At 45.7% G+C, this 72089-nt stretch overlaps 1 protein-coding gene across 2 annotated transcripts; it reads right to left on the reverse strand.

Annotated features, from left to right (window-relative positions):
- Window positions 1–5226: 5226 nt before the first annotated feature.
- LOC147659635 (uncharacterized) lies at window positions 5227–40830 on the reverse strand. 2 transcript variants are annotated; one of them, XM_086951590.1, is made up of 4 exons: window positions 40678–40830; window positions 7357–9399; window positions 6864–6937; window positions 5227–6791 (listed from the first exon to the last, which is right to left on the reverse strand). In XM_086951590.1, the coding sequence occupies exons 2-4, from the start codon at window positions 8688–8690 to the stop codon at window positions 6733–6735; spliced, it is 1467 nt and encodes a 488-aa protein (XP_086807716.1). In that variant the 5' UTR covers window positions 8691–9399; window positions 40678–40830; the 3' UTR covers window positions 5227–6732. The 2 variants fall into 2 exon arrangements, with proteins under 2 accessions (XP_086807716.1, XP_086807715.1); XM_086951589.1 differs by lacking the exons at window positions 5227–6791; window positions 6864–6937 and having other exon boundaries at window positions 7090–9399.
- Between the last annotated feature and the right edge of the window lie 31259 nt (window positions 40831–72089).

Consider the following 72089-nt stretch of genomic DNA (forward strand, 5'->3'; position numbering starts at 1 on the left):
ACACTCTGTTCATCACCACCCCCTTTTCTAAATTGTGTCCCAAGTCAGGCATGAAAAGTGCAGAGGTCTTGGCTCCTGGCGACAGCTGGGCGCAGACACATGAGATGTTTGTGAAAGATCTTTGGTTGTATTTTTCTCAAATTAGTAGTAGTAAAGTTAGGACTCCTAACTTTAGAACTCCTAAATGCCTTCTGTGAATACCGAAAGTCTTAAAATTAGGATTTTTCTCAACTTTACTACTAATAAACAGAGAAAAATCCTAATTTTAAGACTTTCGGTATTCACAGAAGGCATTTAGGAGTCCTAAAGTTAGGAGTCCTAACTTGACTACTACTAAATTGAGAAAAATCCTAACTTTAAGACTTTTGGTATTCACAGAAGGCATTTAGGAGTCCTAAAGTTAGGACTCCTAACTTCTGTGAATACCGAAATGAGTAAGTGCCTTCTGTGAATACCAAAATAGTAGTAAGTTTAGGATTGTGTCTTAAGTTAGTTCTGTGAATCGAGCCCAATGGTTTTACATACATCTTTATGCAGCCGAAGAAGGCTGCACACTACTTCTACACATAATCTGATTCAACAGCACAGCCTCAGAGGGTGGCACACTGCTTTTATACAACCTTTGATGCAACAGTACAGCCTTGGACAACGGCACACTCATTTTTCACAAAACCTGACACAATGTTGCAAACTTCCAACCAAGGTCTCTAAGGAAGAATGGATTATAAAAATAGATTGGAGAATTTTGGAAGTTGATGAGAAGAATCTATCACTATTCCCCTCTGTTTGAACAGAGGTCAGAACCACAGGAACCCTCATAACCATGGCAGACATACCTGGGGTGGTTGGTGTACGTACATCAGACCAACTGCCCTACTAATGGTAGGCATTCTGACCTACTTGCTTCTCTTCAGGAACATTATATAAAGACTGGCTGTCTCAAGCAGAAAAAAAATAGGAAACAAGCATTTGCAATGCAATCGTTCTCGCCCTAGGGACCTTATATGTATTTACCAATGCAGCATATTAGCCTGGGTGCTGAAACATCTACTGTTCTTTAACTTAGAAGCTAGCTTGCCTGCTGAGAGGGAAGGAGTGCACCACCCCTGCAGGATGTGTGAACGTCTAAGATGAGCCAGAAGCAGCTGACCCCGGAGCTGAGGGTCCATCTACCTAGAGAGAAATGTGCGTGCTCCTGGATTGGAGAGCAGTCTTTTCTTCGAGTGTCTGCACCACCGCACTCTTGTGAAGTAGGAGGGTGACACTTTCAAACATCCCTTTCTATTTGCGATTCAAAATAAGAAGCATTACCCCTTTGACAAGTTGGAAAAGCTTTCCTGACTAGTAAAAGTGATTTAGCAGATAAGAATGTACTTGCAAAATATATTCATACATGAGAACCAATCTTACTGAAATGGTGTTTTAAATTTCCCCAAAGCAGTTCCTATGAGTTTTATTAAGTAACAGGCATTCTTGACCAGTTTGTGCGACCTTGAGTTGCCTTAGGCTGAAATGGAAGAATGTTGTCTCCTGTACTATGAAGTAAGGGAAGGAACAGACAGCTGAAAAAGAAACAGTGCCTACTACTTAAAAACTGTATCTGACTGCACAGCACAGAGAGGCTGAAGCTCGGGAGACAACCATACTCCGATGCAGAAAAGTGCGAGAAAGAAGTATCAAAAATCAGGTAGTTGTAAAAGCAGAGTTCACCAAGACACCCTCCGAGCAGTATAATCATTCCACGAAAAGCTGATAATCATGCAGCAGAATGCTATTTGTGCACAGGGGCGCCCAAATATAACAACTATAAACAGCTTCAGGATGAGGACATTGATTAAAAATACAAATTGACAAGAGGACAAAAGTTCAGCTATCAAAACATTTTATCAGAGCCCTGATCTCCTGCTGTTGATGGGCGACAAGAAATACCTCAGAGTGACTCATCCTCATAAAATGGAAAACAGTTATTGTTGGGAATTAGTGACAATTGTCAACAATGGCAGCAGTTACAGTGATTTCAAGGCTTCATTTGCAGCCCCCTACGGGATGAGATCCAACTCCAGTCTGGGAAGGCGTGGCCACGTTCAAAGTGCATCATGACAGAGGCTGAACGCTCTGTAACTGATCTGAATATTTTTGCTATTAACGCCAATGTTTTGCAAAAGGTTTTGATTAAGAGCGTACCACAAAGGTTGCCACCTTCCAAAGAAAATGTAAGAAAATAAACATACACTGAGCAATACCAGGTGCAGCTCGAAGCACTTGGGGGTGAGGGCATTTTGCGCATATATATTGTCAAAATATCTTTTAGACTCCAGATTTCAACCCAAGCATGAGGCAAGATTATGCAGCAATTCACGAACTCCAGAAGAAACAGATTGGTGACGGGACTGAGGAGAGAGCAAACAGAGAGCCTGTTTATGCTTCAATGTATCAAGTAAGCAGCGTGAATCTACTATCGGGTGGAAGTAACTGCAAGTCAGGGCTTTAGGTGGGCCGGATCCTGCCGATGCCCAGAACAATCAGCTCTTAAAAGCAGGGACTGAAACAGGTCCCAATTTGGCTCTCCATTTTTACCCTAGGGGTGGGGGGAAGAAACTTGACTCGTCAATATAGCACCCGGCACTGCTTTTGATGCAACCTTGCAGTGATTTGTTTGTCAGTTTTCTATATGGCAGACATGAGCTCCAGTGACATCACGCAAGGACGTGGTCATTTGTTTAATCCCAGTATGTTGAGCGGATGTGAGGCTCAAACCTGCGCGCTCAGCTCGAAGGTTGGTAGCTCTAGACTTATGCCACATCCTCGTCTACAAGAACTGAAGCATGGTTAATATTATATATAACGAAATCACAGGTGGTGCTCATTTGTACATGTAATGTTACTTGTTCTGTTCTATATAAGGATGAATGGACAGAAACAGCAAAACACCGGTCGGGCAAACACTACAGATTTTTAGCATAAGTGTTTTAAGCCATGGCCTCAATTACATTGGCCATGCCCCTATGGGAAACATCCCTCCGTTTTTTCATTCTACTTAAAGCCCTACTGCAAGTGATTATTTACCGATACATATTGGGCGGCCCTGCTGGAATCGGATTTGTTGCCAGTTTGGACACCCGCACACATCTCTGTTGACTTGGCCGTGCTGCTGAGAGTTAGTAAGCTTTAACAGCACTTACCGGCATCATCCTCGGTCCGTACCCCATTGACTCTGGCTGCGGGACGGCAGCTCTGGTGCCGAGGCTGATCTTCAGAGCTGCGAAGTGAGCGGTAGGCTAACTCACTCGGTCCCGTTTGGTTTTGGGTCCTGAGAGAACGCACACATGAAGGGCATTGGGCTGCTGATTGGGTTAGCACACACTCTCCGTGATAGTTGTGAACTCACCGACTCATACATTGCACCAGGATACTCACTCGATGAGCATTCACTCACGAGAACCAAGGATAGCACTCATACAACCGCACGCTCGGGGCAGAGGGGAGGCAAAGTGTTCGGTGCAAGTGACTGATGCTGGGCGGGGTTCACCCTCTTGTGAACAAAGCAATTATGATGAGCGCATGCTAAAGGATGCTATTATCTGAACCAGACAGAACGCCATCTGCTTGGGTGGATGCTGGTGAACAGCCCTGGTGAACAAGTTGTGTGGTTGGTCTGTGTGATGTATGTGTGTGCGAACGCGTGCCAACAATATAGTAATGCAGGGACTGTGTGCAAAGACTTCTGTGCAACCCAGGGAAAGGCAGATGCATGTGTACGGACAAGAGGGTCTTTCTAGATGTGTGCTTGTGTGTGTGAGCACACACCACACACACACCTCTCTGATGGTGCCAGATGTCACCCGCTGGTTGTCTGTGGTGCAGCTGCACACGACAGTAGTGTTGTTTGCACAGATGCGGTCCACCTCCTATGCTGGTGTGCCGACCGGCTCTAAAGCGTTTCCTTTGCGCGAGTAACGCAACACTACACTGTGTATACCCTAAATACTTTACAACATCGTCTGTCAGAAGACATTCATGTGTGGCACCCATTCGGAATGATTTGCCAATAATTACAATGTTCTTGCCAATGTTTTATGATTAATAACCACCCCACCCCTCCCCACACACAATTACATTCACAGATGTGCGTATTTATTTAAAATAGAAAAAAAATGTTTTTACAAGCGAACCTGCAGCAGTTATTCGGAGCGGAACCCACTGTGTGGCAACATGGTCTTAACAAACATGTGTCTGTGCAGCGGGAATTACTTCCAGAAGGCGCCCCCTGTCATGCGCGGAAATAGTACTCTCGGGAATGTGCTTAGAGCAGAAATGGTTCCAGTAGGAGCGAGGCGCTACAGTGTGGAGTGATGTCATTATCAAACATCCTGTGAGGTGGTTGTTGAGGGGAAGGCTTGCACTGCTATTGGGGAAATAAGTTTGAAGTTTTCACAAGGACAAAGCTCTTAAAACAGTCCCCACTTTCCTAGTGAGGAAAGCTGCTAATGTGGAAATATGTATTTAACGCCGCGATGGCTAAATTACAAGAAAGGCTTCCATGTGGCATGGCAGGGGAGCGGTGCTCTTGCAGAAATTGGTTCCATACGGACAGACCCTAAGAGCTGGATTAGGGAACTCTCGCGGAGGCGGACTGCAGCATTGCACCTACATTTGGCCGCGAGGCCATAAAAGTAAAGCCGCGCGGCCCCGAAATGAAGAAAAAAAAAACACGAGTGGTGACGCATCACCGCAAGTGCTACCTTGCTGGCCACCAGCTTGCTATTACGCGCATGCGCGCGCGCTCTTGTGCGCGTGATAGTAAGCTGGTTGCCAGGAAAGTAGCACTTTTCTAAGCAGCTACTAAATGTCTCATCTAGACCAGCGCATGCGCTGGATCAGGCCGAGACCAAAAAAGCAACTCGCACTCTGAGAGAAGGCATTCTGGCGAGAATAGTCCCCTATGATTGCACCTGTGCCAGACTACCTTCTGAAAGCAGTCATGCTATTGAGATTTGACCCCTCTATTGCCAAATAAACTAGGCTTCTTGCTGACATCACAAATTATCTTTATAGTTTAGGGAATAAATCACATTTAAGATCTCCTATACAATCAGTAGTCAAATACAATGAATTCAAATAAATGTTTTTTTTATTACATATCTAAAAACATACATTTCGTATTAATATGTAAAATCTAGTCATCATTGTATAAATTTCATATCCTCATGATTGTTCTTGCTGTATCATGATTTTGTTCATGTTAATGTTACAATAAATTGAGTTTGATCCGGGTACATACGTCTGTAGTGTGGTTTTTAAAGGCTCTTGGATGTCCATACTTGGGTGGTGTTTGGATGTTTGGTTATGTATCATTAATACAGATTAATAAAGTATTGGGTTTCTAATTTCTTATGCCACTAATGGCCATGCAAACCACTTGTTCAGTTTAGAACTTGTTGCTGTTAACGTGAAAGTAAAGTGAGTTTGGCACTGGAGGAAACCCCTGTAGTGTGTAATGTATAAGGATGGGTGTGCTGAAGAGCAGTCTTGTTCCTGTTACTGACTGGCTGTGTGGTGGTGTAGTGATGATGATGATGGTCGGCAGCAGGAAGAACATCCTAGACTCAACAATCTGTTAAAATGAACTTGGTGGAAAGCATTCATTTCGACTATCTTTGGCTACTGGAGATGTATCCTCTCTTCTGATGTGCATATTATATCGGTGAACTCCTTCCTCTAGGCAAGTCTGGGCTATAAGAACACTGTTTATTTGACAGCTACAGCAACACAAGAGCACCTTACAGATGATTCAGAATGTTACGATCCATCTTATTTGTGGTCGGAGGACGTCCCAACTGCATCACAAAGTTTCACTGCTTGCTCACGAGGCAGCACTTTTTATGCCCATTCATTCACCGGCAGTTTATAAAACAAGAGTTTCTTTTTACTTGTAAAAACAAACCTGAATATCATTTGTATCAAAAGTCAGTATCTTTTGTGTTCCTTTACTTCTAAATCCAGATTGTTTTTCCAGTGACAAGGTTCAACAAATGTAAAGTAGGGAGTTGATAGTTCTGGACTGTAAGAGCTGGAATTCTTTATTGCTCAAGAGTCTTTACTTAACTGTCAACCTTTCAGAAACGTATTAAGAACTAAACTTTACGCCAGCTCTCTCTGCGATCAATACTTTCGCCATCATGCATGGATTCTGTCCTTTCACCAGTTAGGAGTTAGTTGGTTGATTCTCTGTAAATAAGAAAGATCTAAAATATATTCATATAAAATTAATCTAGCTGTGAATCATTTACAGTCAGTGGTGAGCAAGCAAATTTCCCATGGGTCCAGCTTGATATTAGACACCTCTGGGGAAGTGCCACTATGGTGGGTACCTTAACAGATCATGTGACGAGTTAAATGAGCATCATATCTCCCAAGTCAGTGCTTTGGAGGTAAATGTTTGTGCTGCAAGCATTAACTCTCAGAGTTACAGGTCCTACTTTGTCTTTTTGTGCCTTTGGATGTTGTTCTCTAGCAGCTGTCATTGAACCTGTTATTGCACAAAATGACCAAACACCAACATCAGCTAGAAATGTTCTCCAGGCTGTGCTTGTTAAACTAATCTCTGTAGTTAGCTTAAAATTCTTCCGACAAAACTTCCAAATCCATTACAATGGTATGGTTTCTCTCCTGATTGTGTTTGTGTAGTGCATTTGAAAGACATTTCCCCTAAGTGGGTTCTCTGGAGATTTCTTAATGTTGAAGGGGCACTAAAACTACTTCCTCATTCACTGCAGTGGTGGGGGTTTCACCTGTGTTTGGATGCTGATGGTGTAACTTCTAAAACTACTTCCACATTCACTGCTGTGGTAGGGGTTTATCACCTGTGTGTGTTTGTTGATGTCCTTGTATTTCTGATAATTGACTAAAGCACTTAACACACTCACTGCACTTGAACGTTTTTTCTGCTGTGTGTGTTCGCTGATTTTTCCTTAATTTTGAGGAACGACTAAAACTATTTCCACATTCATTGCAATCAGATGTTTTTTCCCCTGTGTGTGTTCGCTGATGTCTCTGCAGAATTGATAACAGACTAATGCTCTTCATACATTCACAGCACTGTAATGGCTTTTCCCCTGTCTGTGTTCGCTGTGACTTCTGAGATTTGAGGAATCACTAAAACTACTTGCACATTCATTGCAATGGCATGGCTTTTCCCCTGTATGTGTTCACTGATGATTCCTGAGATTTAAGGAATCACTAAAACTACTTCCACGTTCATGGCAATGGTATGGCTTTTCCCCAGTGTGCATTTGTTTATGTTTTTGTTTGTCCAATAACCGACTGCAGCTCTTCACACATTCACTGCAATGCTATGGTTTTTCCCCTTTGTGTGTTCGTTGATGTCTTCGAAGATTTGATAACACACTGAAGCTCTTCACACATTCAGTGCAATGGTACGGTTTTTCCCCAGTGTGTGTTCGCTGATGTGTTTGGAGTTGTGATAACCGACTGAAGCTCTTCACACATTCACAGCAATGTAATGGCTTTTCCCCTGTGTGTGTTCGCTGATGAACTTGAAGAATTGATAACTGATTGAATCTCTTCAGGCATTCATTGCAATGGTATGGTTTTTCTCCTGTGTGCGTTCGCTTATGATTCCTGAGAGTTGAAGAATCACTAAAATTACTTCCACATTCATTGCAATGGTATGGTTTTTCCCCAGTATGTGTTCGCTGATGACTTTGGAGTTGTGATAACCGACTGAAGCTCTTCACACATTCACTACAATGGTATGGTTTTTCCCCAGTATGTGTTCGCTGATGTCTTTGGAAATTTGATAACTGACTGAAGCTCTTCACACATTCAGTGCAATGATATGGTTTTTCCCCAGTGTGTGTTCGCTGATGAACTTGGAGTTGTGATAAATGACTGTAGCCTTTCACACATTCAGTGCAATGGTACGGTTTTTCCCCAGTATGTGTTCGTTGATGTCTTTTGAAATTTGATAAGTGACTGAAGCTCTTCAAACATTCAGTGCAATGGTATGGTTTTTCCCCAGTGTGTGTTCGCTGATGAACTTGGAGTTGTGATAATTGACTGTAGCCCTTCACACATTCAGTGCAATGGTACAGTTTTTCCCCAGTATGTGTTCGCTGATGTCTTTGGAAATGTGATAACTGACTGAAGCTCTTCACACATTCAGTGCAATGGTATGGTTTTTCCCCAGTGTGTGTTCGCTGATGAACTTGGAGTTGTGATAAATGACTGAAGCCCTTCACACATTCAGTGCAATGGTACGGTTTTTCTCCGGTGTGTGTTTGCTGATGTTTTTGAAGAATTGATAACTGCCTAAATGCCTTCACACATTCATTGGAATGGTATGTTTTTTCTCCTGTGTGTGTTTGCTGATGGCTTTTAAGATTTGATAACTGACTGAATGCCTTCACACATTCATTGCAATGGTATCGTTTTTCCCCCATGTGTGTCCGCTGATGATCTTTTAGGAGTGCTAATTGACTAAAGTTGTTCACACATTCATTGCAATTGCACGTTGCTTTTCCTGTGTGTGTTTGCTGATGGCTCTTTAGTAGTGATGACAAACTAAAGCTCTTGCTGCTTGTGTATGATTCTTCTTTCTTGGTTAGTGTCTCTGGGTCGGGTTTATATTTGTCTGTATCCCATGACTGCGTTTTCTGAGGAGCTAACATGGTTGATAAAGCACGTGTTATTCTCACATTCCCTGTATGTGTGTGGTATTTTGGATTGTTGATTTCAGATTTCAGAATGAACTACAAGACTCGCCAACTATAAATATTATAACTGTGGCAAGTAAAGCTTCTTTGTAGGTGGTTATGTCTTTAGATTGCAGAATGGTTTTGCATGTTTATGAGTGAAGATCAGTCTTCATTCTGGTCGAAGCAAATTGGGACAGTCTGTTGTAGATCAGAGACCCTCTCTTCCCTTTACCCTTCAGTTGTCTGGCTCCACTCCCTTGTGCTTTTCACTTGTTCCTGTGGCTTGGCCAGAAAGAGGTACAATACACCTAGCGTGCTGAATGGTGGTCTGCCATCATTACAGGAAGCAGAGCAATACTTTATCCACCTCATACCGAACACATGATCAAAGCTGGTGGTGCAGGCCTGTTTATACTGGAAGTTGTTTGTCAGTGTTGTTGCCTTAATTCTCTAGAGGTAATTTCTTAGTCCTATTGCGTGGAGGTGCAGAGTTGAGAATCTTATATCTACCCAATTGCTCTGAAGTGCCTCTTCCAGGATGTATCAGATTATGTTCAAGTTCTCCAGTCTCTATGCAGATCTTTTCCTAAATATTGGACCTCTTTTTTTCCAACCACTTGTTTTCATATTTCCATTATTACTGTCATTATTCACGATCATTTGTGCATTGAAGGCTGGTTTCCTATTGGATGTAAAGAGATTTAAAATCACTAAATGGTAATGTAAGAGAATGTGAATACACAATATTTAACTAGTTGTAAAAGACATCTGGTCATTACCATTTATGAAGGTTACCAAGAGATATTTCACCATACACACATATTTAACTAAATGTTTTACTTAATTCAGAAAAGTGGTGATTTTCCGGTGTTCGCACAGTAACTTAGTACAGAAAGAGCACACATGGAGTGCCCACTTGCTACAGGTACAGCTTTACGAAGACGCACATGGCTAAGATTTCATTTAAACAAGAGGGGATTGTGTAAGAAGAGATGGATCAGGATGTTTTGCTGTCACTTCAGTTTCAGGAATCGTATAACTGCAGTAACCCTTTCAAGACTACATGACAAAGAAAACTCTTCATGAAGTACATAATAAATGTAACGCTTCAGGAAGTATATAATAAAGGTAACGCTCCAGGAAATATATAATAAATGTAACGCTCCAGGAAGTATATAATAAAGGTAACGCTCTAGGAAGTATATAATAAAGGTAACGCTCCAGGAAAAATATAATAAATGTAACGCTCTAGGAAGTATATAATAAAGGTAATGCTCCAGGAACTATATAATAAAGGTAAAACTCCAGGAAGTGTATAATATTGGTAACGCTCCAGGAAGTATATAATTAAGGTAACGCTTCAGGAAGTATATAATAAAGGTAACGCTTCAGGAAGTATATGGCAAATGTAGCTCCATTCACACTCTTCTTGACAGTACTTTCCAGTTTACACTGGAGCAGCTTAAGTTCCAACTCCTGTCTTTACTTTTCTGTTTGTTAAGTTATCTTTGCCACATTCCTAGGGATGGTTCAAGCATTTGTTGGAAGATTGCAGCATTTATCAGAGATTCCATCACAACCAGTAATATACCTGTGATATCTCTGCTGCCAATAAGTGTCTGCTTTTTGTTTTTTCTACCTTACCATGGTATCTGACTTATCTGGCGAAACATCAGCCCTCATCCTCCTGGACCTGTCGGCCGCCTTCAACGCGATCTGCCATCGCACTCTAAAGACACGCCTCCTAGAAACTGGAATCCAAGAGAAGGCCCTTGACTGAACCACGTCCTTCCTCTCTGGCAGAACCCAGAGCGTCCGCCTGCCACCCTCCTGATCCGAAGCCACCAACATCATCTGCGGCGTTCCCCAGGGCTGATCCCTCAGCCCGAAGCTGTTCAACATCTACATGGCCCCCCTCTCACAAGTGGCCCGCCAGCAAGACCTCAACATCATCTCCTACACAAACGACACCCAGCTCATCCTCTCCCTCACCAAAGACCCGCACACCGCCAAAACCAACCTCCACGAGTAGCAACCGTCTGAAGCTGAACTCGGACAAGACGGAGGTACTCATCCTCTGACCCACCCCCTCAGCCTGGGACGACTCCTGGTGGCCAACCACACTGGAAACAGCACCAACACCCACCAACCATGCACACAACCTAGGATTTATCCTCGACTCCTCCCTCTCCATGGCTACGCCGTCTACTCCCCCTGCTACAACACCCTCCACATGCTCCGCAGGATCTACAAGTGGATCCCGACCGAAACAAGAAGAACGGTGACACAGGCCCTCGTCAGCAGCAGACTGGACTACGGCAAAGCACTCTATGCAGGAATCACAGACAAACACCTACAACGGCTACAACGCATCCAAAACGCTTCCGCCCGACTAATCGTCAACGTCCCCCGCCGCAGCCACATCACCCACCACCTGAGAGAACTACACTGGCTCCCCGTCGACAAGAGGATCACCTTCAAGCTCCTCAACCACGTACACAAAGCACTCCACAATGCTAGACCAGCCTACCTTAACAGCAGACTCAGCTCCTACACCCCCATGCACCAGCTCTGCTCCGACAGCCTCACCCTCGCCGCTGTCCCTCGCATTCAAAGAGTGACCTCCGGCGGCAGATACTTCTCCTACCTCACCGCCAAGACCTGGAACACCCTCCCTACCGACATACGGCAGACCCAAGACCTACTCGCCTTCAGAAAACTCCTCAAGACCTGGCTCTTCAAGCAGTTGCAGCACCCCCCTCTCCTCAGCGCCTTGAGATCCTCACGGGTAAGTAGCGCGCTCTACAAGTACTCTGATTGATTGATTGATTGATTGAATGTCTTCCATTTGGTGCTACAAACAAAGAGATTAAGAGAGAGGAAAAATCGTTAGCCCAGAAACGTAAGAGATATTGAATATTTCTAAGGTTAGGAGGCATAGAATTCCATCGGGTCAGAGGTAAGACATGGAAGGAGAAACCTCCCGTCTGGCTCTGCTGTGATGAGGGATGTGGGCCAGGTTTAGATTGGTGGGGTGTAGTGTTCTGGAGGGTGTGTAAAATTGCATCCAGGCAGCTAGGCCGGGTACTCCTTGGAACACTGTTCTTTTAGTTAAGTTTTAAGCAGTTGTTGTGCATCCATTTGGCCAACGCTGCTACACAGTTTTTAGATGTATAAAAGCCAGTCGACTCTGTCGACAGCGAAATAATTAGCTGAGTGTCATCAGCATACAACACTAGTGAGATATTCCAAAATATTTCACTACCTGAGGTCTGATGAGGTCTGATCTGAATATTAAAAAGGGTAGGACTGAGCTCCACACCCCGAGGGATGCCAGGAGCCAGTCTTCTTTGTGATGAGGCGAAAGGGGGGGTATAACTTTAAAAAACGACTCTTTTAAAACAAAGGTAAACCAGGGCAGACCTTTGCCCTGTACCCCCAGGTCAGTGAAGCGAGTTAATATTATTGAATGTGAGACAGTGTCGAAGGTCACACTTAAATCTAGGAGTATCAGAGCCTGGGATTTGCCAGCATCTGCAGTACTGCAAAGGGATTCAGTAACTGTTAAAAGAGCAGTTTCGGTGCTGTATGATCTCAATCCATTTTGCGAACAATCTAATATTTTATATTGTTCTAATATTTTGGTTAGGAGATTGTTTACATGTTTCTCCCCATCCTTGGACAGAAACAACAGAAGAGAGGGAGAGGCATTTTGGAGGGTGGTACATGCCCCTTTTTGGCAGGATCAGGGCGGCCCTTCTCTTGATATTCATATAGAACAATCCACCTGGCTGTCTCACTTCCAGAGCATTTTCAATGTAGAGATGGATAGCGCTACAAAAAAACCTTAGGACTTGATGACTACCCATCTGGGGATGGAATTCACAGCCGCCATCTTAAGAGGACGAGGGGTTGCAGTCTAGCTGCAGGACGCCTCCCACCCTCCTCAACACTGTATAAAAATCACATGTCCTCCCATCCGCGCAGCCAAAGGCAAGCCCGTCTGCGCCCGTCCGAGCCCGAACGGGACCAGGGGCCATTCCCCCTGGCCTTTTGGTGGGAGATAGGAGGTTATATAGCTCGGACATTCTACATCAGCTTCGTCCACCTATGTCACCTAACTGCTGTCATTCTATACATCCATTGGAGATTCCCCGGCTCTGCCCGCATTGTAAGTTGGAGCTGATCAGTACAACCGCCAAGTCAGAAGCAAAGGTTTACTCCATGTTTCTTCTTAATTGTAGGTCTCTCCCTAAGCACAGCGTAGAAATATCTTTGCTGTTAGATGAACATGCACCGGATGCGGTCTTCTTGACCGAAACCTGATTGACCCAAGACTCTCAGCCGGACCTGGTGCAAGCCCTTACACCTGGTTACCAGATAGTCCGGCTAGATCGACCGCAGGGCAAAGGTGGAGGGCTTGCTATCATTTATAAAGATAGTTATGTTTGTTGTTGCCTGACGGAGGCGATTGCTGATTGCGAAAGTCTGCCCTTCGTGATTGAATTCTCCCCTAATACCAGTTTTACAGGTATCCTTATCTACCGTCCCCCCGGACCCATTGGACAATTCCAAACTTCCCTTCCTTCGGTGGCTGCCGAATTGGCCACCTCTCCCTCAAACTTTACACTACTCGGAGACTTTAATGTCCATTTTGATAATATGTCAGACACCACGGCTACAGAGATGATGGCGAGTTTAGCTGCTATTCAATTAGAGCAACTGGTCCCTTCTCCAACGCATGTAAAAGGTCATCTCTTAGATCCGATCTTCAGCAACTGCGAATATCTCAGAGTGGGCACCGTCAGCTGCCTACCGTGGACGGATCACTTTTTGATAGCCTTTACCTGGACCACATACAAATCTCCACCGTCTACTTTCACGTCCCGTAAAATCCGAAATTGGTCCAAACTTCATGTAGATAATTGGACGAAGGTCCTTAGTACCACCAGACCATTACTCTCTCATGATCCATGATCCATTAGTGAATAACAACGAATATAACAATTGGATCACCACCTCTTTAGACCTGATTCTCCCTCTTAACCTAACTGGGTCGAAGAGACAGAATAAATCTGCACCGTGGTATACAGAAGAACTTAGGGACAAAAAACGTATCTGCAAAAGTTTGGAGAGGAAATGGCGCATGACCTATGACTCCACCGATAAAGCTACCTATAGGGAAGCCATTAGGACCTATAAATTCGCCATTTACCTACACAAGCAGTCCATTATAATGAGAAAATAACATTGGCTAAATCTAAGCCCAAAGAAATATATCGAATAGTTAAATCTTTGAAAAAACCCCCTTCGCATGTGGCAGACAATAGTAATTCTCTCTCTCTAGATGTAACAAGCTGGTTGATTTTTTCTTTCATAAAGTCACCACAATTTACCTCTCCTTTCGGGACCCAGTCACTGAACTACTCACCCAAAGCCCCGATCCGGTCTTGGACACAGAAATTCCTTCTCAAAATAAGCTAGACCATTTCCCTTTGTTGAATCTGGAAACATTAGAGGTTCTTGCACATCAAATAAGATCTGGCTCTCCGTGCGATCCTGCTCCCCCAGGCTCGCTGGTTTTGGCCAGCAAAGCCATCTTCCCTACACTCATGGAGTTGCTGAACTCCTCCATCTTGAGTGGGATGGTACCCTTGGCATGGAAGCATGCCATGGTACGGGCCTTGCTGAAAAAACCTGCCCTTGATCCAGCTAATCCCAGCAACTATCGCCCGCTCTCCTTGCTCCCATGGGCAACCAAGATCCTCGAGAAACACATCAACACCATCTTGACGCAGTTTCTCGAGGATAACCATCTCCTTGATGTTTCCCAGACAGGCTTCCGCCCTAAACATGGGACGGAGACCGCCCTGCTAGCTGTGACAGAGGACGCGAGGCGGATCTTGGATCGGGGAGTGATCCTCCTCGATCTGAGTGCCGCTTTTGGTACGGTACATCACAAAATTCTCGTGAACCGTCTCGCCGACCTGGGTGTGTCCGGAGATGCCCTGGTTTGGTTCAAGTCTTTTCTAACTGATAGAACCTTCCAGGTCTTTGATGGCACATCCGTCTCGTCAAGCAGGCTTCTAGGGTGTGGAGTTCCTCAGGGTTCTTCACTGAGCCCTACGCTCGTCAATGCATATATGAGGCCGCTGGCTGGGATTGTTCGTCCGCATGGTATTAACATAATTTCCTATGCGGATGACACCCAGCTGGTGGTCTCCCTTGTGCAGAAGAGTGGCCTCCAATCACTGCCTAATTTAGCAGTGTGCTTGGAAGAGGTTAAGAGCTGGATGGTGAGCTCCTGTTTGAAGCTCAATGGCGATAAGACCGAGCTCCTGCTCGGCAGCCCCCTCCACCTTGGAGCTGCTGTGGCCCATGAGCATGGGAGCAGTCCCTGCCCCCAGAGATAACATCAAAAGTCTGGGGGTATGGTTAGATAAGTCATTGACCTTCAATACACAGGCTACCAAGGTGGCGGCCACCTGCTTTGGCCTCCTTAGGGTGATAAAAAAAAATCCTGAGGGCAGCTGTAGCGCTTAACAAATCCCCTTTTCATTTCATTTCATTGGAGGAAATTGAGCTTGCACTCTCTCAATCGACTGCCCTAAAGGCAGCAGGGACAGATGGGGTTCCTCTGGACATTTCTTTGTACATAAAAATGTTGGGCTCCACTCTTGACCCAAGTTTTTAATACTGTTTACAAAGTGCGACCCCCGGTATCTTGGAAATAATCTTTGATTATCCCCATATATAAGAAAGAGGATCCCTCAAATCCGGCAAATTACAGCCCATTATCCCTGCTGGATAGCGCTGCCAAACTAATGGGGAGATTGCTCCTAAATAGACTCGAGGGGTGGGCATTTGTTAATAATGTTTTAGCTGAGACACAATATGGGTTTAGAAAGGGAAGGGGTACGATCGACAAAATTCACCCTTACTTGCAGCAAAATATGTTTGTGCAAAAAAGGGCCAGTTTTATATGGCTTTTGAGGCATTCGACTGCGTAAGCCACTCAAAATTGTATGTTCTTTTGAAGTCGATGGGCATGGAAAACTAAATTTTTCTTTTTATTAGGGAGACGTATAGAGAGGCAGGGGCAGTAGTCAGGTTTGGTAAACAGAGGGAATGGTCAAAATATTCAGAATTGAAAACGGGGTGCGACAGGGGTGTGTCCTTGCCCTCTTTGTTTTTTGCTTGTACACCAATAAATGTAATGAAGTTTTGACCGCGCAGGGCAGAGATGTTCCATCAGCAGGTGGCTTACCGCTGCCTGCTCTGTTCTACGCAGATGATGCAGTTTTGATGGCCAGGACACCCCTGGCCCCACAGCGTTTGATTGGCTCTTATTCAACTTTCAAGGCTGCACTTATGGTTTGCTTGTTAACAAATCAAAAACTTTGTTATGATAGCCGGATTGGGAAGGAAAAAGTATTTTTCATTCGATCTAGATGGGTGTAATATGGAACAGGTAGAGTCCTTTATTGGGGCGAGCCTGAGCCAGCGTGCAGGCACTGCTCTGCGGAGATCTGTGGTAGTTCCATAAGGTTCGGAGAGAAGCTTCGCTTACTCCTCCGCCCTTATTTTTGATTGGCTTGTGTCTTTGTCCTTCATAAATGCTGGCGACTGATTCATTATGAAGCTTATTAGTCCCTCCTTAGCATGGGCATGTCGCCATTTGTATCCTCCCATGGCTACTGGCACCTTTACTTGGTTGTTACATGGTGCATGCTCTATTTTCTGTAATGGGTTTTTCCTACTGCAGGCAAAACGACGTGCCCACCTGGGCCAATGGCGCCACTGATTTTCCAAGCGCCACACTTTAATTTTATTTGCAGTTTCTAAGCTGCATCTGCTCCCCCTCCAGCCCCACCCCATATGTTTTTGCTAATTTGTAATATCGGGTACTTGGTTTTTGCAGGAAGTGTTATGCTGTATCCCGGTGCCGCCTTGCAGCACTCTAGTTTCTGTCGGCTCTCTGCTGACGAAGTGCTTGTAAACACAAAAAAACTGTAAGGTGTGGTTAAGCATTAAATAGTCCATTCAGTGAATTTTGTTACACTGGATATCCACACCCCAAATGATTTCATCGAACAAAGGAACATTCATAAAGGCCTATTAAAATGCAGAATTGGGCAAAGTGAACTTTTTTTTATCTCTACACTGGATGGCCTCTTTAAATACATTTAGAGTGAAGGCTCAAAGCTTGGTTCAAGTCTCAGCAGGGATGCTCAACATCCTGTGATTCTGGGCAAATCACTTAATCTCCCCATGCACAACAAATAAAAATGAATGTGTCAGTCTGTAAGCAATTGGTGCTCATGTACAGGGCTCTGATACCTTCAGGTCTAGTTTGAGCTATATTAAACTCCACAAAAAAAGTCTTTTGATAACCCGCAACTACCTGTTCTAGAAATTGGATATTTTAGGTGGGCTACAGACTTGCAAAAACAACTATCTTCTTGAAATATTAGAATTTAAGAAACAAACAGTGAAAATCCTTTTCAATCTTGGCGGTGTGTTATATAAAACTGCAGATAATATAATTACAAGTTCTTACACCCCACTCTGGGCTTCAAGTCTGAATACCGTAAACAGAAATTATGTCTGACAAACATTTTGTCCTAAATATAGTTTACAAAACAATTGTCCCATTGGGGTAGATTTCATGTCATTACTCCAGTGTAGCAATGGTTTTGAATCAACAGGGCGCAATATTTACGTCAGACAATATTACAACCACAGTTTTCTGGCATCATACCCACTCTGAAAGGATAAAGAAATTCAGAGTTTGTTAGCCTTCCTGCACCTTGCATTTCTGCTGGATTTTGTTTTCTGTTTCCTCAAAATGTCCATACTATTTTAAGAATAACAGCAGTGTTTATCAAAATGCTTAGAAAACACCCATGGCTTGCCTCATGGAATATGCTAATTCAATTTCCTGTTGTAGGGGAGGACACCGCCTCCTGCCACTCCTCGTCGTCAATTATTATGCCGTCGTTCAACTATTTTTCACGCAAAGCGTGGAGGGAGTCCTCCATATTATTCATAATTTTTTTATATATTAGCGAGATGGTCTTCTCTGACAGATGTCCATCGAGAATTCTGTCCTCTAGAGGAGACCATCAGGGAGGGGAGGTGGTGATGGACCCAGCCAGAAAAAGCGGTCTGAGCGCGTGAAGTACCTGAATGTAGCGAAAGCGTTCCGAGTCTGCTAGTTTGTACTGGTGCTGTAGTGCGGCAAACAATTTTATGTCGGTCTTATCCCGTAGGTCTTGTATACACGAAATCCCTTTGAGCTCCCACTTGTCAAACCCCTTCGATTTCCACAGATTCCCTAGCTCCTAGGAGTCCCACTACGGGGTAGCCAGCATTAGCTTCTCCCCCCAGCCCAGTGACCTATTAGAAGTGTGCCACACCGCAGTAGTATGTTTAGTGGAGCCTGTGAGGGGATATCTGCTCGGCTTGGAATATGGCACCCGGCTGAAGGCTCCCCCGGGAAAAAGGGCTATCTGTCCATAGCATATCCAGGGTCGTCGTGGCGTCCATATGTACGGAGATTTATGGCTGCGAGGTGTGCCGCCCATTAGTATTTTTTAATGTCTGGTAGACTAATTCCAACGTCATACCAATTGAGGGTTAACTTCTGCAAGGCGATGCGCGTTTTGAATCTGCTTTTTACTTTAGAAAAATTGTGAAAATAAGTAAGCAATTAAAAAACAACAGCTATGTGTGGATGAAAACAATGAAAAATTAGCCAAATGCTAAGCAATTGTCAGTGTATCTACTTGTGTTTATTGCTGGTGATATGTTGACATCTTTATAACTGTCTTTGTGGCTAGTTGTTGAGCCCATTGCCAAAAGACACAGATATTTCTAAAAAACAGTATTTCTGAACTCCGTGCATAGCTGAGGAGTGCTGCTGCCTGTGGACAGTTGAAAGTCAGAATTTCCACTAGCAAAGGAACAGCTGTTGGATCATTGGGTGATGAGTGATTGGGTGCAATGCCCATGGGTTTGAAGTGTGACTGTGCGATTTTATATCCATTGTGTACACCTTTTTTTATTATTGGTGAAAATGAGCAGCTAAGACCCGCAGATATTTTGATTACACTGATTAATGTTGTTTGAATTATTTTAGTGTTTGTTTTCTGTTTGTACTAGAGTTCTGTGACGTTGCAAGGACTTTGTGCGCAACACTGTAAAGTTTTTACAAACTTTAAAACTTTACAATCTTTGTGAACTTCATCAGTTCCGCAAAGCGTGTTCTGTGTTTAACGGTTTAATAACGCTTTAAATTACCGTATATTTTCAGGACAAAGGCAAAGGAACTAAAAATCACTACTTTTTTGAGAAAATAATCTGATGAAAGAATTATGATTAAATTTGCATTCAGATAGTAAATTTGGTTGGTTAGGATGTAAACTGAGTACTGGGCCTGGACATGCATTGAGCCCATATATAAGCATAGACTACTAATCTCCTGCACTTGGCTCAACTTTAGGATAGAAACTGTGCTATTGACCACAAATAATGTGGAGTCTGCAGTGCCTTTCCCAGTAAGTTGAAGAGCTGTTCCATTAATATAACAATATACTTTTCTGTTTCTTAACCTTAAAAAAATGCCCCACCCTCCATACTGAGTGCGGGAAGCTGACAAAAGCACATCTGTGTTACATATCATCTGGATTAAAGCCACATGACCAATTGTTTTCAAAAGCCTGTTTTATTAACAACACCACCACCACCAATAATACCACCACCACCAATAATACCACCACCACCAATAATACCACCACCACCAGTACCAATACCACCACTTCAGTGCCTCTCGCTCACTAGTAATTGCAATGCAATAGGTCTCGCATTTGCTAGAGCTTTAGCTATTAGTATTGTAATTGACAATGCCTTTTCATTTAGGTTTTAAAACACAAATTATAAATAAAAGTTATTGTCATTTATAGTGCCAATAGCTCAAACTTGTGTGAATGCAAAACCTTTTGCATTGCAAATGCTTGTCTATCTAGCCCTCTTCTTCAATTCCAAACTTAACTGGTCTGCTATGGTAGAAAACAGAATTAATTTGTTGCAAAGAAGCATAGCTGGTCTGTGGAAATTTGCCTGTAAACTGGGTAAAAAATCAATTAGAGAAATGGTAGAAATGTATTTGGCAAAATCGATAGCCCCTTACGGAGCAGAAATATGGGGCACACCTCTGAAGTGGGTACTCTGCAGAAAGTGGAGGATACGTTTGTTAAAAAGCTGTTTTCAGATACTCTGGCTTGCTCAAATCTGATTGCCCACAAAGAACTCAAACTTCCTTTTATTACTGACTCAAACTGGCCCCGCTCCCCTTATGGTTTCGTATTTGGAAAAGGGACTCTGTTATGTTGAATCAAGCTGTAATAAAAGATATAATCAACCTTGACCGAGCCATCAGTATTCCTTGGCTAGCATATGTCAAGAAGTCTTTCACAGATTTGGGCCTAGGTTTTCTGTATGCATCACCCTCTAAATGCTTATCGTTCTCCAAAACTGAGTTAAGAGAGGCTTTTGTTAATAAATGTGAGTTAGAAAGATGGCAATATAATCAAAGTAAAGTCATGGTTATATTCTGGCGGACACTGCCCAGGGTGCCCACAGGGCATGATTCATATCTCTCCTTTGTCTCTAGCAACATGCATCGATATCTTTGAACAAGGATGAGATTGAATTCTAAGAACATGAACTAAATAATCTATTGCTATGTCCTTGCGATGGCGGGTCCACTCAAACAAGGTCTCATATTTTATTCTTCTGTTGTTTTTATAAAAATGGAAAAAAATTCATTCTCCCAAAGTTAACAAAACGGAGTCTATTTTCTTACTCTTCAGCCCTTACAGAAATTAATTCCATGGAAACCCCTTTCATCTGTTTTATGACTGCAAATTTGTTATAATCAGTCATTTAGACTAGGTAAAGTTCATTAGAGAGGGGGGTTGTTTTATTTGATCCTTTTCATTAGCCTGTTGTTAATTGCCCAATTACTGATAATGAATCGTTGCATGGCTTTAAACATGTTAACTAGAATTCGACACAGGATTAGGAAGAGTTTACGTACGCGTGGCATCCTTTTAAATTGCTTGTCGTAATAATTTGTTCTTATTACTTTTATACATCCATAATGAATTGTTGTTAGTTTTAGTGGCGAGGATTCTTGTAAATATTTTTATTTAAAAAATAATTAATGAACTACTGATTCTAAATGCTTTTCAAACAAGTTGCATTTTGATATTTCTTTCTACTTTTATGCGTTCACCAAATGTAAATACAGTTATTTGATTGGTTGATTGCAATGTAGGGCGCTCCATTAGAGATTCCCTGTACTATTTAGAGGTGCCTGGTGGTCTATAAATCAGAAAGCCTGACAATGTAAAAGGTTTGCTATAATGCAGTTTAATGGCATGCTTTCACAGGTCTAAATATGGCCAGGGGACAGAATGCACTTAATATAGGTTCTGTGAATGATTGTGATACCAACCCCTCTGCCACAGGGTCCTTCGCATCTTTGAATGAGATATCTTAGAGGGCGAGCCCAGACAGGTTCAACATATGTAGATTGAGTGAGCCATGTTTCGGTGAGGAATAAGACGCTGAGCTTGTGATCCAGGACACAGCCGCGGATATCAGAATAGTGGCCGGTCGGTGGCTGCAGATCATCAGGTGGGAACAGCTGAAAATCATGAACACCACTGAAACTGGCCAAAAGCATAGAAGAAATGTGTACCATCTGCCTCATTGTGATGTAGCACCGATATGTTTTGGACCTAATACCACAATGGAAGGGGGCGAATGCGCCAAGATAGGTACAGTGGCTGTACCTTCATCCCTATGAAAGACCTGGACAATGACACACTGTCAATCGCCTTCCAAATACTGTAAAACCTACAGCAGATCATGATTAAAGAAGGAGGTGCCCCAAACATAGAATAGTTTATAGGTTTGTTTACCTGGGTACTAAAGTGGGTCGCAGGCCTATGCAAGGACTCGTTAACCAGTGTTTGCAATCTTCCTCTTGCTGCGCAGCACCCTGAAACTAATATAGGCCTGAGTGAAGAAGGCTACCCTGAAAACAGGGTGAATACACCTGATTAGGACACACAATTCCAAGGGAAAAACTCACACCACAAGCCAGAAACAGGAACCATCCATGCTCAAGACACGGACACAAACAGCCAGGGTAATAGATAACTCAATTAGGGAGGGGGAATGTTTGATTTGGATTAATTTATAGAAAGGGCCTGCTCTTCGGAGTCCAGCACACCAGAGAACAACTGTTGCCTGCACTACCTAAATCTAGTCCTGGGCGGTAAATTACGTTCCGCTCGCGGAATTTGCGGAATTTGGGTAATTTTGCGTTCTGCGGAGAATGCGAAATTGCCCGAAATTCTGCGTTTCCCGACTTCGCGAAATATTTTGCTTGTTCGCGTTTTCAAATGCGTGTTCGCGAGATATTTCCCCCGAGCACGCAAACAGTGAATGCGAACAGTAAAAAAGCCTCGCAAACAAGAAATTCCGCTTGTTCGCGGAGATTTTTTACAGTTTCGCGGAGATTTGAGTAACGGCTCTGAGGACCTCACGAAACTCTACAACTACTGACTGATCACCCTCCTATCCTACATGGCCAAAGTCCTAGAGAAAACCATTGAGAAGTGTTTGACCAGCTACTTCGTCAACCACCAGCTCCTCAAGGCCACCCAGAGTATGGAAACAGAACTCATTGAACCTACCTACACTATTTGCGTGATCCTAGACAGAGGAGAGGGTAAGGCCGTCATACTATTGAACCTCTTGGCGGTGTGTCACATGGTACCACATCTCATCCTCTTCAGGTGCCTTCACAAGGACGAGATTCAAGAACTTGCATGTGACTGTTCACCTCCTTCCAGATAAAAAGAACTCTGACAGTCAACCTGACATCATACCCCTTGGAAACCGGAAATCTCATCTGCGGAGCACCTCAAGGTTCACTCCTCAGCAGAACACTATTCATCACTTAAATACCCCACCGGCCAACGCCATCCATAACCACTACATCAATATCCTCTCCTTCACTGACAAAACACAACTAATACTGTTCCTCTCGGACTAAATCCACAACACAAGAAACAAGTTCACTGCCTGCATGATAGAAGTAGCCAGAACGATGATGTTTAACTGTCTCAAACTCAACACTGACAAGATAGAAGTGTTGATCTTTGGAAACATCACCCGTCTATGAGACTCCACCATCCAACCTACGACCTACTCCCACCTACAGCTTGCAAACCAGTAACCTAGGGATCATCATCAACAAAAAGGTGGATATGTTCGCCCAGGTCAATGCCGTCACTGCTTCCACACCCTAAAGAACATTTTCAAATGACTCCCGAGAATCACCATAAGACCGTCATCCACACACTCATCAACAGCAGTTTGGACTACAGGAACTCTCTCTTTGCAGGAATCATCAAACAGCTCACCAGAAGGCTGAAAACCACCCAAAATGCAGCAGCCAGACACATCCTCAATCTCACACTCAAAACACATATCACAGCTCCATGGCTCCAGATACATAAGCGTCCACAGTTCAAACTCCTCACCTATATATTCAAGACACTGCCCAACAAATCCCTGCCTACATTAACAACTGCATCTCCATCCATCAACCCCCTATGCACCTCCGTTCAGCCAGAATCATACTCAGACACATCTCAAGCATACACAGAAAAAGATCCAGGTCAACTCTTCTCATACATCACTCCTAAAATGTGGAACGACTTCCGTCAACACATCAGAGCCTCCTCCTCACTTCTTGAGCTAAGCAAGAAGCTGAAGACATGGCTCTTCAAAAACATGTCTAGAGTTGGGACAGATTGAGGTGGTCTTCGGTGCAAAATTGATGGCTGGTATGCATCTAAGCCAGGCAGAATCCACTGTCCTAGATAGGATGAGGATGAAACACTTGTCTGATAACCTACGCTCACCCTTGGATAGCTTGGCACAGAGCAGTCAGGCTTATCCTCAGGATCAAAGTGTAAAGTGTTGGCACAACCCTCAACCTCGCAACACTCTGTGGATGCTACAAAAAGACTCCATATAGTATGTATTGTGAGCTTTTCAATGCTCTCGGAGCTCGCAGTGAAGGGCAAGAGGCGGGTCTTAGTTAGAAGGGGCTTTATTGATAGTAATAGTTGATCAGAACAAGTCTTTCTCAATACGGGAGTTCTCCTGGGGGACCGGCTCCTAGATCTTCTCCTTCGACGAGGCTCCGGATCTGCCGTCCTCCGATGGCCCGTCAGGCTCCGTCGGGCAGGGGATTCTTCGGGCTCCGTCTTGAACGCGTCCCCTCAGCGGTTTCAGGAGGAAACAAACAGAAAGGGAACTCGTGAGAGTACTGTCCGGCAATCTACCGGTTGTAGGGGAAAGGGTGTGAGGAATTCAAACCACTCGTGAACCCGCTAACCAACACACAGTGAAGGGCGTGTAGGGGAAGGGCTCGGTGCTCAGGAAGGGGGAAAACCGGGACCCAGTGAAGGCGTAGGTACCGCCGTACCTCCCTTACGTCCCACCCAACCCCTGAGCCGGTTACGCACCTGCACAAGCCACGCACCTCCCCCGGGTGAGTGGCTGGGCGACTCGTGGGGTCGTTGGCCTCCGGGCGTCTCCCAGTCCGGCAAGGCTCCTCGTCCACGTCCCGATGCTTCCTCCGTCTCTTTCTCCACTCTCACTCGGCGTTCTCTCTCCTCCTCGTCTCTCCGGGTGTACAAGCACACCTCTGTGTTCCGGATGTCCTCTTTTGACTGCCTCCGGTCACTCCGTGACTCCGCCCACTCCGTATCTCCTGGGCAGTTAAAGGGCCAGTCACTCTCCTCCTCCCGAATCACGGCAAAGTCTTCCCCCGAGCTCTGATAGTCGGACTGCGGTGGGATAGAAGAGGGGTTAATGGAAACAGCATCCCGGTCTCCTGGCACATGGGTCAATAGTTCGGATCCCGACCTGGACACGGGGCTCTCCGCCTCGGGTGCCCCGTTACAGACCTCCCCCCTAGGACGCTCACGATCGGGGAGCGGATGACGGGACAGAAAGTCGGCACCCACGTTATCTGACCCCTTCTCGTGCTTCACAGTGAAGGAATAGGGTTGGAGGGACAGGAACCAGCGCATCACTCGCGCATTGTTGGACTTGTTTCTGGCCATCCAAAGGAGGGGGGCGTGATCAGTGAACAGGGTAAACGGATGACCTTCCAAATAGTACGTGAGTTTCTCCACCGCCCACTTCACCGCCAAACACTCCTTTTCTATTGTGGCGTAGCGCAACTCGCGCGGAAACAGCTTACGGCTGACATACAGGATGGGGTGAACCTTACCATCAGGACCCACCTGAGAGAGCACCGCCCCAATGCCGTACTCCGAAGCGTCAGTGTGTAAGATGAATGGTTTCCTGAAATCAGGGGAGGTGAGCACCGGGGCAGAAGTGATGATGCGCTTGAGGTTGGCGAAAGCAGCCAGCATAGCCTCAGTGGGATGTATGGGGGTGGAGGACTTCCCTGGGTGTCGCAAGGCATCTGACAGGGGGGCGGCCACATGAGAGAACTGAGGGATAAAGCGCCGGTAATACCCCACCAGACCCAGGAACGCCCTCAGCTGTTTACGGTTGGTGGGGAATGGGGATTCTGCGATTGCTCTGATTTTCTCAATCTGGGGTTCAATGAGGCCGTGACCCAATACATAGCCCAGGTATTTGACCTTCTGATAAGCGATCCGGGATTTTTTTGCGTTCACCTTCAGTCCTGCTCTTTCCAGGGCCCGAAACACCTCATGTACATGTTGTAGATGGTCCTTCCAAGATGGGCTGTGGATGACGATGTCGTCCAGATACGCGGAGGCGAACTGGGATACGTCCTTCAGTACCGTATTCATGAGGCGCTGGAAGGTGGCAGGGGCTCCATGAAGACCAAAGGGCAGGACCGTAAACTCATAATGGCCTTCGTGAGTACTGAAGGCCGTTTTACAACGGTCTTCTTCCCGGAGTGGCACCTGCCAGTATCCCTTGGTGAGATCGAGCGTGGTTATATATTGCGCCTCACCAAGTCGCTCTATTAATTCGTCGACTCGCGGGAGGGGGTAGGCATCAAAGCTGGAAATCTCATTCAGGGCCCGGAAGTCCATACAGAACCTACGCGACCCATCGGGTTTGGGGATCATGACTATTGGGCTAGACCAATTGCTCTTGGACGGTCGAATGACTCCCAAATCTAGCACATCTTCCACCTCCTTCTGTATAGCTCTCCTTCTGGATTCGGGTACTCGGTAAGGCCTTATTTTCACCGTTTTCCCGGGAGGGGTTTCGATACAGTGTTCGGCAAGGGTGGTTCTCCCTGGGATACTAGAAAAGAGGGGGTCATGGGTAGTTAACACGGTCTTCAGATCTTCTTGTTGTTTCTCTGTCAATTCGTCGTTGATTTGTAGTTCGTGTCGGGTAGAATGCCCGGTTCCGGGGGCAACCATGTGGACTTCAGCGGGCACAGGTCCCAACCATTTCTTTAGAATATTGATATGGTAGACCTGTGTTTTGTGGGGGCCCACCTGAAGACGATAGCTGGTGTTTCCGATGGTGGCGACTACTTTGTGGGGGCCTACCCACTCGGCTCTGAATTTCTGGGTGGAGGATGGAAGGAGGATCAAGGCCCAATCATTGATTTGTAATCTTCTCCACTTTTTCCCTTTGTCGTAACATGCTTTTTGGCGCTTCTGTTGAGTTTCGAGGTGGGTATACGCTAGATCGCGCAGTTTCCCCAGTCTGGACTTTAGGCTCTGAGCGTATTCTAGGGTGGTCGCTGTTTCTTCTGGTAGTTCGTTCTCCCAGGCGTCCTTCGTCATCTCCATCAAGGATCGCGGTTGTCTTCCATATAAGAGTTCGAAGGAAGACACTCCAAGACTACTCTGGCGTTGTCATCGGATGACGTACAGAGCCAGGGGTAAGAGGTGGTCCCATTCTGATCCACTAACCTCCAGCATCTTCCTTAAGGTCGTTTTAAGGGTACGGTTATACCTTTCCACAAGGCCGTCCGTTTGCGGATGATATGCTGAGGTGCGTATCTGGTGGATATCCAGGTTTTTACATATTTCTCCCATAAGTTTGGAGACGAACAGTGTGCCTTGGTCCGTCAGGATTTCTTTAGGGAATCCGACGCGGCTGAAGACCTCGATCATTTTCTCGGCTACTTGCTTGGTGGTCGTGGCGGTTAGGGGGAAGGCTTCCGGAAACCGGGTCGCGTAATCGACCATTACCAACACATGTTGGTACCCCTTTCGTGTCTTTGGTAGGGGGCCAATGATGTCCATGCCAACCCGTTCGAAGGGTTTCCCTATGATGGGAAGGGGTTGTAAGGGGACCTGAGGGGGCCTGGTCATGTTTTTCCTCTGACAAATACTGCATTCCTGGCAGTACACTGCCGTGTCTTTGTAAATACCTGGCCAGTAAAAGTGTCGTAAGATAGATTGAGTGGTCTTTTCCCCTCCCGTGTGTCCTGCTAACAAGTGGCTATGGGCGAAGAACAGCACTTGACTACGAAATGGGACGGGTACCAGTAATTGGGCCTCCTCATTGGGTTTCCCCTCCCTGTATAATAGGTCCTGTTTGATGGTAAAGCGAGGGTACCTATCTGGGTCATGTCCCAGCCCCTGATGGGCTTGTTCCCATGCATTGAAAAGAGAGGGATCATTCGACTGGGCATATCTGAAGCTTCTGTCTATTAGCCAGGGTTCGGGGGTGAGCAGAGCAGGAGAGGGGCGACTGGGACTATTCTCCACTGCGCGGGGTACCGGGGAACGATCGGTGCTGTTTTTGAATAGGGACAAAAAGCGAGGGTTGTCAGTGCCTATGATGAGGTCTTCGGGTAAGGAAGCCAGTACCCCCACCCTTACGGTCTGGGTGTCCCCTTTTCTTATCTGTATGGGGATATTGGCCACGGGGTAAGGTCGTACATCCCCATGGACACACCGAATATTGACCATTTGTCTAGGAAGGTATTGTGATAAGGGTACATGCTGTGTCTTAACCACTGACTGCCTACACCCCGAGTCTAGTAAGGCAGATATGGAGGTCCCGTTTACCCTGACACTTACTCTGTACGTGCCTCCCATCTCAGCCGAGAAAAGAACCGGTTTCGGGAGATATCCCACTTCCATTGGTTCATCCGGAGGTCTTCTTTTGGGGCAGTGTCTCGCAATGTGACCCCAGTTTCCACAATCGAAGCATTGCGGCCCCGAGTTACCAGGAGTCGGGTTTTGCCAGGATCGGGGTCTAGGGGATTCCCCTTGTCGGGTATGCTTTCTGTCAGGTTTGGGAGCCGGTCTTGATAGTTTCTCTGGCTCCCAGCCGGTGGTTCGGGGCTGTGCCCTGGAGAAAGAAGAGGCCATGTCGATGGCTTGGGCGGCCGTCAGGTTGTGATGCTGTCGTAGCCATCTCTGCGTGGGGTAAGGGAGGGCCTCCAGATACTGCTCCAGGTAGATGCGGTCCATGATCTCCTCCTTGGAGCTTACAGAGGGTGTCAGCCACTTGTCCGCCGCCATTCTGAGTCGTACAAACAGGGTTCGGGGATTCTCCCCAGGGGCCCCCCGCTCCTTCCGGAATCGCAGACGATAGGCCTCAGCATCAAGTCCCAGATGCTCCAGGATAATTTTCTTCACTTCAAGATACGGGGTATCGCCCCTGGGATTCGCCACCTGATAGGCGGCCTGTGCCTCCCCCACCAGGAGAGGGGCCAGAAAGAAAGGCCATTTCCCCACCGGCCATCCACAGGCTCTGGCGGCCCGCTCGAAGTTGAGGAGGAAGGCGTCCGGATCCTCTCCCGGTTGAAACTTTTGTAGAGCAATGGCCGCCGAGCCATGGGGGATGACTCGCTCTGTAGTTCCACTGGGTAATACCGGGTCCACCCAAGGTGCGGGGTCCCTCGCGGCCAGTGCTTCCTTCAACAAGTCTCTATTGGCCTGTGCTGCACTCAGCTGTTGTTCGGCGACCCACTCTAGCCTTTCCTGGCCTTTTGCTAGCTGTTCGATTACGGTTTCCATCTTCTGTTGGCAGACGGCGTCTATGCCCGCATTCTCCACCACTGTGAGCTTTTCAATGCTCTCGGAGCTCGCAGTGAAGGGCAAGAGGCGGGTCTTAGTTAGAAGGGGCTTTATTGATAGTAATAGTTGATCAGAACAAGTCTTTCTCAATACGGGAGTTCTCCTGGGGGACCGGCTCCTAGATCTTCTCCTTCGACGAGGCTCCGGATCTGCCGTCCTCCGATGGCCCGTCAGGCTCCGTCGGGCAGGGGATTCTTCGGGCTCCGTCTTGAACGCGTCCCCTCAGCGGTTTCAGGAGGAAACAAACAGAAAGGGAACTCGTGAGAGTACTGTCCGGCAATCTACCGGTTGTAGGGGAAAGGGTGTGAGGAATTCAAACCACTCGTGAACCCGCTAACCAACACACAGTGAAGGGCGTGTAGGGGAAGGGCTCGGTGCTCAGGAAGGGGGAAAACCGGGACCCAGTGAAGGCGTAGGTACCGCCGTACCTCCCTTACGTCCCACCCAACCCCTGAGCCGGTTACGCACCTGCACAAGCCACGCACCTCCCCCGGGTGAGTGGCTGGGCGACTCGTGGGGTCGTTGGCCTCCGGGCGTCTCCCAGTCCGGCAAGGCTCCTCGTCCACGTCCCGATGCTTCCTCCGTCTCTTTCTCCACTCTCACTCGGCGTTCTCTCTCCTCCTCGTCTCTCCGGGTGTACAAGCACACCTCTGTGTTCCGGATGTCCTCTTTTGACTGCCTCCGGTCACTCCGTGACTCCGCCCACTCCGTATCTCCTGGGCAGTTAAAGGGCCAGTCGCTCTCCTCCTCCTGAATCACGGCAAAGTCTTCCCCCGAGCTCTGATAGTCGGACTGCGGTGGGATAGAAGAGGGGTTAATGGAAACAGCATCCCGGTCTCCTGGCACATGGGTCAATAGTTCGGATCCCGACCTGGACACGGGGCTCTCCGCCTCGGGTGCCCCGTTACAGTATACAACACTGGTCTTTGTATTGCACACACATTGAAATCAAAACAACATACACAATGCATATATATTTTACAGTTATGTCAAATTTTCAAACTCTTCATTTAGCAGCAGAACGGCATTAACATATATATAATTGTCCAAAGCGTTCGCCTGCACCATTATCCCTTCAGCCTTGTAAGCAACATACACACAATACAAGCAATCTCTTCCACATTAAAAGCAACAGAAACATATATCCAGGCTGTTCAGAGGTGTTGGACCTGGCCCTCTTTTTAAAGGCTAACCCCTAAACTTTGCGAGACATTCACACTTTTCTCTCACCTATTTGGGTTCCTTTGCTACATATCAGACACCCCTTTGGTCGGCCCGTGGGCAGGGTACATTGTCAGCTGAAGGTGGGTCATGTCCTGATGTGTGTGGCATGACCTAGTAATGAAGTACAACCATTTCAGTTTTTACTGTAAGGATACTTGCCTCCCCTAGGTCCGAATGGGCAGGTTTGATTATTGCATCGGATGATCTATCTGACCCAGGGAACCTGTTTAAAATATGAGACAAGCATCCCTGAGATCCGAATTTATTAATACATTCCCTGGGAAGGATGCTTTCTAAATTCTCCGTCTGGAAATAATACGTCTAGGGAGTGACTGTTCCAACCTTGCTGGGGGCTACTGCTGGGATGTGTATTCCCCGTCTGGAGAGAGGGGCAGGACTTGGGGAAACTCAAGCATCTGGCGGTAGCTGTCAGCCTTGAGTCTTGAGAAGGGAATCCCCCCTCTCACACATAGATACACTTTAGGGCGTGTAGACACATAGTCTGTATCACACGTCCACTAGTTTTTAATCACACACACTTTTTAATCGTCCTGAAGAAAGCCAGCATATCCATAAGGCACTGGCTGAAACATGTTGACGTACCAAGGACGTGGGAGGTCGTAACTCGCCTCTAACGTCCACTTGCCTTATTTTTAACCGCTGACGGAGGCCCAGGTAATAAAGTCTGTCCTACCTTCGGGTACTGGGACCCCCGCCAAGCCGTTTTAAACTCACATTCAAAACAATCTTCACCGCACACACAGTGATATACCTGCTCCGCTGTCTCCAGGCGTCGTAGCACACCCGGGACACGTTAGGTGTCACTGGGTGGGCCCGATGATGAAGCATGCCACCAACTAGGTTGGTGGGTGAGGGCTTCATGAGCACACCTACCAGGTGCCATAAACAGTCTGACAAAACAATACTGAGTCACGTATACCTTTAAATAAGATTACTATTTAAACAACCCCTTCCCTTTCACCTCAGCTAGCCTCCTTTTGATTTAAGCATATATAATAAGGGGATACGGGCTAGCTATCTGGTCCTCTCTCTCCCTCTTGATACACGACTATACAGGCAGCGCACAGCTGCGAGAGAATTTTCCCAGCCATGGAGGAAAACCATGGCTTAACCTTCACTGAGAGTGACGCGGCAGACATTCTCTCTGACCCGTCTTTCCAAGTGGATTTTAACATTTCCAGCACTATCGCACAGACCACTGATTGGGAGACCCTCACAGAGAAAAAGCAAAACCGAATAGTTACCATCCTTCATGGGACCATCCTGGCCCAATATCTCAGAACTAACACAGCCCCAAGGGGCCTCCTTGTGAGCAATGCACCCAGGATCTTCCTCGATGACCCCACGTTCAGGAAGGACTGGGCCCAGATTGCCTGGCACTGTACCAGGGACTGGATGCTACTGATACTGAAAACAGCTAAACGCCTTTCGGATGCCATAATGGTCGACATTCAAGCCACTGAGAGCCATTTCAAAGCCACTATCACCTCATACAAAAAGAAGCTAGATGACCAAAACAGAGAGATTAACGAATACAAGGACTATCTGACCAAGGCCAAAATCAAAAAATTTGAAAAAGATTTAAAGAAGTTCAGTTATGCAAAGGTGTACCCATATTCAGAAGAAAGCTATACACCACCAACCAAAGACAGCAACATGTCTAACTCTTCAGGAGACGACAGCTCCATCTCGAGTGACTCCAGCAATGGATCACAGAAACGAGGAGGAGGAGGCAGAGGACGAAGAGGACAACGTTGGCCAAACACTTGGCAAAGAGGACAACAAAACCAGTTTTACGGATTCCCACCCAACTTCGGCCACATGCAGCACCCGTACTACGGCTTCCCAAGCATGTTCCCCCCCAGGACCAATGCCTCTGTTTGCGGGCAACCAGGGCCCCAACATGCCTTTTTTAGGACGGGGCAGGAGAACACGGGGCCGCAGAAGACCAACCCAACACAACAACACACAGGTTCACTGGGCCGAAGAAGAGAACCCAGTCAGCGCGAACACGCGCCAAAAGACAAAAGAAGCAACACCGGGACCGAGCAAATAACGAACACCACAGCTCAGCCTTCATTGGTCTTCAACCTATCCAGTACACCATTGTCTCAACAAGAGCAATCAGTCCTGGAAAAAGGACTGTCATTTGTGCCCACCACAAGATTGGATAAATTTAAACTCCACACTGAACTGGCACAATTCTTCAGAAAACTAAAACTGAAGGCGTTCTTTGAAAGACCCACCCCCGAGAATGAACTACCTCAGGACAACCCCAACATCACGGGCCTAAGGACCAAGTCAACCTTTGTCCCACCACCCTCCACTGTCCCTGCCGAAATCACTGCGTTTGAACAGGCAGTCTACCACGACATTGAGAACCTTCAACCGACCAACCAGTTCAACAACTTGTCTTGGAACGATAGACAGACGATCCAACGGCTACAAAATAACCCCACCTTGATCATCAAACCAGCTGACAAGGGAGGGGGCATCGTTCTCCTTGACAAAGCGGATTACGACACCGAATGCCGGAGACTTCTAAGTGACAACAGGAACTACCGCAGGCTGGATCATGATCCGACGGACCAACTGCGCACCACCATCCACGCACTCGTTAAGAGGGCAGCGGATGCGGAGCACATCTCCAAGCAAGAAGCTGAATACCTCTGCCCTGAACATACCAGGACACCGTACTTTTACACTGTACCTAAAGTACACAAAGGCACCCCTGGCAGACCCATAGTATTCGGCATAAACTCTCTACTAGAGCCATTGTCCCGATATTGCGACTTCTTCCTGAATCCCTTGGTGCAAAAAACACCCACGTATATAAAGGACACCAAACACCTACTACAGGTCATAAACAACATGGAGTTTGACCCAAACACCCAGTTACTCGTAGGTTTAGAGGTGGAAAGCCTGTATACCAGTCTCCCACAAGATGCCACCCTACGCGTTCTCCATGACATTCTGGATGAATCGCCCTGGCCCTACCACACTCCGAGGAGTTTCATTCTAGCGTGTGCCACACTGGCCCTCAAAGAAAACTATTTTGAGTATGAGGGCACCGTCTACCTCCAAACAAACGGGACTTCGATGGGTAGTGTTTTCGCCCCTAGTGTGGCGGGACTATACGTACACCATTTTGAAAGCACCCACATCTCCACTGAAACCAACCCGTTCAACCATCATATCCTGAAGTGGCACAGGTATATAGATGATATCCTGGTCATCTGGCAAGGCTCTCACACTGACTTGAACAACTTCATGACCTGGCTCAATACCAGAGACCAATACTTGAAGTTTACCTGCACAGCTAACAACCAACAACTTCCCTTCCTAGACCTGGCGATCACCGCCAAAGACGGAACCCTCATTACCACAACCTATTACAAACCGACTGCAAGGAATTCACTGCTCCTCTATACAAGTTTTCACCCTCGTCCACTCAGAGAAAACTTGCCATTCGGGCAGTTTCTTCGCATTCGGAGAAACTGTACCAACATCAGTGATTACAAATCCCAATCGGCAGATCTAGCAACCAAATTGGAGAACCGTGGTTACCCCAAATCCATCATTCGGAAGACTAGCAAGAGAGCCCGAAATCAAAACCGTGACGCGCTCCTTGAAACCATCCAAAAAGAGGACGAGGAACAACCAACAACCTGCGTCACCACCTATAACAAAGCATCCAACGAGGTAGCTAAAATAATCAAAAAACATTGGAGAATAATCAATTCCGGACAGAGGAACTGGGAAGTTCCCAGGTTTGCTTATAAAAGGAACAGTAATTTGAAAGACCAGCTGGTATGCTGGAATTGCTTTTCTAGGTCTCCTGAGGCGGAAGCCGGGAGGGTGTTTTTAAGACTATTCTAAAAACCTTTTAAAACTATTTGAGAGTCACATTTACTTTGTGTTCACCACTTATCTCCTCGTGGCACTTTAGTACAGGGCCCTCAACTCCTCGTCGAGAGGTGCACAGCGGAGTTTAGCGCTGCCGCCATTCCTGGCGTCGATTGAGGCCACGCCCCTTTTGTGAGGCCACGCCCCCTTCACTACATCTCCCGCCACTATAAATTATGTGCATATTCCGGAAGCGCAGCGGACGGGCGCAGCGGGAGCGCCGTTTGCGCGCCGAAGGCGCGCCTAAGGCAAGCCCGTCTGCGCCCGTCCGCGACGGGACCGCAACCAGCGCCAGCCACGCTGCAGGTAAGAGTAGGGACGCTACGCGGATCGTTTGGTCTAGGTCTGCATTACTAGCTCTGAATTCAGACAATCACTGTCATGCGCTCAGGTATGACCTGGCCAACGATACACCACCGCGATCATGTCCGGTGTGCTACAAGACACTTCGCGACACTCCGCCCCCTAAAACAGCATTTTTAAATTCCAAAACAGGCTCCCCGATCAACCACCCTGATATCACTATTAAAGCCGCCCTACTTAATTGCAGATCCCTCCCTAGGCATGCGGATGATATCTGGCTGCTACTGGAGGACTCCGATTGGGACGCCCTATTTCTTACAGAAACATGGCTGTCTGTGGATAGTGTAGCTTCTATCTCACTGGCTGTCCCACCAGGCTACAAAATGAGCTTCTCAAACAGAGAAAATGATAAAAAGGGCGGTGGGGTAGCGATTATTTTTAAGGACAAATATACACTGTCATCCTCAACGCCTACCACCATCCCAGGCATTGAGGGGCTTCATTTCTGCTTTCAAATAAACCCCCATTTGTCCCTAGCCGGCCTGATTATCTATCGGCCTCCGGACTGCCATACCAACTATACCTCCGAACTGATGGACCTTATAGTCCAAAGCTCAATAGTTCACCCCCATTTTATTGCAGTTGGCGATTTTAATGTTCACGTTGACAGTCCAGACTGCCCCCTAGCCACCCAACTTATTTCTACACTGGAAGCTGCGAACCTATTCCAAATTATCTCGGAACCAACGCACAAGGCAGGCCACACGTTGGACCTGATATTTTCCAATATCCCAGACTGGTCAGCTAAAACCGCACAACCATTGCTTTGGACGGATCACTTTTTAATCCCTTTTTCTTTCTCCCTCCCCTCCCACCACCAGACAAAAGGGAGACGATCCTATGTTCGCAGAAACTGGGTTAATATATCAGCAGAGACTCTCTGCCCTGCTCTCTCAGCTACTACTCCAACTCTGTCATTAGATGTGAACACGGACGCTGTGGCTCTAAATCTTTGGATAGGTAATACGTTGGATACCATCGCGCCTGCAAAAATCGCTACATCACGCAGAGAATCCCCTTCGGCCCCATGGTTCTCGACTGAGCTATTGGCTGAAAAAAGTCATTGCAAAAAACTAGAGCGTCTCTGGCGGATAAACTATTCCATATCAGCAAAAATTTGCTATAAAGAAGCCCTGCGTGTTTTCCACAAATCCATAAAAAAAGCAAAACAATTGTTCTTTGTGTCCTCCATTCAGCAAGCTGAGCAATCTAGCAAAGAAGTTTTTAAAATTGTTCAATCCTTCTTTAAACCTCGGGCAATTGAAACTGAAGTGACTCCGTCGGAGAAACTCTGCGAGGACATCTCGGTCTTTTTTGATAAAAAGATCGAGAAAGTCTACGACACCTTCACCAGTCCCGAGCCCACAATCATGTCCGACACAAATGATAATGTGGCACCCCTCCCCGCCTTAGCTCAATTCCATCTTATTTCCCTCGCCGAGGCCAAAAGGGAACTACAAAAATGTAAATCAGGGGCTCCTGATGACCCATGCCCGCCCAAGCTCTGGAAAATGATGTCGGACTCAATTACCACCTCACTGTTACATATCTGGAACACATCCATTGCAACAGGTCTATTCCCCGAATGTTGGAAACATGCCACACTCCTGCCTTTAAAAAAGAAACCAAACGGTGCCCCGGATGATCTTAGCAATCTCCGCCCAATCTCCCTGTTGGCAGCCCCCGGCAAAATGCTTGAAAAACTGATACAACGCCAACTAAACAGGTTCATAGAAGAAAGAGACATACTGCATGAAACCCAGTCAGGTTTCAGGGCGGGCTTTAGCACCGAGACCGCTCTGATAGAAGTGGCGGAGTCGATCAGGTGGTCCTTAGATTCAGGAGCATCGGCTATGTTGGTGCTCCTGGATCTATCTGCCGCTTTCGATACTGTGGATCATGGGAGGCTACTGTTAAGGCTAAAAAACACAGGCCTGGAAGATAAGGCTCTGGGCTGGCTACAGTCTTATCTCACTGATCGTACCCAGAAAGTAGCCTTGGGCCCCCTTTCCTCAAAACCCAAACCCCTCTGGTGTGGTGTCCCTCAGGGCTCGGCCCTCAGTCCATTACTTTTTAATATTTATCTGGCTCCACTCTTTTCTCTTATTGCTAAATGGGGCGTCAAGGCGATTTCATACGCCGATGACACGCAACTAATTTTTCCCTTCTCGGATGTTTCAGAGGCAGCCTTCAGCAATATGAAGGGATGCTTGCGGGATGTTGCCAATTGGATGAATGCAAACAAACTCAAACTGAATGCGAGTAAGACGGAGGTCGTCTTCTTTGGCAAACATACTCGGCCCCCCCCAAGCCTGTGGTGGCCCTCCGAAATGGGTTTCCCTCCTCTACCCAGCACCAATGCGAAAAATCTGGGAGTAAGATGGGATGAGAGTCTTTCCTTCTCTTCACATATACAGCAGGTCTCTGCGTGCTGTCTCCATAAACTAAGAAACCTACGCAAATTTCTGTCCCTTCTGCCTGAAGACTGTTGCAAGACGGTGGTCCATGCTACAGTCACTTCCAGACTGGACTACGCAAAAGGCCTCTACCTTGGCCTACCCAAATATCTGGTGCAACGATTGCAGATCGTGCAGAATGCGGCTGCGAGACTGCTAAAAAACATCCCTTTTAAACAGCATGTCTCTCCGCACCTGCGCGATCTGCATTGGCTCCCTGTAGCCTGCAGAATCAAGTTTAAAGCTCTAACTCTGGCGTTTAGAGCTCAAAAGGGGACCTGTCCCTACTATTTAAAGCTCAGACTCCCCCGATACTATCAGGAGAGATGCTTGCGCTCTAATTCACGACACCAGCTTTCTATCCCCCGCGCCAGGAGAGCCAGACTTGGAGGCAGGTCCTTCTCTGCCTGCACGGCGACACTCTGGAACGCCTTACCGGCCAACATCCAATTGGCTCCAACGGAAGCCAGTTTTAAGAGGCAGCTAAAGACTTGGCTCTTTTCCCAGAATAACTAAGCACTCCCTCCCCTTTTTCCGCCCATTCTGCCTGGAAAAACGATCACTCAGCGCCGGGACACCTCCTTGCGAGGTAGCTGTTCGCGCTATATAAATATCGGTATTATTATTATTATTATTATTATGCACCCGACCAAGACCACCACTCAGACCCCAAGACAACACGATCCTGAATGCTTGGGGCCTGCCGAAAGTCACAGGACATTACCCGTGCAATGATTGCAGTGTGTGTCATCTCACTACCCACAAAAAAACTCTCAATCTGGAACCACACAAAATCTGGACCCAACGGAACCACACCAATTGTAATTCACGTAATGTGATATACATGCTCACATGCACGTGTGGCCTGCGGTATGTGGGAATGACAACACGGAAAGTCAGAACCAGAATCACTGAACACCGAAGCACGATACGGTGCAAGAAAAACATTAGCAAACTGACCAACCATTTCATCACCCACTGCCATACTCCAAATGACTTCAGTTGGACAGTCATTGAGCAGATCCCTGAAAGCCCCATCAACAATGACAAAAAACTTCTCAACAAGGAACAGCGATGGATATATCGCCTTTCCACAGCTAATGACGGCTTGAATGATGCCATCCCATGGAACTCCCTGTCTACAGTGTAATCATCAGGCGGTCATCCCAAACCCCTTAATAACAATCTACGAGTTCTGAGTGAGGGGACATGACCCCATGAACAACCAGGAACACTTGTTCCCGGAAAACCCCCCCCAGGGTGTATTGATCACACAATAAGTGACCGCTTAGTGTACCTATTTAATATTCTGGCCTGACAAACCCACGCATGCCTGTCACTACGCACATGCATAACTCCACCACCGCCTGCGCATGCGCTACTACTACAGATCATTGAGAGCACACTCTGAGCATGCGCATAGCCCAATTGACTCACCTGAGTAGCATCATGACTCGGCAATCCGAGTCTATCTACCATCTCTACCACTACACAGGTACACGCCTTCAACCAATCACAGTATAAAACCCAGATGTAACCGGCCACCACTCACCGGTTCTGCAAAGAAGGCACTACAGGTCCGCAGCAAGCTCTGGTCAGTAATCCTGTGAGTATGATCGAACAACCACCACCGACTATAGGTAAGCGTTGTCACCTTTCTCCCTACAGGTCTCCTAATCTCAGTGGAAATACCTCCCTTTTTCTACCACTAGGATCATCTACTTTGCCTCTTCAAAAACCTTGAAGAACAATTCCTTAAAACTAGCGTAAGAGAACCACTTACGCTCTCTCACCTTTTCACCATTTTCACAACTGTGAAAACCGCTGTTTTAATCACCCCACCTACGTTGTTCTAGTGCGATTCTCACAATAATGGTATCACCAATACCATTACACCTTAGCCGCTCATAGCCCGCACCCCCTCGCTTTAAAGTCGGCTGTCATGAGTATTCATGCATACCTTCCTAGTGACTCTTTTTCTCCCTGTATGTTTTGTCTTTGTCCTACTTGTATCTTGTACAGGTGGTCTTGAGAAGGGAATCCCCCCTCTCACACATAGATACACTTTAGGGCGTGTAGACACATAGTCTGTATCACACGCCCACTAGTTTTTAATCACACACACGTTTTAATCATCCTGAAGAAAGCCAGCATATCCATAAGGCACTGCCTGAAACATGTTGACGTACCAAGGACGTGGGAGGTCGTAACTCGCCTCTAACGTCCACCTGCCTTATATTTAACAGCTGACGGAGGCCCAGGTAATAAAGTCTGTCCTACCTTCGGGTACTGGGACCCCCGCCAAGCCGTTTTAAACTCACATTCAAAACAATCTTCACCGCACACACAGTGATATACCTGCTCCGCTGTCTCCAGGCGTCGTAGCACACCCGGGACACGTTAGGTGTCACTGGGTGGGCCCGATGATGAAGCATGCCACCAACTAGGTTGGTGGGTGAGGGCTTCATGAGCACACCTACCAGGTGCCATAAACAGTCTGACAAAACAATACTGAGTCACGTATACCTTTAAATAAGATTACTATTTAAACAACCCCTTCCCTTTCACCTCAGCTAGCCTCCTTTTGATTTAAGCATATATAATAAGGGGATACGGGCTAGCTATCTGGTCCTCTCTCTCCCTCTTGATACATGACATTAAAAACACAGACATGTACGTTCCACTGCTTGAAAGGACTCCTAACTAGGAGACCCAAGGTCAATACACACACACACAATCCCTGCAGCAGACACACAACCTCTGCAGCAGATAATGCTATAAGCCAACCGATACTGCAGGTAACTATTGCATGACTGAGGTTTTACCTAGACTGATATATGAAAACAGGGGCAAAGGAGCATGGGACAGCACAGAAGCCTTGACGTTCAGCTGCCTGGGGGGCATGCTTGTGACACAGGGGTACAGGTGGGCAAGTCAACAAACAGCGAAAGCCGAGCAAAGAGTGTGCACAGATTTCTCATAGAGCGCTAAGATTCAGTGCAATGTGAACACATTTCTCACAGTGCAGTGGCACAAATTCCTCAATACAGTAAGATGCATTGTAGTTACACAGATTCCTTGTAGTGCTGTAAAGTGCAGTGTGCACAGATCTGTCACTGGGCATTAAGATGCAGTGCAGCATGCACAGATTCCTCATAGTGCAGTAAGATGCAGCGCACAGGTTCCTCAAAGTGCAGTTAGATGCAGTGCAGTGTGCACAGATTTCTCATAGTGCAGTGAAATGCAGTGCAGTGGGCATGTATTTCTCACAGTGCATTAAGATTCAGTGAAGTGAAGTAGTGTGGCTCACTGGTTAGAGGCGGCAGACCCGAGAGCAGAGGACGGCCCGGGACCAGGGTTCGATTCCCGACGCGGCAGGTTTCTGGACCAGGGTCAGCGGACTCGATAATTCTCTCGCCTCGGTGCCCACTCTGATCAGCGATCACACTCGGCAACTCTGGGCATTAGCTTGCCTCATCTTCACTAACGGCCCCACCAGACTGCCGGGGATGCCTGGTCTCACCCTGGAGATACCCATTAAGGGACCATCTCTCAGGGAAGCCAGGAAGGGTTTCGCAGCGGTCGAAGCGCGGAGGTACCCCTTCGGGGGTGATTCCTGCGCTATATAAGCACACAATTAATTAATTAATTAATTAATTCAGTGCAGTGCACAGATCCCCTCTTTAAAAGAAATGATGACCACAAACACCCCCTGGGCAGGAAGGAAAGGCCCCCAGTGGTCCCTGGATAGAAGAGCTTGGCTCCTGGCTGAGATTTCCTCCAGTCTTATTCAGTCCACTTCTACAAACACAGCACAAGGTACTGACAATCTCCTACCTGAGCAGAAACCTGTGCAGACATTTCTAGGCTCTCTCCTCCTCCTATGGCTGGGGTGCAGATTTAGGGTCTGGGAGAAGTGGTGGGGGGGCTGTCAAGGTCTGAATATGAAGATAACTGCACAGACAGACAGGGTGTCCTTCCTCCTCTGCAGCAGGCTGGACACAGAGGCAGAACCAGGAAATTATGTCAAGGTCTGCTGCTTGTTCTGTCTCTGCCACCGCTGACCTGGAACAGGAAACCCTTCTCCCTTTCAGTCAATGTGATCAGTGGATTCATCTCAGCAGGCGAGGCACTCCCTCTGCTGGCCACTTAAAGAATCATCACATCCACTCTCAAGTGAATGAACACAAACAAGCATTTTGTGGCGGGAAATACCTGGGTTTTTAGATGTCTCAGAAAGTATTTACAACTTCACTTCACATGAACATCTTCAAAACACTGATGCAGAGGACTAAAGAGTATTTACAGAAAGTTGTCAACTGGAAGTGACAGTTTATATTTCATTAAATATATGAGAATACGTGGTGGTGCAATTAAACTGAACAGCTTAATAATTTTTCATTTTTTTTTAACGCTTTATTTATCGGGTTTTTCAGATGCACATTTTGGCACATAGCAAAGTAAATAGAGAAAAATACCATGCAATTTCCTACACCAGACCAAATACAATGTGGCATTTGTCATATGTCAAAGTGAACATTTTGGGTTATTCCTTATCATGGCTGCCAAGGTTTCAGATTCCTATGAGTGACATTTTTAACTTTTTGAACTGTGTAAGATTCATACTAACATGAACCCTCATATGTATGTACAGTGGTCACCTTGACAGATCTGAACCCCTGATTGCTTGCTTTTTAACTTCCATGAATTTTACTAAATTGTTTTGCTTTTGTAACTCTCATGAATCTTATCAAATTGTAATTAACTTTTAAATATATGCTGTTTTGTCGCTTTTATGATTTTAAATGTAATCGAATAAAGCTTGTTTTGACTTGACTTGACTTGAGTGACATTTTAATGACTATGAGTGACACTTTCTGGCCAGCATAATTAAGCGAAGAAGAAGAGGAGAGCATATAAATATCAGAAATTACACCCATCTGAGCAACAAAAACTAAAACGTTAAGTGCTGCAAAGCACCAGAAATGGAATGGAAAGGACCTAGTGTCCTTGTACAGTCAGAGGCACAACACTACTGTTAACTGCTGCGACTATTTAAAATACCTAAAACACTCCTAAAACAATTCATAAGCAATAGCTGTGTCACCTATGGTTTCCGCGCTAACCACTTCACGGAGTTTACTAACCTGGCGTGTATCCATTTGTATTTCACCCGGTAAGCTTTCATGAGCATGAGTTTGTTTCAACTAACCTCTGTAATGCACGTGCTTTTCAGGATGCCGATTCAGCTTTTTTTCACACGGATTTATATTTAACAGGATACACACCTAGCCAGCTTTTCACTTGATATTGATTTTACGCGTCACTTAGTCACCAACTTCACACGCGGTAATCCTTATTTATTTGGTCACCACATGACCTATTATTATTATTTCTCTCTTAGCACCGTTTACTAAGATTATGTCGTTCCTTTTGTAGATGCTCCCCGACGAAGGACCAAGGTCCGAAATGCATTGGAGCTAAAAGTGTTTATATGGATTACACTTACTGCATTCAAAATGTGATGTAAACATATTTGAATTTCATACCATGGATTAAAAAAAACCTTTTTTCGGATTTTGAACATTTCACCTTGATTCTTTGAACAGTGAAGGCAAGAATCGCCTGCTAGTGTGCCCTAAGGGATGTTACCAGTTCTTGGATAACACTTTACATTTTCTTGATTCACCCGTCCACCGGGCAGAGGACGACACCTGGGAGCACCTACCTTAACAAACAAACTTAAGTTCTCTAAAGATACTTAACCCTAGCTGTGCACTGGTCTTCAAATTTTGATTCACCTATGGTTTCACCATTCCTTTTCGCCATGCGTGCCATGATGTAAAGCTGTTTCTGTGATATCGACTGATGGAGCTAAATCTGTTTGTCTATTTCTGTATTACACATGCAGCACAAATGGTGTAATTCATAAGAATTTTGGCTGACTACTGTGATTTCTGTCTCAGATTAGTAGGCACGCTGGACGTGAGATGAGCTCTCTGAAATGGTGGATGTCACCAGATTCAAAGTACTAGTGTTGCCAGGCGACAGCAACAGTTCTAGGAATCTGAGAAGGTAGGAAATTGAACTAGGGACATGTTGCCACAGCCTCGGATACCTGTTGGGAGGACGGGCCGTGTTCTATAGGCACAAAAAGACAGGGAGCTCAAAACAATGTTAACCCGCAGAAAAGCCATTAGTCATTCCAGCTTTCACCAGTCCTAGTACACCCACTGGGCCCCAGGCTTTTTGCTGGCAATCAATCGAGGCAAAGGAGGAACATCACTGGCCAGGCGGCTCTCTCCCGGGTCCAGTCTTCTAGGATGTGAGAGGCCCCGACACAGATGCCTGCTGCCTCACCTAGTCACCTAACAGTAGTCTAGGTCACAGCCTGGCAGGCTGCTGTATTTCAAAACACACTCACTGATAACTCACAGAAGCAAAATAAAAATCATTCCTTATAGCTGAGATTCTGACTGGCACGTGAGCCGGAGAGCCACGTGCCCACGACCTCAGTTTAGTTGCATCAGTATGGCCAGCCCTGCCACGTACCATGCATCAGGCGTCAGACTAACGCATTTCAGTTTGGTGGTCCGCATCACCGCACTGAAATCCAAAGTCACGCATTATAGCGCCTCCTCAGCTGCTATAATGCACCATAACTGAGGAGCAATGTGTGTTGCGCGCTGTTCCCGTTAGGTTTCAGGGGCGTGCTCATGATCTGCTCCTCGCAGCTCTCTGCTTTGTTACAATGCATTGGGACTGGACACACCACGGGACGATACAACGCAGCATCACTGAGGAGTCACTACCCAATGGCTTGGCTACTTAGATACTTAAAATATAATTGTGAACCCTTGAGACATTTCAATAAGTGGGGGCTGAGTCACAGGGTAACCCTGCAGTGCTGCTGGCCCTCGCTACCCGCAGCGTTGCGAGTGCGTGGCATTTCAGGAAGTGTTCACTGACACTTGTCACTGTGCTGGGGAAATTAATGATAGCTCAGGTCCTCTTTGCCGCTCGCACCACGGCATTGTGGATGAGGATCGATTCCCGGACCCAAAGTTGGCCACGCCTCACTCACAGAATTGTGACATGCTTCATCATTGGGCTTGCTTACTAACAACCTTGTGTTCCATGATGCCCCCTTGCCCCACGAGCATCAATCTGTGAATAAAACTAAATAATATACGAGAAATACAAACAACTATGTGGCTATAGAAAAAACTTGATGAAGGAAAATGAAGGAGAGACAAGAGTTAATGCGAACCTTAGAAGTAAGAACACTTAAGTACCATTAGAAACCAGAAATCCAACACAACGTTTACTACACACTACCTAGAGGTACCACACATCAGCAAATGACCTATCCTGGACGGTGCTGAAGTAACCCAGAATCAGACCATCTACAGGAGATAAAAATAGATTACTCCTGATGAGGGAACAGAAGTGGGTGTACAGAATAAAAAGCCATGTGTTGGGATTGACTGATGGTATTCCTTGGAACACCCTGAGGGGCATATTTACAATTAGTAATTGTGTGCCGCAGCTCCGCCACCCTGGGGCAAAAACGGCACAGATGCGTCACACATCTGTACAGTAAAAGTGTCGCAAGCGCGACGTAGCTCCAGCAAGGCTTGGGGGGCTCTATCACCACAATGCTGCGTCAAATCCTTACGCCTGCTTTAAGCAGGCGCAGGGTTTTGATGCAGCATGGGCCCAAAATTGACTGAGTGAAATCTTGTAGATTTCACCCAGCCCAACCTCCCCCCCTGCGATGGAACGCCTCCTTCTGGCGCATGGCTTTACAATGTGACGCATCTGAGAGATGAATCAAAACAATGTTATTTTCGTGCACACCTGTCTTAAACGATAGGTTAAAACCAATTCTTGGTGGCGCTATCCTTGTCGCACTGTGTCTGGCAGTGCCTTCTGATTGATTGATCCACAATGTGGTCAACAAACCACGAAGAATGCGCTTCTTTTATATGAAACAAAAGAGTTTCTTCACTCACTCATTCATATGTTATTTGTGGTATCTTTCCATTCCATGAAATCATGAAACTATGACCAATATATTCGTTTGTTACATATATTCTTTTATTAATTCATTTCTTCTTGTTGAAAGTTCATTAGTATTGTCATAAATTCATTGCATTCATGAATATTCAGAAGTTTATATTATGCCCAATGCATTTCGGGTTAAGGAGGACTAACCCTTCATCAGGGGCCTGTCAAAAATAATAAGAAAACATACAGGACCTTAGCAACCAGTAAAGAACGAGGTACATACATATTACAAGATTATTCAAAAACATAGGTATTTCTACATGGTGGTATGATCATGGTTACGGGGACTTTTTGTGAAGCAGGAAAGGCTAATTATACACTCTATACTAGGATAACATCTCATTCGGGTCAGCCAGTAGATAAGAAATAGCTGTAATTCAGTCAAAATAACATGAAATTAAAAACGAGTCATAAGTGCTGCACCGCAGCGTGACAAACGAGTATTGTTAGCTATCTGATTTACGAGGCAAAATGCAATGAAATGAACAATACGGGAGATGCGTCACGTTGTAAATACCCTGCACCATGGCGCATCTTATGCGCCGCCGCTGCGATCCAAAAGTGAAGCAACAGTGGCGTAAAAGAGGCACAAGGGGCTTGTAAATCTGCCCCCGAATATATAAAGTTGACCACTATATAGACTCCAGTTTTGATTAGTGGCTCCCTTGCTAACTTGAGGATTAGATAACCATTCAATAAAGTTATCATTCCAATAACCTGTAAAAAAAATCACAGTATAGATCTGAAGATCGGACACATGATGCCGTAGACGTGGAGATCATTTCACTCCTACGTCCCCCGCGTGACCTGAACTTCTCCCGTCTTAGGGTAGGAGGAGGACAGCAACTCGCCACCTACATGGCGAGAGTTCGAGAATGTCCAGGAAGTGTACCCACCTTGACGAAGTAAGGTGCTAGGGCTGGGGTCTGGGATGGAACATCTAAAAGATGTGGACATCGATGACAATACTGGGTGTGCAATTACACCGACAAAGTAAATACGTGATCACTTACTTTAATAATGACCATGTGTGGTGATATACGCAAGTATATCGTGAACTGGAGCATTTCCACTGCAATCCAGGTATTCTTTCAGCGGTCATGACCCTTACGACTGTGTGAAGTTGCACTATGAGTTGCTTCCAGATTTATTAATTTTCCCCATTTATACATATCAAATAGCATGCCTACTGTTAGAAATGGGATCTCCGGTTGGCTAAGGCCAAAGCCAGGCAGAGACCACCATTCTAGTCAGGGCTTGGGAGTTACACGCCAAAGATAAACCCTGCTCACCCCCTTGGTAGCTTGGCACGAGCAGTCAGGCTTATCCTGGAGGCAATGTGTAAAGCGTTTGCGCAACACACACACAGCAGCAACACACTAGGCACACCACCAAAAAGGAACTCCACACAAGGTTATATATAAAAATAGCCTTTGTATTACCATAAACACATTAGATCATAATCACACAATTACACTGTGGCAACTGGCACTGGGCAATATTTACAGGGGATTATATACACATGACAGGGTCACGTGGGCCACTGTCAAAATCAGCACTTAGTAGAAATAACACTTAGTAGAAATAGCACTTAGTAGAATTGTAACACAAGATAACAATTGTAGGACACAACCAGTAACCACTGCTAAAAGGTAGGTACACACTACGCAATACTAATCCCCTTTAGGCATAGATCACGCAGGAACACATAAACTGAGTAGCATAAACTACACTAGGCAAAACAACCTCCTAACCATGAAACACATTTAGAGGTATAGAACAGGCATAAAGGCATTGCACATTACGCAAAAATCACATTAGGCACCAGGTAACTACCAACATAAACACAAGTCACCAATCACCTTGCGCAAGAATCACAGTAGGTACTGACCCCAGGCCAACTGGCCTTCCATGGGACTCAACTGTCCTCTGTCCAAATAGTCAGGGCGTGCTGCCTGAGCAGCAAAAGCAAAGGTGCGCAGGAGTTTAGGCCTAAACGTGGCAGCTGCCCACTACTTGCTGGCCAGCTGTAGAATTCAAATGATGGGCAGGGGCTCTCAATGCGCCCTAAGAACAAATGCCAACGTGGGAGCACTGGCACCACCGTGCCCTGAAAATGATTGGACCCGAAACGTTGCAGTTGCCCTCTGTCTGGTGGGGCAGCTGGGTATCAAAGAACAAGGCCTGGCACTACGTGGCTCATGAGCCCCACTCGGGGACTCTGTCAAGAAATGGCCCCCAACGTTGGAGTCCCACTCTGGGGCTCAAAAAAGGAGAATACCAACTTTGCCCAACGTTGGAGCAGCCCTCTAGCAGGCAGGGGCTGCTCAGCATACAGGTCAGGACGCTGTGCTCTGTCCGGCACCAGCGTCAATACAGAGAAAGAGGACGACCTTGGCTCTACTCACCGGGGCTGGGATCGGCTCCTCTGGTCTCAGCGGGGCGCAGGGCCACCAGCACTCTGCTCCTCTGCCTCCCGGACGGACTCCCACAGCACGGAGAGGATAACGCGAGGCTCTCTTCCGCCGTGCCCCCTCCGGGGACCCGGGACTCGGATGTGGAGCCTGCCAAGCTCCAGACCTACACAGAAACACGTCCCAGTGTGGGGTGGGCTCCCGCCTGGTTCTTGGAGCGCGGCGCACCCAGGAACACAGGCACGGCTCCGCCTGTGTTCCGACAGGCGCTCCTCTTCCGGGTCGCTCCGACCAAGGCTGCAAAATACAACTTCCGGGTCGCCGCGGGCAGCACAGCCGGGGTGGGCACCCGCTAGGGATATTACGAAGGCAAATATGCGGGGTGGCACCCGCGCCGAAATCGGCAGATTGCGGGGTAGGCACCCACTCGGTTTCGCAAAAACACAGGGTAGGCACCTGCGAGGCAAGTACGCTCAAGAACCGGCACAGATGCGGGGTGGGCTTCCTTCTCTCACGAAGTATGGGGGAATCCCTACCCCGAGGATTCCCTCACAGGGAGGTGCAGCTCAGTGCTGCAATTATAAAAATGGAAGCGCCTGAGCAAATTCTCGAGCACCAACCCCAGGACAAGGGAAGGGCTGCCAATCAGTGCACTCCCAGGGAGGAAAAGTCCAAGGCAAGAGATGGAGCGCTCTACTCAGTAAATGAAGGGTAAATCGCTTCTTCCAGATGAAGGCAAAGTCCTGTAAAGTCTGGTAGAATGTAGGGGGGGGCAAAGGCTGGGCCCAGGGGCCAGCTCACAGGGCCCTCCAGGAGGGAGGCAGTCCCCAGTGGCGGTTCCTCCTGGCGGCCAGCAGCAGCAGCAGGCCCCCCTTAAGTCAGGATCAGAGAGAACACACACATGGGGTCACAGCTCCTTCTTATACACAACTTCCCTTTGTCTCAAGGGTGCAGGGCAGGGGGAAAACAAGATCCAACTGGATCAGGAGCACTTTGTGGTGCTCAGCCCCTCTCCCTATTCACAGGACAGGCTAGGGACATCAGACGCACCACAGGAGGTGGAGCCAGCATTGTGGAGGGAAGGCACCGCCCTATTCAGGTCCCTCCCATCAACATGCAGATCTCCCTATTCACCACCGGGCAGACCCATCCTGACTCCTGGAGCCAGGCACACCAACCAGCTCCTGTCAATCACAAGCCAAACAGTCAATTCACGTTCACTGCACACAGACGTGCCAACCTCTAGAAGTGGCACTTCTACACTAGACACAATAAATCTGTGCACACCATTGCGCAGCATTTATTCTCACGAGTTCGCACATACCAAACTCGCCCCTGCACTCCTCTCACATCAGGAACTACCATAGACACACATATCCCCCATGCATTCCTATGGGAGGGTAGGCCAATCTCACCACAAGCACTCAGATTGCGCCCGCACTTTACACTGGGACACAGTGTTAAAGTGTGCGAAAGCCAAAAACAACTAGTAACAGGTCACATTTAAAAGCAAAATGTTTAGGGGTAAACCTGCCAGAAGGGCCAAGTCCAACACCTATTTATAACACCATTATGTATGTGCTTTATCTCCTTATGGAGTTTGACTATAGAGGGTCACTCCAGACACCTCGCTAATTCCGCGATTTGCTTGGTGAAACTCGGTGAGTGAGATTTTCGTGCGCAGCATTAATGGGAGCATTTGATTGAAATGGATTTTGGTGATGGTAAAAGCGTTTTTCTGAGTGTTATGTGGTGTGGACACTGTTCCACGATGAATGTTTAGTCCGAATTGGACGCAATGCTCGAAATATTATACCTACAGGGTATTGTGAGCTTTGTGGTGGTCCGTGGATGTGGTGCAAAGAGGGAAGAAGCACCAGGGGTTTAGATTTTCCAACCCCTGATACTTTGTGGAGGATCAAATGGCAATCTAGCAATAATTCAATACCCGCCATGTGCTTTTCCCACAGATTATAAAGTGTGCGTTAAATAGGGAACCCCATGTTGGAAGGAATGCATTCCTTTGATGCCTAAGCCAGGATCAGAGGGTACTACGTTTTGGGATCCGGAGGGTCCTAATGAATGCCGGGGTGACCCAACATTGTGGGCACAATTTAAACGGCAGAAACATGTCGACACCTTGGCAGTAAGGAGGGGTGAATGAATCTTAATCTTCTCCTGTCACCACCATCCTTCACATTTTAAAACTAGCCAGAAGACCCAGGAATAAAGTTTCGAGTGGGCACACATCAGAGCTAGTTTTAACTTTCACTAGCTGCTCTTTTCTTCGGTGATCCCAAATCTTCATTGTTTGTATTGTTTTCCCCTCCCCTTTGCTCCACCCCAGGTGTTGGTGTGAGCAGGGGTGTAAGTAGGCAAGCCCAATGATGAAGCATGTCACAATTTTGTGAGTGAGGGCAGTTTTTTCTCTACCTGTGCACGTGTCACCTTTTATTATCCACTTCCCCACTCCTTTGTGTGTGTTGCAGTCATAAATTGGGGAGGTCGGAGTAGGGATGTCACCTCTCCCCCTTCCGGTTGTGTTAAAGTGAGTACAATCACCATCAGTGTATACAGTGGCACATGACCATGAATCATGCAGGGTTGGTGTTGGGAGCACCACAGGCCCGGGAGTCCACGACGAGTTGTTGCAGGCTGGCCATGCAGGGGGTCCGCCTGTTGCAGCAGCGCCAGTGTTCCATTGCAGAAGTAAGTACCTGGGAGAGAGCCAGCATTCATCCGTCTTCATGTAAACCTGTGCCATATATGTTATTTGCTTTTAAAAGACTATCCATACATAGCTACCAAGGTTTCAGGTTGCTATGTGTGACATTTTCATATTTTCAGTGTAATTATGAGTGACCACAGTCACCCGACGTCACCGCCGCGGCCTAAGACACTTCTGATGCAGATAGATAAAAAATGTGCATTTGAACGTGGCATTTCTAGAGGCCAGTTGTGAGTAGCCCCATAACTTGTCCCATTTCTCCTCAGTGAATTGTTTGCTCTATGTTTCCTCCCATGTTCTACATTTGAATCACCCGGTATAATTCAGTCACAGCATTACATCCAGTGACCGACCTACAGGTGGGCTTACTGGTGGGCTTTTAGTAGGGTATTTGAGACACATAAAATAAAGGCATTTTTTGCTTAAAAAAAGTATTCCACCAGAATCAGGTCTGTCGATATTTATGTTTCTGTTCATTGGTCAGCGCATTCTGCCATGTCGTCTTCCGAGAATTTCGACCTTCTCTGAAGAATGCCCTGGTACTTGTGTGTCCTTCCACTGTTTGGGTTGTTGGGTCTATTTTTCCCTGCTTCCTTGATGTCTGGTTACAAATCAATCAATCAGGGAATTGTAAGCGTGCTATTCACCCGCGAGGGTCTCAAAGGCGTTAATGGAGGGGGATTCCGCAGATCTGTTTAGCCAAAGAGCCAGGTCTTGAGAGTCTCCCTGAAGGTGTTCAGGGAGGGGGCATGTCTGATGTCTGCCGGTAGCTCATTCCAGGTCTTGGCTGCAATGTGAGAGAAGGATCTTTCACCTGCTCTGGCTTTGTGAATGCGCAGGGTTTCGGCCAGTGCAAGGTGAAAGAGTGGAGGTTTCTTTTGGGTAAGTGGAAGTTGATTCTGTTGTTGAGGTATTTGGGCCCGTTGTTGTGTAGGCATTTGTAGGAGTGAGTAAGGATTTTGAAAGTGACCTTTTTCTCCATGGGGAGCCAGTGGAGACTTCGTAGGTGTTGGCTGATGTGTTTGGGTCGGGGGATGCAGAGGACGAGTCTAACAGCGGTGTTCTGTATTGTCTGGAGTTTGAGGAGTCAGGGCTTCTTGATGTCGGCTTAGAGTGTGTTTCCATAGTCCAGTCTGATGGTGAGGAGTGCGTGGGTGACTGTCTTCCTTGAATCAGGGGGGATCCACTTGAAGTTCTTGCAAAGGATGCAGAGGGTGTTTAAGCAGCTGGAGGTGACGGCGTTGACCTGTCAGTTCATGGTGAGTGATAAGTCGAGTACGATGCTGACGTTCGTGGCATGGTCTGAGTGGGTAGGTGGTCTTCCGAGGGTGGTCGGCCACCAGGTGCTGTCCCATGTAGAAGGGGTGGTACCGAGGACAGGGACTACTGTCTTCTCGGCATTGAGCTTCAGACAGCTGTTGGTCATCCAGACTGCAACGTCTTGCAATACATTCTGGAAGTTGGTTTTGGCAGTGGTGGGGTCTTTTGTGAGAGAGAGGATGAGCTGGGCGTCTTTGGCGTAGGATACGAGGTTGAGACCGTGTTGTCAGAAAATGACTGCGAGGGGGAGGCCTTGTAGATGTTGTAGAGGGTGGGGATCAGGGATGAACCCTGTTGGACTCCGCAAGTGATTTTTGTGGGGTCAGAGAGGAAGGGTGGGAGTCTGATCCTTTGGCCTCTTCTGGTGAGGAATGATCGGATCCAGTCCAGGACTTTTCCTTGTATGCCAGCGTCGTGTAGTCTGGTGACTAGTGTGCGGTGGGAGACGGTGTCGAATGAGGCTGATAGGTCGAGTAGGATGAGGGCTGCTGAGTGGCCTTGGTCCAGGAGGGTGTGGATGTCATCTGTGGTGGTGAGTAGGGTGGTCTCTGTGCTTTGGTTGCTTTGGAATACGGATTAGGACGGGTCGAGGACGGCCAAACACTTTCAGCCTCACAGGCATATGCTGTGTGAATATATTTTGTTTTCAGAGGTTTTTTTTCCTTTTTAATACTTCATTCAATAGTTTTGTTTTAATGATATTCATGTATGTATTTTAAACTTGCCTTGTAACTATGCCCTTAGCAGATGCACATCCAGACCGCATACTTTAAGTACTTTGCTCAACATTCTTTGTTTATTTCTTCATTTCAATGGCACGTATACTTTAAACTCTCCCTGTGACTGTATGTCATTAACAGATGCACATCCCGGACGCATATTATATAGTTTTACAGACTTGAATTGGAACAGATTTTTACTTTAACTATCTCTATTTACACAGCAAACTAGACTTATAATGCTACATCTTACCCCAACACCCGTACTACCAACCTGCTGTAAGAAAATAAAGAGCTATGACGCAGCCAGTGCTGGCCACCTCAGAGCGCTTTATCTTAACTGTACTATTTGTTTTTGTTTTTTGTGAAATCAGTTGATGTTTGCACACTTTCAAGACAACAGTGTTGCGTAATAAAAGTGTTTTTCATAAGCTGATATTTGGTTTCTTTGGCTGCTATACGATAACTTACGTTTATTTGAGGGACTCAATATATTTTCAAACGTTCACAATGTATTGCAATCTGTTCTTTCACAATCTTTTCATTTAATTATTTTAACTTACCTTACTGCTGCAAAGAGCCTGAAATATAAGTAAAGGCACTTGTGAGAGGCCCCTGCGGTGAGCGGACCTGAGCCAGCTTTATGACACTGAACAGAACTCAAATTGTTGTGCAGACAGTGACTGCAGAGCTCTGAGCTGTGTCACTTTCACAATTACTTTAGGGGCTCCCAGTTGTGAAGTTACTTTGTGCAGCTGCCTGCTTACAGAGAAATGCAGAGCAGCCTCTCAGCTAAACTAACAGTTTCAGGCTGAATGAAGACGGGCATTTGGCGTCCGTGCTGCAGGAGTCAGTTACATAGCACGTTGAAGATGTGGTCCCTCCTCCTGCCCCAGCAGACAACAGGTCACATGGGATTTCAAGTCCCTTTACCATGCAAATACAGGGGTATGACGTCCCGCGCTGTGGGATATAGTCCAGGGCAATATAGCGTGTAGAAGATGCGGTCCCTCCTCCTCCCCCAACAGACAACAGGTCTCCTGGGATTTGCGGTCCCGTTAACATGCAGCTGCAATGGTGTGGCGTCTAGCGCTGCATTTGGGATTTAGAGTCCCTTTAACAGTGTTCATGGCTCTTTGTTGATAATTAATGCTTGGCACAATGGGTGCTCTCCAGACCAGGCCAAACGGGGCTTTTCGGGTGGTCAGTCATAGCTCCGATACTGTGCTTTCCTGTCTCCTCTTATTCCGTACTCTTGCATGGACATATACTGACTGGGTTGTTACTGCTTTGGGACCCTGTCAGAAACTTCGGTTGCCTGCTTGACACCTCACCTGCCTTGTGGGGGGAATTTTGTGCCTGGGCTCGCAGTTCTGGTGCCGCTCCTCCACCCTCCCTCCGCCGCCGCAAGATACTGTCATCCCTTTGCGGCCGCAGTGCGGGGAAGGGCTCCTGACAACGGGGCCAGCTGGGACTGAAGCTCCCAGCCTGCATCGCGGCGGGAAGTCAACAACCGCAACGCCAGAAACGCGCCAGGAGGCGCTATTTAATCAGCCTCTTCTCCCCCCCCCGGTCGCGGGAGCACGCGGGAGCACGCAGGAGAGCGCAGGAGCGTCGCCGGGCTAAGCCCGGGCAAAGGGCGGGTCATCTGTGGCCGTCCGAGGACGGAAGAGGCCGGGCTGGGTCAACCCTCTGATTTCTGCCATGGGGAAGGGAAAACAGCTCTGTCGCGGTGAACATGAAGGTAAACATGCCAAAATTCCCAGAAAATCGGAGTCAATTATTTCCTACTTAATTTCTGCCACGGGGGTATTGACTAAGGAAATTGCCAGCGCAGAAAAGGAACTGGGGTTGGCTTCTGCTTCTATCGACCTGGCGCCAGACCCTGCTCATACCCCGAGTGTACAACTCGAACCCACTATCGTTTTAACAAATCCCCCTCCCACAGATAAGGTGTTGGATGTTCCCCATAGTTCGCCTCACCCTTCCACCAATCTTAAGGTCTCAACCCCTGTGATCCCCCCAACCAAGTCCACTCGAAAGAGAAGGACAACTACAAAATCGTCTAGGAGGAAAAATCTACAGGGGATGGCTACCCAGCAGGATGGCAGCCTAAGGGACGTTGTTACTAATTTCGTAGAGGACCTATTTACTACTAGATTGGAGCCCGCCTTGGTGGCCATTGCAAAAGACATTGTGGACACAATGAATGAATGCGTAGCGGGGATATTGGGCAAATGCGAGAAAATTGATGCCTTTCTTAAACAACAGGCTGATCGAAAGTCGCATATGGTTATCACTCAGAACCCAATCGCTATTGACCCCTGTGATAATACTAGAAACAAGGCCCGGGAAGTTCTAAGGGGTAAAAGTCCGGTCAGTACAGGAGTTTTGTGTGGAGGGGGGTCAACAAGGGAGGAGAGCGGGAGCTCTAACTCTGGAGCCAGTAATAGGAGAAATAATAGTAGAGATGGTTTCAGGCAGGGCCTCCATAGGGACCGTCACCTTGACTTACCTCCAGAGGCCGCTCCGTTAGTGGCCGTTTTTACAGCGGTTCCCTCTGCAACGACGGGCCACAACAAAACAACCCATGATGTTATGGTACTGGCTAGACAATGGTGTTCGCAGTTTTGCAGTGGGGGCACAGACATCACAAGTAGTGTGATTATGGCAAGAAGGGTTAGCTGGGTTGGGTGGCGCCCAAAATGAATTCCAGGGGATTGTGTGGTGGTCAATGATCAGGCCAATGCTCAAAGACTGTTCTGGGATGCCTCTGATTTGACGAATAAGGCAATTAGACCTCTCCCTCTTGGGTTCTTCTATCCCCCAACCAGGTCCCCTGGACCACTTTGCCGTCCCTTGGTACAATACCAGGAGGGGCCCACCAGCACCATACAGCGGCTGCCGCGTCATCAGGCAAATAATACTGTACAGAGGCCTACACGGGAGCACTCTGGGAGGGTGGTTAGGGACCTAGTGAGTATACCTCCTAATGCACAGCAGGGAGGTTCACTCTTAGCACAGATAAGTCTTACTAATCGTTTTTCTCCGTTGTCTCCAATGAAGTCGAACGATTGACTATCTCCCTGTTTGGCAGAGATGAGGACTGAGATAGGAGAACAGAGGCATATTTGTAAATTTCTGACCTGGAATGTGGAGGGAATTAGATCAAAAATAAATGACCCTCTATGGCTGGAGTTTATTAGGCACCGCGAGATCATTGCCCTCCAAGAAACCTGGGATATCTTGCACAGTGTTTCACTGGATGGTTATGTTATCTTTGCTGTCCCCGCTGCTCAGGGGTCAGCAGGTAGACCTAAAGGGGGGCTACTTCTACTCCTTTCCCTAAACTTTGCAGGGACTTTTAGAAATTTAGATACTGATTCAGTAAATTTCCAAATTATCGAATGGACTGTTTCTGTCCAGTATAAATTCTTGATAATTAATTTTTATAATTCGAGGGAGGGCTCTTTACAGAATGAGCACCTTATTAATTTAGAGTAATGTTTGTCAGCATATATACAGGAACTATCCCCTGCCCCAGAGCTGGTACTCTTGGGTGATTTTAACATACATCCTTGCCCCTGGGAGTGCTACAATGATATCCATGGTGGGCTACCACCTGAGGAGGTACCCCATTTTCAGCACAGTAAAGAGGGAGAGGCCCTCGAAGCCCTGCTCGCCAATATAAACTTATTTGAACCAGGAGTTGGCAATGGAGAGGTGAGAGTCCTCACCTTTATAGGGCAAGGAGCAAACTCGGTTATTGATTACATCTTTTTATCTCCTGGTCCTTTGGACAAAATCTCAGCATATGGTGCAGTGATCTCAACTTTCATCGACCACAACCCAGTCTTGCTGGCAGTTGACCTCGGCATTGGTAGGCTCGAGAAGGAGCTAAGGGGTGGGGCACCAAAGGAATTGTCATCCACTGACCAAGGGAGACGTATAAAATGGAACATGGTTGTCCCAGAGACTTTCTTTGAGGAGTTAGCGAGTAAAACTGAGGCCAATCTGGCGGTCTGTTTGGATGACACCACTCCAGGAGCCGACGTTGTGGTCGCTTATGTAGAGGTGTGCAAGCAGATCGCCAAGGATCTAGAGGGTGGCAAAAGCAGACATATTAGAAGGGCCCACAAATGGTTCGATAAACTGCTCCAAGACCCATGGTGCTCTGCTTGAGGCATTAAAACATAGGCCGAGGAATAGGGCACTAGTGGCACAACTTCGCAAAGAGTACAAAACTGCCATTGCAACGCGTAAACGACAGATCAAGGAGGAAGCCTGGGAAAATTTGCAATCCATGGATGTATTGAGGGACAGTAGAACATTTTGGGCTATTATAAACCAGCCTTTCTTCTCGGACCAGGAGAACCTGGACACGGACTGTGTTATCCCCGATGATATTTGGCTTTTACATTTCAAAGGCATCTATGAAATTGATCAAGGGGCCCTTCACTGGGTAGAGATGCTCCTTTTGGGAATGACACACCAGTTAGGTTTCACCTGGCTGAGGTAGAAAGGGCGATCAGAGAGACCACTAAACACAAGGCTCCTGGCCCGGGTGGGGTCCCGCAGATTTGTACATCTTGTATCCACAATTTTGGGCTAAAATCCTGACCAGTGTGTTTAATGTGGTGTCCATTGCTGGTTTCCCACCATCCTTGACTACATCTGTCATAATCCCTATTTTCAAGAAGGGGTGTAGAGGCGACCCAGCCTGTTATAGGCCAATTTCACTGCTCGACTATGCCGTTAAGATCATGGGCAGAGTCATACTCAAGAGAGTGGGGGATTAGCTGGCAGGAGAGGGGGTCCTCTCTAACCTCCACTACGGGTTTAGAGAACATCGGGGAACCATGGACCAATGCTTAAATTTGCACCTCCTTATAAGAAAATATACAGTCGCAAAGGACGGTTATTTATATCTGGGTTTTATGGACCTTTCTTCAGCGTTTGACTTAGTCAATCGCTCGAAACTATGGAGGATTTTACGTGAGCTAGGCCTGGATGAAGCTTTGGTTAACTTTCTAGGCTTCCTTCATCAGGACCTGTCGGCCTCTGTCAGGGTTACGAGGGAAGGACGGTGCACTGGGAAATTTTGCTCCAGAAGGGGGGTAAGACAAGGATGTATACTGGCCCCACTTCTTTTTACTATCTATATTAATGTCCTCGAAAAATGCTTGGGCATGGCTACACTGGACATAACGCGTATAGGCGGATCGGGCATTCCGGTCCTCCTGTACGGATGATGCCGTTCTACTGGCACGCACGGGCCTGGGCCTACAGAGGTTGCTGGACCATTTTGGCAGCTTCATGGAGGGCCTGGATTTAAAAGTTAACACCATTAAGTCCCATGTAATGGTGGCCGGAGTGCGTAGTAAGAACATGAAGGTGAAAAGCTTTAAGTGCAATGGTACGGTCTTGACGAGGGTGTCTTCCTTCCCCTATCTGGGAGTTCTTTTCGATGAGAAGGATAACTTGGGCCCGCAGATGAAACTAAGGAGTTATGTAGTTGTAAAATCTACTACAGCGCTCTTGAACTTCTCCAAGAGACGGGGAGCAAGACCCATGGAGGCTATACTTAAGATTTATAAATCAAAGTGCCTAGCGATAACATCCTATGGAGCGCCAATCTGGGGTTATGTAGCTACGACCAACATACAAATCGCAGAAAATAGGTTCTTTAGATCTCTCCTATCACTCCCGCAATCATCCCCCACATTTTCATTATATTCCGAACTGGGCCAGGGTTATATCTCAGACCAACTAAAGATGGCGCCGTTGATCTGTTGGGCTAAAACTTGGCTGAATGAGGAGCTCACTCTTAACCACCTAATTCTGAAAAATTGTGTTGCCCTGGAGAAGGCGGAGAGGGTCCCATGGCTGTCGTATGTTAGAGCGTCATGCGTCAGGCTGGGGAGACCCAATCTGTTTTCTTCGCCGCAGGGCATCAAGAAGGAGGACATAGGGTGGATTAAATATAGCTTTCTCAGGTTGTTGGAGGCAGAGAGGGAGGAGGAGGAACTCAGAAAACCACTAGTCAGAAGGATTTATGGTTTATTGATCTGTCCATCTATCGAACCTTATCTGTTGTATGTCACCAAACCCTTTCATCGCTTTCTGCTGGTGAGATTTCGGTTTAACCTTATCCATCTCACGTTGGGTATATTCCCTAAGTGGGGGAAACCAGAGGATGCCCTACTTTGTTCCTGTGACAATTTTTCTGTCCACGACACTCTCCACTTGGTAATGTTCTGTGACCGCTACCTGGAGGTGCGCAAAAAAAATTTGAAACCAATTCTGCGGGAAATTGGATTCATACAAGTAAGGCCTGCCCTTATGCACCTTCAAATGCTTAGCTCCGTCCGGGTCACGTACAGTGTAGCTAGCTTCTTGGTGGCCGCAGCCCGGATAAATAAAAGAAGACCCCTTTAACTGCTTTCACCCTTGAGGGACTATCATGGTTTATGGCTATAAATGTTTACATTGTATGATGCACTTTATACTGTCCGAATGCCATTGAACAAGGGATCCTTTTTAAACTTTTTATATTTTTTAATTTTGATACTGTACATGACGTATTTTAAAACAAACACATTTTTGTGCCTACATATGAATTTTAAGAACTGAATCTGTACTGTTATTTAATATTTGTATTGAGCGGAGGATTGTCTTTCTTGTACAGTTTTCTTTTATGATTCTTATCAATTGAAATAAAGAATTCTTGACTGACTGACTGACTGGCTTTGGCCTTTTACCATAGGAGAGCAGAGCCACAGAAAGCACAGACCCTAGAGACTGCCTGTCCCTAGGGGCGATAGCCAGGCTAAGGTATTTGCTATCAGTCCACTCTCTCAAACTCAGATGCCTTTTCCAGCACCTTTAGTACTACAGCTGCCTCCAGGCCTCCTCCCAGTCACGCTGGTTCTCTCTCTTCCTACAAAGTAGGGTACAGACTTGGTATACATAACACGCGACCAAGTGTCTTCAGACACTGAAAGCCTTAATCTTATTAAAGACAGCATTACTCCTCCACTACTGTGACTTATAGTCATAAGGCGATCGTTGTTGTTCAGAAATAAAGACTTGATAATAATTCTGGGTTCGTCGGAAGACTGAGGACGTTATCCTGACAATAAATGCATACATTAAATAAAGGTACACTTATCTACACTAATGGTAGGCTGAGACATAATGCAATGACTAATGAGACACAATATAAGTTTAAGACTCTTTCATTGATTCAGCACAAGTATTGTCAATTAAATTAATCTATAAGATATTTGGGGACAGCAGTGCAAAATATATTATTGTTTAAGTCAATTGCTTGAAGGAGAAATATTCAATATGAATGGCTATATATTTAACAGAGACAAATCCTGTGACATAACTTTCAGTGTCATATTTTACTATGAAAATAACCCGTTCGGTGCGGAAGACGGTCCTCTAGCTGGAAGAAAAATTCCCATTTTAATGTTTGCTGATAATCTCCAAAACATCGGGTGGATTGCAGCGTGCCCTCTCGCGTTTTGAAGAGTTTTGCCATCTGAGGGGGTCTTAAAATCAATACTGCGAAGACAAAGTTTATGGCATATAACTAGCACAGATCTTTTAGAGAGAAAATGATGATGGAGGGGCTACCCCTGGAGCAGCTTGATGCTTTTGTCTATCTGGGCATCAAACTGCAAAAGGATATGAGGTGGAAGCCACACATTGAGGTCATAGAGTTAAAGCATCGGCAGATAGTAGGTATTGTTAGAAAAGAATTTAAACCTTCCCTGACAAAGCCCTTATATCCGGTATCTATAGCACCAAAGCACTGAGCTCAGTCCTATTCAGGGCTGAGCTGTGGGTTCTAGATAACTTGACCCAGCTATCAACAGCCGAGAATGCATTCCTGCGTGCAATCATTAGTCTGCCACAGAGTACACTCACCTCCCTCTAAGGAAGGACCTAGGCAGGAATGCCCTGGCGGATTTCGCCAGATTACGGCCAATTTTATTCTGGCGCAGAATATGGTGCACACAGGAATTGGCAGCGTATGAGGAGGGCCTGAGGGACTTAGTCAACCTGGATCGCTTTCACAAAATTGGCCGGTTATGTGATTTGAGAAGCCTGCTCAACATAATGGGCCTATCACACCTGTGGGACTCACCTTCCACGAAATCTTTCTGACAAAAAGTAGCCTCAAAGAAATGTATTGGGACATGGTTGCACAAGATGAGGTTAGGTGCTATGACCCGACCTCTCTCCTTGGGCTTTTCCTCCAGATTAACCATTCCCAATACTTGAGCCATACTGGGATACTATTCAAAAACCTTTGGATCAAAAACTTTACTTCCAATTTAGATCAGGCAGTCTGCCCCTGAAGTCTTTTACATCCAAATGGTCTCCCACTGGAGACAACAAATGTCTTGCTTGCGCCAAACATGCAGAGTCATACACGCATGTGCTTTTTGCCTGACCTGCCTTTGCCGGCCCGGGTAAAGCTTGGCTGGCCCAGCTTTGTAAGAACATGGGTATAAGGTCGCCCTGTGAATCTTCTGCACTAATCCATTTCCCAGGTATGCAATTTTGGTGCCCAAATACCTCAGGTGGATGTGGCACAGACGTTCCAAATAAATCAAGGCGGGATAATGTTTAGGATTTAATTTTATTTATTTATTTATTTATTACGTTTTGTATAGCGCTAGCCTTACCGGAGGGTATTGGAGCGCTTCACAGCAATTGCATAGCAAAACATGCGCGAGAATAACATATTACAATAAAGCGAGCAAAAGGGAGAAGAACAAATAGCAAAACATTGAGACAGTCCGGGCCGGAGTCGTAGTAAAGAAGATGTTGAGTGGGTCCATTACAAGGGCTTGTTATCCCACAGCCGGGTGAGGTATAGTGTCATTTTCAGCACTCCAATAGGTCCTATCTGATCGCTGGAGATCGATCGAGGAAAAGGATTTTGAGCTGACCTTTGAATTTAGCGAAGGAGGGAATAGTTCTGATGTGGGGGGGCAATAGGGTTCCATATTTTGGGCGCATTGGCGGCGAAGGATCTGTCCGCGTTTTTTTGTATGAGGTTTTAGCGGGATAAGCAGTAAGGTATTGGAGCTTCTGAGGTTCCTGTTCTGACCTGCTTTTTTGAGTTTAGACGCCAGATATTGGGGTTTGCCTGTGTGGAGGGCTTTGTGGGTGAGGCAGGCCATTCTGAAGTTCGCCCGCATTTCTATGGGTAGCCACTTGAGTTCTTTGAGGGCAGGAGAGATGTGGTCAAATTTCTTTAATCCCGTTACCATTCTGGCAGCCGTATTGAGGGTTGTTTTTAGCACAGCAAGGTGTGTTTTCGCAATTCCAGAGAGGATTGTGTTTCCATAGTCCAGTCTTGACAGCACCAATGCTTGAGTGGCTTGTTTAAGGTCGTTGCGTGGAATGAAAGGATTTATTTTGTTTAGTAGCCTCAGATTAAGGAAGGCGCTCTTAGCCGAAATTTTAATGTGTTTGGTCATGTCCAGTTTTGAGTCTAGCGTGATGCCTAATGATTTGACAGAATCGGCCAGGGAGAGGTTTGAATATCCTCAATTATGTTGAGGATTGCGGTTTCAGTGCTACATCCTTTCCTGAAACCCGACTGATGGGAGTCGAGGAGGTTGGTATAGTCCAGGTGTTGAGTTAATTGATGGAGTACGCATCTTTCCAGGGAAAGATGAGGAAGGTTCGAGACAGGTCTGAAGTTGTTTAGGTCATTTATGTCAAGGCCTGTTTTTTTTTTAGCAGTGGGGTGACTTGACCCACTTTCAGACAATCTGGAACGATTCTGGTTTTTAGGGAGCTGTTAATCCTGCACCAGAGTGGAGCAAGGGAGAGTATACATTTTTGGGTGAGTTGAGCTGGGAGAGGGTCTAGGGTGTGAGATGAAAGTTTAGAGGTGGAAATAAGTTTGACTATCTCTTCCTTTGGGATGGGTTTTAGAGTGACCAGGGTTTTTTTTGGGAGTGGTAGAGCAACTGAGCACCCCAGCTGGGCTGCTAAGGTGAGGGGAGGAGCAGTTGTTGTCTAGTGTGCGCTCGATCTTGGAGATCTTGTCATTGAAGAAGGTGGCGAAGTTGTTGCACCGTTCTTAGGAAGCTTGACCCAGGGACGTATCAGGTTTGGAGGTTTGTTGTCTGATGATCTTAAAGAGCTCCTTGGGTCTGTTTTTTGCGCAATCCAGTACAGAGGGGAAATATACAGATTTTTTGTTCTTGATATGACTGTTATATTTCTTCCTGATAGATCTGAGTTGATCGTGGTGGGAGGTAGTGGGCATGCTCCTCCAACGTCTTTCTGAGGCCCTTAGTTGTCTCCTTTCGTCGTTGATGTCAGAGTCGAACCAGGATCGGGACGGGATGGCTCGTTTTTTTTAAGTTTCAGGGGTGCTAGTTGGTCCAGCAGGGATACCATATTTATGTTGTATAGCGAGGTGAGGTCATTTGTGGAGAGATCCTTGCTGCTGGGTAGGATCAACTTTAGCCTTTCTTCCATGATGTCCAGAGGGATCTAGGAGAGGTTTCTGGACCATTTGGGGGGATCTTGAACAGGAGGCAGGGATAGAGCTTTTTTTATGATGTGGAATAAAATCATGTGGTAACCTGCCACCACTGTGCAGCTATGTGACTGCGCAAAGCAGTTTGCCTAATGGATAGGGCGCTCAACCTCGGACCTAGGGATCTGGGTTCGAGACTCGGTAACAACGCCAAAACCTCCTGTCATTCTAGGCAAAACACTTAATCTCCCTGTGCCTAAAATGAATGTGTGTTAGTCCTCATGTAACATGACTGGTGCTATGTAAAGCGCTCCGATACCCAATTCGGTTCGGGTCTAGTTCGCGCTATATGAAACTCTGCAAAAGAAAAACAATAAAAAAGCTATTGGGGGGTATACCACGCTCGTCAAGGTGTTTTAGATTGCCTCTTGATTGTTGTTTTTGAATATTATCTCTTAACTCGGTTTACACTATGTGTAACATAATGATGGTTTTGATTGTACTTTTGTATTAATGTCTTAACCAAATGTAACTTTTGTAATATTGTTTTTTACATTATTTTTATCTGTAATGCTTTTATCACTAGCGCAGTCGAATAAAAATTTTTTTAATTGATATTGACCCATCCTTACAATTGGATATGGTTATGCCAAATTCCAATCTTATTTGTGCAGGTGATGGATTGGTGGAGAGCTGAAACAAAAATGTTAAAACTTTGGTAATAGCATTATTTACAGGTCTAGGGTTCTTGCCGCAGAGTGCTTTGCTGCAGTAGGGTAGACTGGGCAGCATTTTTGGTTTTATTACTTTTAACAGTGGGAGATAACAAGACCCCACCAAGGAACTCTGCAATGTACGAAATGCCATTTGTAGGGAGTTAATTCTTTTTATCAACTCTACTTTATGTAGACAAAATGAGCCCTTATAGTCAAACAAGAACTCAGGCATTTATAGGTTTTCACTTGTTCTAATTGTCAGTTTTGTAAAAACCACTTATATTTATTGCATTTCAATGCCTTATTATTAACTTCCATTACTTTCGTTTTAACTTCATTTAGTACCATCCTGTTCTCTATAGATATTTTGTTTATTAGACGCGATCTTATTTTTGTTTGAATTAATAAAATAAAGTCATCGGCATATAATAGATTTTAAATTTGTCTATCTGGCAATTTAGCTGGATGAGTGATCTTGTTATCTAACACTTCTGTTAAATCAGATGAAAATAAATTAGATAGGGTGCAAGTACTCACACTTGTTTTAAACTCTGAGATGTTTCAATTTTTCTAGATAATTCTGTGCCTTTAACTAATCAAACCCCAGTCCTGGTCTCATCACATAGTAATTGAATTGCTTTTAAGAGGCCCGGGTGAAACCTTGTTTCTCTAATTTTCGACAGTCAAAAGCGGATTTAAAATCCATGAAACATAAGTATAATGGTTGTTTCCTGAGTTTGTATTTTTCAATTAGGATTGCAAGTATTAAAATGTTGGTTGTTGTACCTTGTCCTTGCATGAACCTCGGTTGATTTGGTGGAATTATCTGCATTTTTCGTTGCCCATTCTGTTAATTCTGACAGGAGGATTCCTGCAAAGAGTTTGGCTTCTGTATCTTGCAACATTAATCGATAGTTTGTTGGTTGTTCCCACTCTTCGCTTTTATAGATCGGTGATTCCGGAATGATCTACGTTTGCAATGCTTGGTTAAAAAAGCTTGTTGGGTAACCTGCCCAGATAGGCACATTTTCTTTATGGAGTGAGGCTGGGATCCCATTGGGACCAGGGGATCCGTCAAATCTCTGTTAATGCATAAGCTTACATACTTGGTCTTCAGTGTATGCAATTCATTTTCCTTATTATCCGTCACTCATATTGTATTATAGGGACCTGGGTAGAACTCCATATCTGGATTGTAATTCAAATGAAGTTGTAAAATCTTAATCCAACCAGATTCAGTTAATATAGAGGATGTTGTTGTCCTACTAACTCTATTCAAGTTGTTAATCAATTTCCAAAATTCTCTTATTGTTCTTTTTGCTAGTATATAGGGCTTTTGCTCAAAGGGCCTTATTTACTTATGATTTCTTTTCCCAAATCTGTACTACATTTTGTTTAATTATCTACCATAATCTTGATTGTCTGGCCACTTCTTTACCATTCTTGATATTCTATTATGCTCACTTTTTAGTAGACGGAAAGTTTTATGAGTACCTGCGACTTTTTATCTTGTTGCTTTTATTTGAGTGTAGTTTGTCATTAATTATTTGTTAAAAGGGTCCTCTTTTCAATTACACGGAGAGTGACATCTTCAAACAATGTTCCACCATCTCTTCTAGTTTATTGTAGTTATGTCACCTTGAAGAATCACATTATTTGTATGTCGTACACAGTTTAGTTTTAGCACAATTATATGTTGACTGTGGTCACTCCCATTTGCTTCTGCAATCCGGAAAGATTACATCTTCTAAAATAGATTGAGGGATACTACTGAATAATCGATCCCTGATTTATTACCAAATGAATGGTAAGGCCATGCAGGGGGTGAATCTTGTGGGAATCATCCATTTAGAATCCTTAGACCCAATAATTACAGATCTTTTAATAAGTTCTCTCCAATTACCCCTTTTGGTCCCTTAGAGTCTTTAATTGGTGGATGGTTAGGGATCACCCAAAGATAATCCAGTTGTTGTATTAATTTAACTCTAATATATGACCACAGCAAATTCATATTGTAGTCACCTGAAATAATAATCTCAGGTTGCCTGTCTTTATTCAATTGCTGTTGTAATATAGCCATTAAATTACTAGCCAATGTTTTCCTCAAATTAGGATCAGGGTGAATATATATGTTTATTAATAAAAGCGATTTTGTCCAGTTTTTAACTTGACTATTAGACAGTTACAAATATTTAGAACTACTAACTCACTTTCAACTTTTAATTCTATGAAATAAAGGTTGCCATACCCCGCAGGCCGTACCATATTTATTTACTTTCTTAGCAGGTTTGCAATATACCATAAGGCCTTCTAATTTAAAAAGATAGGAGGCCCAGGTCTCCTGGAGAAGACGAATTTGAAAATTGCACGATGATGTAGTCAGATGCTAATTTTGAGACTTTGATTATGTGCCTTTTATATTCCAATAGCATATATCTAGCCTTTCTCTTCAATTAGATACCTCTTCCTGGACACCGTTAGATTGATTTTGTCAATCTTGGTTTGCTCCATGTAGGTCTGCTGTCAGTCACTCAAATATAGTTCCTCCACTACTTCTCTTTTATTTTCCGTAGTGAATATAGAACCTTGGCCAATAGTTTTACCAATAGGATTTTTCAGTATTGATTATATCTGCTTGTTGTCTGACCCTTTACATTGACCCTCTAATTTTTTGGGGGAAATAAATAGGCTTGGATAGGAGGGTTGAAGTGGCCTTGTGATTTTTATTCCCCAGTTAAAAACACAATATATTCATGTAGGATTAGGTCTACTAAGCCAGTAGAATTCCAGGATACCAATGTCAGTTATTGGTTCTCGACTTAATTGGGTACAAATTCAATTACTTCTACATCTTCACTTGTAATTCCTTCAAATGATGGAATTACCTTACAATGTTTAAGGATATTTCCCCAGTTCAAGTTATCATGCTTGCCCCGGACTGGTATTTTGATTTAAAAATTAATTGTATCTCTCCTTTATGTATCTTGTTTTTACTTTCGAGTGCTTGATTTGTACCAATTTTATTTTGCAGATTATGAAAATTAGTCAATACCAGGTCTTGGGATTTTCCGGTTTGGTTTTCTAACTTTTGGTCCCAAGTCCTTAGTATAGCCTTGCCTCCTTTACTAAGTGTGATACAATGTTCTACTTCCTTGGGAGTGATGTCAAGCGGAACCATATCCCATCCCTTGGGCTCCACCGCCACTGTTCTATTTGTGTCAAAAATGTTGGAAAAGTGAGTTATCCACCCCTCACTAGACATGGTGGAGGTTAGTTCTGGGGTATCGTCCACTTTAAGTAATGGGGAATTAATTGTTGCCCAGAACAGGGTGGTATTGTTAGGGGTGGTCGGATTTGACCTCATTCATAAGTGTTCAATGTAGATTCCTCAGGGCTGCGTAGAATTCTCATTTCTGCAAACCTTCTTTTGCCCCTGTGAGCCTTTTGTGACTTTCCCTAAACCTCTTACAGGGTAAGGCCATGGTATTTTTAGACGCTCCCTAGGTAGCTTAAAAGGGAAGCTTACCCGCAAATCATTGCTTGGCTTACTGTTTGGTTAGTGACCACGCCCCCCTCTACTCAGCGTCCTACTCCGAGAGGTTCCCGTATCGTTCCGAGATCCTGCTTTGCCTTAGAGGTCCTGTTTGTGCTCTTTTCCTGTTCCTGTGGTTTTCTCTTTAGTTTCACAGTATTTTGTTCCTGCTCTGTGTTCTACCCGTTGTTTGTACCTCCCGCTCTGCTCCACTAACCTTCCCATTCGCGGCACGCCCTTCCCCTGTGCCTAACTCGCCCCTCCGCCTTGATTCCCCGCCTACCCTTCACTCCTCGCTTTTGTCAGTTTCCTGCTGGCGTTTCAGCTCTGTTATTCTCCGCGATCCTTTCTGTGATCGTAGGGGTTTTGTGGATGTGTGTTTATGCGCTCCACTCCGTCTTAAGTTTACGAGTGGAACGCTGCTTGTCTATTTTGTCTTGTTCCATGTACACCCGCTCTGCTCTGTTCTAAGTTTTCGAGTCGGACGTGGTGTGTTTATTGTCTGTGTTCTATTTTGTTGTTCCCTCACTCCGCTCTGTCTTAAGCTTAGGAGCTGGAAGTAGGGATTGTCTGTGTTGTGTGTTTGTTTCTCACTCCGCGCTGTCTTAAGTTTTTGCGCTGGAAGTGGGAATTCCTGTATCACTTTGTCTTTAGTTCTATAAGTGATACAAGTTTGTCATCAGCTGCGCTTGTGGCCCCAGTTCTGCTCTGTCTTCAGTTTATGAGCAGGACTTGATTTGTGTGCATTCTGCTGGGGAGATATCTTTGCTGGTTGTCACCCAGGTTCCCTCCTATAACTCCTGGTTCTTGCTTTGACGACTAGCATAAAGCCCTGACGCTCACTTGGTGAGGTAAGTGGAATGCTAATGTTGAACACTTATGTATTAATCCTGTAAATTACTGGTGAGGTTAGTATTGTTGTACATTTATTTTCCAGTCATCTCCTGCCATCAAGACTGCAGCTACGTCACCTTGCTGGGGGAGAGTGGTATACTCCATGGGAAAATTCCCCCCACAGTTTTTGGTAGCAGCTGACTTTGAGCGAAGTTATCTCTCCTCGCTTGAGTCGTTGTTGTCTGGAAGTGTGTGGGACATTCATCTTTGCTCCCGTGGATGAACAGCCTCCTCTACCGAGGGGGATCCTTGACAGAAAGCCAAGCTCAAGTATATATATTCCACCCGAGCAAAGATGAATACAGACCTGAGTGCGGGTTCTACAGAACATACCCCTTCAATGGAAGAGATCAGTGCAGTAGTTACAAGCTTACAACAGGAAATGGCAATGCTATGAACAGAAAATATGAAGTTACAGGCAGAAGTAGCCCACTTACAAGCAGAAGAAACAGGGGCTGTGGGTGGGATCAATGCAGGGGCAGTGCCCAAAAGAAATTATAGTCAACCAGCCAAATTTACTGTGCAAACGCCCACGGTTAGTTCACCTGTTGAAGCTTCAAACTTAGGCCCTCCTGTACAAGTTACAGTCCACACACCTAGCCCTGTTCCCTTAGCCATGCCAGAGAGATTCACAGGAGATAGTGCTAAGTTTAACAGTTTTATGACTCAGTGTCATCTTCAGTTTAAGTGCAAGCCGGCAGCCTTTCCAGACGATGCCTCAAAAGTAGCCTTTATTCTTTCTCATTTGGGGGGTAACGCTTCAGAATGGGCTGTCCCTTTGGTAGAAACAGATGATCCCTTGTTGTATAATTACAACGATTTTCAGCTCAAGTTTAGAAGTCTTTTTGCAAAGCACGCTTATATGCAAGCCAGTGACAATGCCCTGCTTAATCTCAAGCAGGGGTCCAAAGATCTTCTCACCTATATTACACAGTTTAACCGGCTACTGGCCGAAACTTATTGGCCTGAAGATAAGAGAACATCATTATTCTACCGAGGATTGTCTGATGAGTTGAAGGACATACTAGCTCAAATAGTTAACCCGCCTGAAGATTGTCCCTCATTCATTGAACTCACTGTCAAATTAAATCATAGACTGCAAGAGAGAAGAGGTGAAAAGAGTCGTATCGGATTCCCTAGGTTGGTCTTACACAAAACAGACAAAAAGGAGATAAAGGATGCACCTGAGCCCATGCAAATTGGCGGAATGAGAGGTCCTATCTCAGATGAGGAGAAAGCTAGAAGAAAGAAGAATAATTTGTGTTTATACTGTGGCAAGAGTGGACATTATGCCAAAGACTGTTCCAATCGTCCTTCTACTACTCCAAAGAAAATTGTTGGTGTTCAGGAAAACTAACGAGCTTGAAGAATGAGGAGATCGATTCTTCAAGTACATGCCTTTGTCAGATCTCTCAAAATCAAAAGACACTGATAAGACCTGCGAAACATTTTCTATTGAATATCACATTAGTGGTCAGCAATCAAGATAGACATCATATGTCTCTTCTTTTAGATTCTGGAGCAACTGGTAATTTCCTTGACATACAATTAGCCCGTAAGATGAACATATCTTTCGTGGAAAAAGACAAACCTGAACCTGTCAAGTCGGTAGATGGCTCTGAACTTTCATCAGGTTTGATTAGTCATCAAACATCTCCTCTGCTCCTGGTTTGTGGTAATGGGCATTCAGAACATATCATCTTTGACTTGATTGACACTCCTAATTTTGGAGCAATATTAGGAGTTCCCTGGCTCCAAACTCATAATCCAAAGATTGACTGGATAGACAGAACGGTGACGTTCAAGTCACCCTATTGCATGACCCATTGTTATCAAGAAGCCAGTGACAGTTTGCATCCATTATGTTGTTCAGTCCAGTCATTAGCCGTGGCTTCAAAGATACCCGACACTTATGCTGAATTTCAGTCAGTATTTAATGAAGAAGAAGCCACTAAATTGCCCCCACATCGTTCGTACGACTGCCGCATTGATTTACTACCTGGGGCTGAACTTCCTAACAGTAGGATATACGCGCTGACTTCTGATGAAACCGAATATTTAAAGAACTATCTAGATGACATGCTACAAAAAGGGTTCATCAGACATTCAACGTCCCAAGTATCCTCGCCCCTGTTTTTTATCCCAAAAAGAGAAGGTGGCTTGAGAGCATGCCTGGACTATAGAACATTAAATAAGATTACTATAAAGAACAAATATCCATTGCCGCTCATCCCTGTGTTGTTGGATCAAGTACGAGGTGCAAAAATATTCACGAAGATAGACTTAAGAGGAGCCTATCATCTAATCCGGATTAAAGCAGGAGACGAATGGAAGACGGCGTTTCGCACCAAATTCGGGTTATATGAATATTGCGTGATGCCCTTCGGGTTATGCAACGCACCTGCAGCCTTTCAATACTTTATCAATGAAGTGCTTTGAGAGTACCTTGATGTTTTTGTCATCGTGTACATCGATGACATTTTTATATATTCTCAAAATGAAGAAGAACATGTGGTACACGTTAAAAGAGTTTTGCAGAAATTACAAGAGAATTCTTTGTTTGCCAAATTGGATAAAACCACCTTTCACACTGATACCATCGACTTTTTGGGTTATGTCATTTCTCCTGAAGGGATTCTTATGGATCCTAAGAAGACAAAGGCATTGATGGATTGGCATAGTCCCACCACGGTCAAGGAAGTACAGTCCTTTCTAGGATTTGCTAATTTCTATAGGAGATTCATAGACCACTTTTCAGAAACCATTCTTCCTATAATGAAGTTACTCAAGAAAGGAATCAAGTTCGCTTGGAATGAAGAAGCAGAACAGGCATTTTGCAATCTCAAGAAGATATTTATGTCTGCCCCCATCATTCGGCACGTTGACAACACTTTGCCATTTTTTCTGGAAGCTGACGCTTCACAAGCAGCGGTTGGTGCGGTCTTGTCGCAGAGGGATCCAGGAACTGGACAGCTTCATCCTGTGGCCTACTTTTCTAAGACGTTGCTCCCTGCTGAACAAAATTATACCATAGGCGAAAGAGAACTCCTTGCCATCAAGCTATCCTTTCAGGAATGGAGACATTATTTATTAGGATCTCCACATGTTATCACAATATTTTCGGACCATCGAAATTTGCAGTTCTTTAAATCTGCAAAAGCTTTGACACCTAGACAGATGCGTTGGGTATCCTTCTTTAGTGAATATGATTTTATAATCACTTATAGACCTGCAGCCCAACATGGCAAGGCTGATGCTCTCTCGAGAATTAACAACTCTAGCATGGCACATACGAATAGCACACCTCCTATCATCCCAGAACATAAAATCATTGGAGCCGAAGAACATCATTCTCAATCCTTTTTGGATATCTTAAGAGAACAATATGCCTTGATAAACAGACAAGATTGGATAAAGAATCCGTTGAATACAGTCAAAGAAGGATTATATTTCCATGATAACCGATTGTACATACCTTGTCCCCCCTTACAAACTCAAGTATTGGAATGGTGTCACAATAGTGTTCTTGCTGGACACCCAGGAGTAGCCAAGACTGTTAGTCTATGTCAGAGATGGTTCTGGTGGGATAATATCATCAAAGACACGACGACTTATGTTAAAGCTTGTTCAGTATGTGCTAGGCAAAAGTCTTCGCATTGTGCCCCCACAGGGTTGTTGAAGATCATACCAGCTCCTCCCAAACCATGGCATACCATCAGTATGGATTTTATCACCGAACTGCCTTGTAGTAAAGGGTATAATACCATACTGGTAGTAGTGGACATGCTGTCCAAAATGGCTCATTTTGTTCCACTTAAAAGAATACCATCATCACAAGAATTGGTACACATTTTCCTAGAGCAGATAATTCGCCTACATGGTACTCCAGCAGTGATATTTTCAGATAGGGGCCCTCAATTTGTTTCCAAATTCTGGAGAGGAGTATGTTCAGTATTACAAATGGATCACAGATTGTCCACTGCATACCATCCTCAGACGGATGGTCAAACGGAAAGGACTAATCAAACACTAGAACTATATTTACGTTGCCTACTGACCAGTTTATCGTCCACTTGGCTGGAAGCATTTCCTTTGGCAGAGTTTGCATATAATAATTCAACACATTCAGCCATAGGAGTGTCCCCTTTTTACTTCAATCATGGTCAACATCTGGGGTTCCTTCCTATTCCCTTCCCAAATGATCTTGACATAATTCCTGCATTAAAGGAGCATCACCAACACATAAAGGTCGTATGGGAAAAGGCCATTCAAGAACTGAACAAAGCTAAAGAAAACATGAAATATCAGGCAGATAAACATCGTAGAGAGGAACCACA

Source organism: Lissotriton vulgaris, unplaced genomic scaffold (genome assembly GCF_964263255.1).
Source record: "Lissotriton vulgaris unplaced genomic scaffold, aLisVul1.2 SCAFFOLD_557, whole genome shotgun sequence".
In the NCBI taxonomy this organism is placed as follows: Eukaryota; Metazoa; Chordata; class Amphibia; order Caudata; family Salamandridae; genus Lissotriton; species Lissotriton vulgaris.

What these genes read in the sequence shown, in the direction of transcription:
- LOC147659635 (XM_086951590.1), bottom strand. Translation starts at nt 8,690, where the DNA reads ATGTTAGCTCCTCAGAAAACGCAGTCATGGGATACAGACAAATATAAA. An exon ending in ACACACAAAGGGGAAAAACC is followed by an intron (nt 6,938 to 7,356) that starts ATAGCATTGCAG and finishes AGCAGAAAAAAC; the next exon opens with GTTCAAGTGCAGTGAGTGTG. An exon ending in ACATCAACAAACACACACAG is followed by an intron (nt 6,792 to 6,863) that starts GTGATAAACCCC and finishes ATCCAAACACAG; the next exon opens with GTGAAACCCCCACCACTGCA.